This window comes from Mustelus asterias, chromosome 2 (assembly GCF_964213995.1).
Source record: "Mustelus asterias chromosome 2, sMusAst1.hap1.1, whole genome shotgun sequence".
NCBI classification, from domain to species: domain Eukaryota; kingdom Metazoa; phylum Chordata; class Chondrichthyes; order Carcharhiniformes; family Triakidae; genus Mustelus; species Mustelus asterias.
In genome coordinates this window covers 74650656-74722744 of record NC_135802.1, presented here as the reverse complement: position 1 = coordinate 74722744, position 72089 = coordinate 74650656, and the positions used below count along the sequence as shown (strand labels likewise).

At 41.4% G+C, this 72089-nt stretch overlaps 2 protein-coding genes across 3 annotated transcripts; one reads left to right on the top strand and one right to left on the bottom strand.

Moving 5' to 3' along the window:
* Positions 1–11624: 11624 nt before the first annotated feature.
* On the bottom strand, positions 11625–18638 carry atpsckmt (fATP synthase c subunit lysine N-methyltransferase). Of its 2 annotated transcripts, XM_078237376.1 has the most exons (4): positions 18358–18638; positions 13770–13907; positions 13620–13670; positions 11625–12034 (listed from the first exon to the last, which is right to left on the bottom strand). In XM_078237376.1, the coding sequence occupies exons 1-4, from the start codon at positions 18601–18603 to the stop codon at positions 11858–11860; spliced, it is 612 nt and encodes a 203-aa protein (XP_078093502.1). In that variant the 5' UTR covers positions 18604–18638; the 3' UTR covers positions 11625–11857. The 2 variants fall into 2 exon arrangements, with proteins under 2 accessions (XP_078093502.1, XP_078093508.1); XM_078237382.1 differs by lacking the exon at positions 13620–13670.
* An 18335-nt stretch (positions 18639–36973) lies between these two features.
* On the top strand, positions 36974–53562 carry cct5 (chaperonin containing TCP1, subunit 5 (epsilon)). Its single transcript, XM_078237364.1, has 11 exons — positions 36974–37394; positions 39665–39725; positions 40506–40670; positions 40917–41115; positions 46866–47058; positions 47726–47875; positions 47960–48079; positions 48188–48373; positions 51084–51221; positions 51466–51646; positions 53308–53562. The coding sequence occupies exons 1-11, from the start codon at positions 37290–37292 to the stop codon at positions 53433–53435; spliced, it is 1626 nt and encodes a 541-aa protein (XP_078093490.1). The 5' UTR covers positions 36974–37289; the 3' UTR covers positions 53436–53562.
* Positions 53563–72089: the final 18527 nt, after the last annotated feature.

Here is a 72089-nt window from a genome sequence, read left to right as displayed (position 1 = left end):
TGAGGACTGAGATGAGGAGAAGTTACTTCACCCAGGAAATGGTAAGCCTGTGGAATTCGCTACCACTGACAGCAGTTGAGACCAAAACATTATATGTTTTCAAGAAGGAGTTAGATATAGCTTTTGGAATGCAGGGGATCAAAGGATATGGGGAGGAGAGGGGAAGCGGAATCAAGCTATTGAGTTGGATGATCAGCCATGATCATAATGAATGGTGGAGCAGATTCAAAGGGCTGAATTGCCTACTCCTGTTCCTATTTTCTATGCTTCTATGACAAGCTAGATGGAACAGCTGGATTTTTCTTTGACACTTTCCTGTTATAGAATTATAGAAGGATAAAATATTCTAGATTTTGATGACATAGTGCAGAAGGAGGCCATTCAGCCCATCAAGTCTGCACCGACCACAATCCTACCCTGGCCCTATTCCCATAACTGCATGCATTTACCCTAACTAGTCCCACTGACACTAAGGGGCAATTTAGCATGGCCAATCCACCTAACCCGCACATCTTTGGACTGTAGTAGAAAACCGGAGCACCCGGAGGAAACCCACGCAGACACGGGGAGAATGTGCAAACTCCACACAGACAGTGACCCAAACTGGGAATCAAAACCGGGTCCCTGGCACTAAGGCAACAGTGCTAACCACTGTGCCACCCTATAGCATAAAGAATTATCTGGAAGAATAGGGGCTGATCAGAGAGAGCTGACCTGATTCAGAAGGAGCAGGCTATGACTGATCTTTAAGGAAATTACAGACATGGTTGGTAGATGTGAGGCAGTGACTGTTACCTACCTGGATTTCAGAAGGCATCAACGATGATCCATGTAACAGAAATTTCACAAGGTCAGTGCCCATGGGGTAAAGTACAAAGTATTAGCCAGAACTGATGATAAGCTAAAAGGTTATATTTTATGGGGAAGTATCAGAGCAGAGACCTAATGGGTCTTTGTGGGAGACGCTGACATTTATCATGTTTGTAAATGAAATAGAGGATGAAATAGTGTCCAAGATTATACCAAATTTAGTATAGTAGTTAATGTCGCTAACCAACATGGAATAATTCAAAAGAATCTGAACAGGCAAGGGAAATGGGTATATAAAATAAGAATATGGAGTACATGTTAAGTAGCAGCATGCTTGAAGTAACAGAGGAGTAACAAGATCTGAGAGTTTGGTTGATTGGCTGTTAAAAGCACCAGTTCTGTTTTTTGTAGAAAGCAAATAAAATGTGGTGATAAACTACGATGGCTGTAACTTACCATTTAAAAGCAGGAAATTGAATAAAAAGCAAACTGCTGCAGATTGCGGAACTCTAGAATAAAAGAACATGTTAGAAACTCTCAGCAAGTCAGGGACCCTGTCAAAAGCAGAAACAGGTAAAGTTTCAGGTCTGTGACCCTTTGTCAGAGATAATATTGGAAGTTGACTTTGCTGAAGCTGCATTTGAAGCACTCTCTGAAATAATTCTGCCTCTTTCCTATGATCTGGTGAGCAAAACTGTCCAGCTGTGGTACAAAATAAAAAACTGCAGATGCTGGAAATCTGAAATAAACAGAAACTGTTGAAAACATTCAACAGAACGGGCAGCATCTGTGGAAAAAAAAGAGTTAACATTTCAGCTTGATGACCTGTTGAAAAGTCATCGGACCTTCAACATGAACTCCGTCCACAGATGCTGCCTGACTTGTTGAGTATTTCCAGCAATTTCTGTTTTTATTCAATTCGGTCCCTTCTTTACAGGAAAGGTAGAATTATTGGAAGGTGCTTCGGGAGTGCGAGATTAGAGAGCAGGATTTTAAATTTTAAGGTAAGGATGTCAAAGAAAAAGCAAGTTCAGCAGCTTTTTTTCTAAACTATGAAACAGGTTTCCAGCACAGCATATAGGAAATAGGAGCAGGAATAGGCCATTTGGTCCCATGAGCCAACTCTGCCATTCAACTAGATCATGGCTGATCATCTACCTCAATACCATTTTCGCACACAACCCCCAGCAGGGATGCTGGAACGAAAAAAGTAGTGTGTTTTATTAGGGATTGACAAGAAAATTCTGGCCATGTCAGCAACACTCTTATCCCATGAACAATTGAAAAAAAGGGAGTAGATTAATTCCTGTTAGCAACGGGATGTTATTTGTTTTAAGATAACAGTAAGGAACCAGAAGAAAGATTTGGAGAGGCTTGTGAAGTGGATCAATGGTCTTTTATGCCCAAATCATCTTTCAACCTGTCAAACTATCAATGTACGACCGCATTCTAAAGCAATACTCTATCTGTGTCATGATTCATGACTCTAGCATGCAGGCTGAAGCACTATTGAAGCATTTTAGTTACACTGGTTTGATTTTTACACTTACCAATAAAATGCAATCAAATTTCAGCTTTACAGACAGGTACACTGACATTTTATCTTTGTTTTGCACCAATAGTTCCAAAATTTATGATTTGACTATTTTTAAAGAGCATCAGGACATCTACTCTGCAAAAGACTAATAGCACATGTGAATATAACTGAGCAGTCTTCATTAATGTATATGGTTCTGGCTGTTTATTGCACAGCTGCTTAAAGATGATTGCTTTTTCTTCAAAAAGTGCAGAATCCACTGGTTTTTGATTTTATTTTTAAGATGTGTTTGCAGAAATCTTGTTGACACAGCAATTTTATTGTGACCGTGACCTTGTGTATGTCAGCCAGAACAAAGATCCATTTTTGTCTTTCCCACTTTGCCCTTCCTTTATTTAGTTCATAATAAACCTACAGAAGAAAAGGGACAGAGCTCCATATGTTGAGGTGACCCTACATTACCTCAAGCTGTGTAATCATTCTGGTGTGTGAGCGTGGATAGCAAGTACTCGCACAAAATATTAACCACAGATTGCAATGTTAACTAAATACACCATGAAAAGAGTGGGAAGCTGAGAATTTGGAGTAGGAATTTGGTGTAGAGGGGGAAGGTGGTGCTTCTTTTTGCCTTGAACACTTGTAGTGGTTTGTGTAGCTTGAAACTATAAGTAGTGCAGCTGCTTCAAACAGTGCACAAGAGCTGTCAGCAGCTTAGCCTATCAGAACTGGTACAGCTGAGGTAAAAGTGTCTTCACATTCAGTAGAGTATGGAGCAATGTGAGTAAGTTACAATTAAATATTAAGTTTTTTGGTTAGTGCATTTAGTGGTTGGTGCTTTTGATTTAGTGCTTAGCATTGTGCTTTAAAATAAACAAAGCAGTTAGATAGTCTTAAAAGTAGAAAACTCTATAAATAAATATTATCTATAAATAAACACAGACTAAGATATGACAGAGCACATTTTATGCCTAGACTTCAGTATGTGAGTCTGTGAACAATGGCACTGTCCTGAGTGAGCATATCTGCAGCAGATGCCTCTGCCTCAAATCTCTCCAGCTCAGGATCACTGAGCTGGAGTGCAGTTTGGTGACAATCCAACACAGTGGCACAATGGTTAGCACTGCTGCTTCACAGTGCCAGGGACCCAGGTTCAATTCTGGCCTCAGGTCACTGTGTGGAGTTTGCACATTCTCCCGGTGTCTGCGTGGGTTTCCTCCGGGTGCTTCAGTTTCCTCCCTCAGCCAAAGATGTGTGGGTTAGGTTTGATTGGCTATGCTAAATTGACCCTAGTGTCATGGGAATTAGCAGGGTAAATATGTGGGTTTACGGGAATAGGGCCTGGGTGGGATTTTGGTCGGTGCAGACTTGATGGGCCGAATGGCCTCCTTCTGTACTATAGGGATTCTATGATAATGGAAGCAAAGGAGTATCTGGCCATTTTCTCCAATCTCTGACCATATTTCAATGTGCATGCTTGGCTGAGAGCCAAGACCTCTATTAGTCATCCATTAGTCTGTTGAAACAGATACACACTAGAAGAAACATTGCTTGATTGACAGCTTTTTTCTTGGAGCTATTTTATAAATGGTTCAATTATTATTTACACAAGATAAAGAGGTTTGAAGTGCTTGTAGTTTTTGCTAATGATACTTTAAAGGTCTGGTTGATGAAAACTTTTATAGGGTCGTCATAACAGCAGTCTATTTTAAGGAAGTTATGAATTGCTGGTGGGTGCAAGTGGATTTGAATGGATGAGGCATGGGGAGGGGGGAGGAGTGAGGAGATATGAAGGGTGAGGGCTGGAGGGCCTATTATTGAATAAAACAACTGGGTCAAAGTCCCTGAGAACTGAAAAAATCCTGGTTAGAGCCTTTTCATGCTGGGAAGGACAGAATCAAAGGTGAACAACTGGCCGGTTTTGTGCGTGGAGTAGACATTTAAACTTTTGTTATGACCTGTGGAAAAGTGGGGCTAAAACTGACTGCGCACACGCCCATCACGGTGCATAACAAAAGGAAAAACTGTGTAATCTGTTTGGGTGGAACTAAGAAACAGCAAAGGACAACAAACATTGGTAGGAATATTTATAGGCTACCAAACAGTGTTGGTAATGTGGGGCATGTTAGTAATTGGGAAGATAGAGAAGCATATAGCTGGGTAATGCAGTAATCATAGGTACCTTCAATCTGCATATAGACTGGGTAAATCTAATGAGCAATAATGCTATGGAGTTCCAGTTTCTGGAATGTGATAGGAATAGTTTTCTGGAGGAATATGGAGAGGAACTGACTAGATCTAGTATTACAGATTGAGAAAGGGCTAATTAATAATCTTGTTTTAAAAGAAACTTTAGGGATGAGTGACCATAACATGAAAAAAATCTACATTGTATTTGCAGGTTGTATTTAGAAGTGTAACAATTTTCCCCTTTTTAAGGAAAATAGATATATAAAACCCCATATACACACACACATACAAAACAGGACAAAACAAACACAGTACCCTGCAGAGGCTGGAGTATGGAAATGTATGTTGTTTCTTTTAAAAGGATAAAACACAAAAGGATCTTAACATGGTTGATCTGACAGAATTCTGATCACAATAGGTCTGGAAGTTCTTTCAGACTGCTTTTTGGTTAAACTGTCCTTGATGGCTCTTATCACAATTTTGCAGAAAAAGGATGAGTTAGATTAGATTAGATGTTTCTCATGAAAGTTCAACTCACTCTGGACTACGTGTAACACAAAAGTGGGGGAAAGAAAGAGAAATCAAGCATCTTCTTCTTGCAGTCTGCTTCTGAGGCGCTCACACACACTCAACTGAGTGTTTTCAAATAATTAAATGTTTAGAGACGACGGGCGGAATTCTGCCAAAAAAATTCTAAGTGTCGAATCCGTGTGAAAACTGGAGAAATTCATGCTGGTTTTTTTCAGTGGGTGTTCAGGGAAGAATCTCCCACACTCTGTACACTGCAGAGGCCACCAGCGTGAATATCATTACATTTCAGGGAGCAGGGCCTGTTCCCGCTGAAGAGGCTGAAATCAGTACGCTGAGCGAGCCATTGCACATAGGCCGATGTGTCAGCGCAAAATCGGCGCATGCACAGTGGCCCCGCACTGATGGCCTCCCAGCTGCTGACCAACCCGCTAATCTCATTCAAATTATATTTAAATGATCATTTAAATGGTCTTTGCCCCCACCACCCCCCCTCCCGCCCGCCACCGATTTCCGGTGTGGAGCAGACGCCACTGGAATTTCAGCACTGGGAGAGGCAAGCAGAGCATGAATGCACATGCGAACTCAACGAATCGGCCGATGCGAGAATCTCCCGGCCCACTGCGCTAAAAAATTACCGCAGCGGGATGGGAGAATCACAGCCTACTTCTCTCGGGTCAGGTATTTGTTAACCAATCAGTAAAAGTCTTTAACCTAGCAACAGCAGTTCTTTTTTAATTTAGATGCACAAAATTTCCCTCTCCAAGTATTCTTCACTGAACAGCTATCTGTTAACTTGTGGATTTTTGAAGAATGGCATATTCACTTCACTGAATTAATCTGCAGGGTTAAAAAAAACTCAGGATGGAGAATGTAAAAAAATTCAATGTCCTTCCATTTTTTTCAAAAATGGGTTCCTCACACTTCCAATCTGAGAACCTCCCTAACTAATGTACTGATCCTACCCCTTATTATCAGTGCAACACCCCCTCCTTTTCCTTTTTGCCACTCCTTCCTAAATGTCGAATATCCTTGAATATTCAGTTCCTAGTCTTGGTCATCCTGTAACCATGTTTCAGTAATGAAAATCAGATCATACCCATTTACACCTATTTGTGCCTTTAAATCATTTACCTCGTTATCAATGTTGCATGCATTCAGGTAGCATTCCCTTAACTTTGTAATTTTAACATAATTCCATGTTCTAAGCAAAGTTGATGCTTGCCTGCCTTCTAACTTTGCTTGTGACTTTTCTATTTTCTGCTACCAGCTATACTTCCTTTCAATTTGAGCTGCCCCTCAGGTTTCCAGTCCCTAACAAGCTAGTTTAAACCCTCCCCATCAGCACAAGCAAATCTCCCGATGAAGATATTGGTCCTAGTCCTGTTAAGGTATAACCCATTTCAACGGCCCAGAACCAGTTGCAATGCCTCAGGAATCTGATGCCCTCCCTCCTACATCAATTCTTCCCACTGCTCGGCAAAGCAGCCAGCATAATTAAGCACCCCGGACATTCTCGAGAACAGCTTCTTCCCTGCTGCCATCAAACTTTTGAATGGACCTACCTTGCTTAAGTTGATCTTTCTCTACAACCTATCTATAACTGTAACACTATATTCTGCACTGCCTCGTTTCCTTCTCTATGAACGGTATGCTTTGTCTGTATAGCACGCAAGAAACAATACTTTTCATTGTATGCTAATACATGTGACAATAATAAATCAAATCAAAATCATTTCTTCAGCCAGTTGACCAATTACTCAATCCTCCTTGGCTTATGCTCACTAGCATGTGGCATTGGAGTAATCCTAACATTACTGCTTCTGAGGTTTTGCTTTTTCTTTCCACAATCCTCCAAAACCTACTTTCAGGACCTCATCCCTCGTCCTACCTATGTCATTGGTACCAATGTGGACCATGACCTCTGGTCGCTCAACCTCTCCCAAACAGATGTCCTGCAGCTGCTCCATGACATCCTTGATCCTTGCACCAGGGAGGCAACACACCATCCTGGAGTTACATTTGAAGCTGCAGAAATGCCTGTCTGATCCTCATTCCCTCTGTCTGCGTGCTCCTAACTCATGGTGCGACCACCTCACTAAACGTGCTATCCACATAGTTCTCTACTTCGCAAATGCACCATAATGACTCCGGCCACCTTTCGAGTTCTGAAACCCAAAGTTCAAACTTCTGCAGCCCATGACAATTCCTGCAGATGTGTTCATCGAGGACACATGCTGTGTCTATGACTTCTCACATTCTGCAGGATGTACATTCCACTTGACCGAGCTGATCTGCCATATCATAATTTTTAAAAACTATTTATTACAATTCGGATTAGTGAGTAACGGATTATCTGTTACTCACCAATCAACTTCTCTTGTATCAAAGAACCAACTACTGGAGGCTAAAAAAGGTACAAAAAAGTGGTGCACCCCCCTCAGCTAACTCCCTTATTCACCAAATTCCCAGCTTGACACTCTAAACACAGACTCAAATGCAAACCATGCATCCCAGAAGAAGCCATGTTTTATACTGAAAAACAACTGATTCAAGTTACTGAAAACAATTTTAACCTAGCTACCTAATTAACTAGATACAGCTACACTCAAGTTTATATGCCCCTGCTTAAGGTTGGAATAATCTTAATTTAGGTAGTAATTTTTAGTGGATTACTAAATTCTTTTAAAAACTTTAGACAGAAATTAACCCTTAAAACTGCCTCACTCACTACACCCACCTGCTCCTAGTTTAGCTCCTATCATTTAAGTAATGAGAGATAATTAGGCAATAGAGATTTTATGAACAGGATTAAGAAATAGCAAAGAATTTAACTGTAATGGAAGTTATGCATAGGACCCTGGTAGCAGCTGTGAAGTGGAAGAATGTATTAATGTAGAGATATGACAAGCATGTTGTAAAGGCATGTAAAAGCGAAATTATGCGGATGCTGGAAATCTGAAATAAGGGTCATATGGTCTCAAAATGTTAACTGTGTTTTTCTCTCTCTAAAGATGCTGCCAGACCTGCTGAGTTATCCAGCATTTTCTGCTTTTATGTCGTAAAAGCAGATTAGTTCTAATAGGGGATTTTAATTTCCACATAGACTGAGATAAGCAGAAAAGCTGAAGTCAGAATGGTAGTTGTGTTCAGGATAACAATATGTCCTAGAAATATATTTGAGAATTAACAAGAGAGCCATAACTGAAAAAATAGTGAACGATAAGCCAGATTTAGTTAACAGCCTTACAGTGCTTGACCATTTACCTAAAGGGACAATAATATAATTGAGTTCACCATTGTGTTTGAAAGGGAGAAATACAAAACAGCTATTAAGATTCTAAATTTAAGCGTGACTGACAGAAACTGGAAACTGGGCAAATCTAATAATGGGTAAAATGACAGAAGTAGCATTTGTTCAAAAACAAATGTGATACAGAGCCAGGTTCCACCTCTGAGGAGCAAAAGCTCCATCTGCCAAAAACACCTACAGACAACTAGAGAAGCAAGGGACAGCATAAAACTAAAAGAAAAAGCACGCAAGTCTGCAAAAGAATCTTGATAAATGGAAGAGAACAAACAGCAAAGGGTGAAAAATGAAGAGCTGCAAAAATAAATTAATGGCACTAATGAGTGACAAATCCCAGAACCCAATAATTTCCATCTCAGAGTTTTGAAGGAAGTCACGCCTCCAGAGCAAGATTAACATGAAGGTCCATGGTTGCCAATGCTCTCTCAGGGCATGGTATCTAAAGAGAAAAAGAGGTAAGAACACAACAGATACTCCAACCAGAATTTTCCAAATTTCTCTCAATTCAAGGACAATTCTTTTAGATTAGAAATTTTGACATGTAATTCCACTATTTAAGAAGAGTAGGAGAGGTACACCAGTTAGTCTAAATCTCATGGTCAGTAAATTACAAGAGATTGATGCAAAACTTGATACATGCATAGGAAAAGCAGCTACCACCGTTGGTCTACTCACACGACATGCATTGAATAACATTAAGCTGAATCTTAGGACAAAGAGGCTAATTTATGAGGTTTATGATCTTAGCACCTTGGTGTATGGCTGTGAAACATAGACAAGTTACTGCTGTCAAGAAAGGAAGTACAACACCTTTTAGCTTCACTGTCTGTGGCATGTTATGGGCATCTTATGGAAGGACAAAATCATGCATAGAGCAGATCTCACAAAGGCAAATTTCCTGAACATGTTGGCACTCATCAAACAGAAACAACTTTGCTGGTTCGGGCACACTCACGGGATTAAAGGGCGGCACGGTAGCACAGTGGTTAGCACTGCTGCTTCACAGCTCCAGGGTCCCAGGTTCGATTCCCGGCTCGGGTCACTGTCTGTGTGGAGTTTGCACATTCTCCTCGTGTCTGCGTGGGTTTCCTCCGGGTGCTCCGGTTTCCTCCCACAGTCCAAAGATGTGCGGGTTAGGTTGATTGGCCAGGTTAAAAATTGCCCCTTAGAGTCCTAGGATGCGTAGGTTAGAGGGATTAGCGGGTAAATATGTGGGGGTAGGGCCTGGGTGGGATTGTGGTCGGTGCAGACTCGATGGGCCGAATGGCCTCCTTCTGCACTGTAGGGTTTCTATGATTCTATGATTAAAGCAGTTGAGGATTTCCTGTATGGTGAGGTAGCTGGAGCCAGAAGACCAGTAGAATCCCTAAAGCTCTGCTTAAAAGATGCTTGAAACCATGACACGAAGGCCCTAAACATTGATTTTAATACCTCAGACACACTAGCCGAAAACAGAGGAAAAGGGCTATGTGGGTCAGTATGCGCCACCATAGTGATCATGGACTACAGCAGCTTGGAAACAGGTGCAAACACCATAAACAATGCTCAACCATACCTGATAACCACTTCGTATATGGCACTTCTGGCAGAACCCACTTCTCATGGATTGATATCTTAACAATCGGCAAAAGCACACCAAATGAAGCTACCTCATCCCCAATTGACTTGATTTGCTACATGTCCATTATCTTACATAGATGAAAGGACGCTAATCATAATTAAGGATGGAGTGCATTAAGACCTAGAAATGTTTTAGTTAATCAGAGAAAGCAACATGTCTGATGGATAAAATTGAGTACTTTCTAAACAGTGAGAAGTTGGAAGCGGTGAAGTCCAAAGACATTTAGAGGTCCATGTACATAAAATGTCATGGACAGGCACAAAATTAAGTAAAACGGCTAATTAAATGCTGATTTTTGTATCTAAAAGGCTAGAACACAAGGGTTAGAAATTATCTTTAGGCTATAGAAAGCCCTGAATGGACCACACTTAGAGTACTGTGACCAATTCTGGGGACCATGCCCTAAGAAAGATATATTGGCATTGGAGGGGGTGCAGTGTAGATTCACTAGTGATTACAAACTAGGACTATATTTTTTGAAATTTGGAAGAATGTGATTCAATTGAAGTTTTTAAGATATTAAGGACTGGTAGGGTAGATTGAGAGCAACTAATTCCACTGGTTGCAGAATCTAGGATTCAAGGACGTTGCTTAAAAAAGTCAGGAAATAATTCTACACAGAAAGGGTGGTAGAAGTTTGGATCACTCCTCTGCAAACGGCAATTGATGCTAGGTCAATTGTTGGTTTTACATCTGAGCTAAGAGCTTTGTCAACCAGAGGTATTAAAAGATAAGGCAAAGGCAGAACAGGGTGGGGGATTTAGTGACCTGCTTACTCATATAGCTATGTTCCTATTGGCAGGCTGATTAATTAAGGGGAAATAGATTGGAGGAACTAACCACCAGTACCAAACCCAATCCTGTTCTCACCATGTATCCAAATGTCATGATCAAAAGCTGGAAATGTGTTCCTCCTCTGCTACACCTGCTAAGATTGGAAAGTGCATCAAAGCTCAAAGATGAAATTTTCCTCATCTCTATTTTTAAAATGTTATTCCTTTCTCAGAGTTACAAAGCCAATGTGCAGAGTGGACAGGATAAGCCTTTAATCCATCTCCTTGCTTGCTCCAAAAACCAATTCAAATTCAAATTGAATCCAATTCATGGCCCCCACAGAGACATAGATCCAAGCTGACAAGAGCAGGTATTACACCTAATCTCAGGCTTGATCCTATGCTTGATCTTAGCCAAAAAGCCAAGGGTTTTTCTTTTTTAAATTTTTATTCCATTCTTAATGTTATAAAGTCAAAGAGTAGACCAGACAGATCCAAATCTATCTCCTTGCTTGCTCCAAAAACCAAATTCAAATTGAATCCAATTCATGGTCCCCACGAGACAGACAAGATGATCCAAGCTGACAAGATAAGACATTGCACCTCATCTTGGGCTTGATCCCATGCTTGATCTTAGCCAAAAGGCCAAGAAGCCACATCCCTCAGTAACTTCATTGCCGTGTTACTGTAAGCCTACTTGTGACATTAATAAATAAACTTTAAAACTTACTGTGCTATTCCAGGGAAAGCTGTTGGTAGTTCTGAGAGTCCACTTTAATATCACAATAAAATAGACATTATTAAAGGCTTAAATAGGAACATTTCTTGTATTGTATTAAATATCACACTGAGACAGAATTTAAAATTGCATTTTATTAACAATCTGATAAAATAGAAACATTTGTTCAGTTGCACAGAAATTCAGTATTTGCATTATTTGTCCTGTAAAAAGAATGATTGGCTTTTAAATAACGCTGCAACTGATTAGGTCACCTCTATCACTGTTTTTCCACTATTTATTTCTCAAAGACAATCTTGTAGCCACTCTGCAGCAATTCAAAAATTTTGTGTGCTTTGTCCTTTCCTTTATTTCAATCAGGGACTTCATTTGCTGTGGTTTTAAATGACTTTGCATCATACAACCAGGCGGAATCGATTCCCTTTCCAGATTCATGAACAGCAATCCAGCTGGGAAATGGAAAACGACAGGCTACAACTCTGGCATTGCCCTTCAGCTCACTCTGAAGTTTCCCCTCCAAGGACTGCATCTGGAACAGCAGAAAATGCAATGAGAATATTGTGGTATAAAGTGGATACCGTTCCTAAATTAAAGAAAAATCCCCTTAATCCAAAGTTGTTTGTCAAAACAAAAAGACTCACATTTCACATTCAACTCAGAAACAACAGTCTTTTTCTAAAACCTGCTATATGACAGACAGATGTACGTTCAATGTCAATTTCTTAGTTCTTAGGGTCCTTCCTGCCTCTATATATTAATCCATATACTTAAAAAAAACACGGTGATTAAGGCAAGATCAGGATTTTCATATTTACTACACCTTGAGGCTAATTGAAAATATGAGATTTCTTCTCTTTGTTTTACCTCCTGGCACAACACACAGCCATGTTTCAGTGGAGTAACAAGACTAAGAGATGAGGGATGGAGCTGTGGGACAGAAGTCAAATAAAAAAGAAACAGGTTTCCAACTAACTTTGGAGACAAGAAATAACAGAAATTTACTGCAATTATATGAGACCTGAACTTCAAATACACCATTCTATTCTTAGTTCTTCTTTAAAAAGTCATTCATATGCAGTATAAATGTACATAGCATTGACTGTAAGGGTTCAGGGCTATGCTGCTATACTGTGAGCTCCTGGTGTCAGCCACACCATCAACAGATATCAAGTGCAGGATAAGCTATCTGACAGGAAGAAAGGAAATAAATAAAACTAAAAGATCAGCAGCATGTGAGCCATCCTGAATTGTGGGCTGCAGTTTTCAGGACAAGCACCCTGAACACATGTACTGCAGAAGATTGGCCAATGGTTAAAGTAATCCTAAAAGAAGAAAAAATAGAGGTCACACACCAACCCTTGCTGCATTTTTTTAAAAATCCGAACACTTCATTGTTTCCTTGCACAACCAAAGTGGCAGGGTGAACGGCAATATGCACTCCAATGTCTATTATAACACATATTGCTTTCTATGCAATCTATATAACTGTGATCACAATTCAACAATAATTCAATGACTGAAGAATGATAGGACATCTTGATGACAAGACAGGTGCCTTACAATTGCAAAATCTTCCTTTCTGTCATTATCCCAAGCTACAGGAGAGCTGCCTCCTGTTATTAGATAATTTTTTTTTAACCCACACCAGTCAATCCCATGGGTTTTGTGAGCTTGATCACCAAACTAGTGCCAATTAACACTGATTTTTGTGTTATGCACTTATCGCCACCAGGAACTAAATTCAATTGAATAAACTATTCTGTCTAGAGACTTGTTACTAGAATGAGGCAACCACACAACCCAATCATTCTGAGCTGGATTCAACCCCAAGATTTAAGACTTCGAAAAGTGTGCTAGTCCATTAACAACCTACTCCTATAAACAATTTTTAAAAATACAATCAATTGTAATGAACCAATGAAGTCGACCTCTCAACATAAAAATCTCCAGTTTTGTCTGTTATGAATATAATTGAGACTTTAGCAGGAAAATTTCAATGTCTAATGCACAACCCCATCAAGCGAGGTACCATACCAGGAACAGAGCATGGTAAAATTCACCCACATGTATGTATTGTAAGAAAGCATTTTGGAATTGATTAACAACAAACTCACCATCTGAGGAACTCCAAATATGACAACATTACTATATTCTGAGAAATTGACCTAAAAACATAGACCAAAACAATTACCCACATTGAAAATGCCAGAATTTGAGTAATAGATAAGAATCGTTCTGCATGAGCTATGCAAGAGTGAGCTTACCTTCCACAAATCAGAAATGTAAAATCTAGTATTGTGGTGCACCCCTTCTCGCCATGCTCTGTACCTAGAGTACCAAACCAACCAAGGATTCAGCTCATAACCTACAGCTTGAAATCCTTGCTTTGCTGCTGCAATCACCTGTAAAGTCAAAGGACATATTACCATAAAACCTGATAAACTGGCTGTTGGTTTTTAATGACCAACTAACAGGTATGCAATTTACATGGTAGGGCAATGATAGAAGTTGGACACCTACTATGTCACAATAAAAGTTGTGCCTACAATTTCCACATTGTGCTAACCAATATAGCAGATTTCATTTACAAAAAATCCAAAATTTCAAGAGTTTCCTAATGATAATTTTTTTGCAATTGGTTTTAAAATGTTTTAATTTTAGAACAGTTAAATTCCTAACAGAAAAACAGATGTCAACCTTCATTTGTTCTGTCCCAAAATCTAGTGAAAACCCAAGTCTTAAATAATATCTAGGATATTACAGCTATAACCCACATATGGTTAAAAATGTTTCAGGCAGAGTGGCACAGTGGCTAGCACTGCTGCCTCACAGCACCAGGGACCCGGGTTCAACTCTGGCCTCGGGTCACTGTCCGTGTGGAATTTGCACATTCTCTCCATGTCTGCTTAGGTTTCCTCCGGGTGCTCCAGTTTCCTTCCACAGTCCAAAAATGTGTGGATTAGGTTGATTGACCATGCTAAATTAACCCTAGTGTCAGGGGGGTCAGCAGGGTAAATATGTGGGGTTACAGGAATAGGGCCTGTGTGGGATTGTGGTCAGTGCAGGCTTGATGGGCCAAATGGCCTCCTTCTGCACAGTATGGATTCTATGGTTACATAGACTAATCAAATATATAGTGCAACACTACTGTTAAAAAGGAACATTGTTGAAGCTTTTTGTCTTGCACCCATCAGGACAAACACAAGAATGCCAAATTTGAATTGATCACAACAACTTGTACTACAGGGGAAAAGGATGCTGATTGGCTGAAGTGTTGAATGGCCATGGAGAAATCAACAGAGAATTAAAGGCTCCCCCAAGCTCCCGGATAATTCAATAAAGGCTCAAGATGTGAAAATATTCCTTTTGTTTGCAGAATTTCTGCATATGAAAGTAGGTTGTTTCAAATAAGCATAAATGAGCCACATTACAAACTCAACTAATAATCTTAAATTCGCTCCTAGTGTAGCTATTAGCACATACACAATTGTTCAACAAGTGGTGCCGTCATTGCGGATTCACATCCAACTGTAGATATTTTGGATTTTTCAGTGCTGATGCAATGCCAGGCATGTATGCTGTACAAATCAAGCCCAATTTTCTGCATTTATGCCACATTTGATTGAGCCCAAAATTTAGGCACAACACATTGCCCCGCCACCAACCCCCCCCAAAATCCATAGGACTGAAGAGTTTCAACTTGGAAAAGGCCTAAACTTTATATCTACCATTACATTGGGATTTTCTTTGCGATTTTGCCAAGAATAAATTCTCATTGATCTGTACTATATTTTGTATATCTTTGAATGTTTTATTAGACTTCAATATCAATAGGATCAATAACATTATAATAGAAAAGTTTCCACAATGGCAATTTTTTTTAGAAGTGCAGCAATGCTTAATGTGAATGACTGATTCAACCTGATTTTCATAACATGAATAAGATAAAGAGAGGCTTATATAATGAAGATGATGTAAAAGTTGTATGGTTTCTCAATCCCTAATAGTAACAAAATGTATGCCAGTTTCATGATAATCTTTGCATTCTGCCATATACCAGTAAGAACTGCAGAAAATGTCAGCATAAATTCCCATTGGCAAGAGCAGAGTTAAATCAGTAAGCTGGATCAAGAAATTCCAGGTTCAGAGAACATTCAGAAAAACTAATTTCTACATTCCACTGGCAGGAATAACATCTCTCTAGAAAATTTCTAATTAGATTAATGTAATTAGTCACTATTGGTTTTTAAAAATAGAATTAGTATTGAAATTTCTGATATGAACTATAACTATTCAACTAAAATGTGTGCTTTTCTTAGAGTTACCAGGCCCACAAATATATATTGTGGTATGGCAACCACAAATATACATAGGGTGACTCCTTAGACTGGAGTAGAATTTGTGTTGCAGACTTTGTTGTGAAATATACCTATTATTTGCATAAATTCATTTGGCTATGATTTTGAACGGTATACTGTTCAAAATATCTTTATAGGCTAGTGTTACATTAAAATTGTCTTTTATTTCCATGTTCTGACATTGCATCAATTCTTTGCTGAAATTAGATCAGAAGAATTTCACACATTTCCCCTTTTATAATGTCTTTTAGCCTTCATTTGTTTTAGCTTATGTGGGAGGGGCCTGTTGCTACAGCTACATCCAAGAAGGGAGGTCAGGAAATGTCCAAGCTCAATGCTCCTGGGAAAGTCATGCTAATTTTATTCTGTAGGACAGGACATTCCATTTCTTCCTTCAGGACTTATCAATCAATTGGATTTCTTTTTGGTTTAATGCAAACAGCTCTCTCCTGCTGATGTTAATCCCACACTTGACAGATACATTGCTGAAAGATGAAGTTAATCATTTCTGCAAGGGGTCTGTCTACCGATTTAACGGTCACTTTGCAACTGCTTACAAAGACCCAGTGATATTCCATTTACATTCGAATGCTGCCTCTAAAAACAATGCCATAAATATGCATGCCACAGTGTACAGACCAAGGATCATTCTACAACAACATATATTTATATAGCACCTTTAACATAATAAAACATTCCAAACTGCTTCACAGGAACATTATGAAACAAAGTAGGTGGCATGGTAGCACAGTGGTTAGCACTGCTGTCTCACAGCACCAGGGAGCCAGGTTCGATTCCAGCCTGGGTGACTGTCTGTGTGGAGTCTGCACGTTTTCCCCATGTCTGTGTAGGTTTCCTCCCACACTCCAAAGATGTGCAGGTTAGGTGCATTGGCTATGCTAAATTCTCCCCAAGTCTACCTGAACGGGCACTGGAGAGTGGCAACTAGGGATTTTCACAGTAACTTCATTGCACTGTTAATGTAAGCCTACTTATGACACTAATAAATAAACTTAAACTTAAAAGACACTGAGCCGCATAAGGAGATATTAGGTCAGATGACCAAAAATAAGGCCAAAGAGTAAGGTTTGAGGAAAAAAAACAAGGTGGGGAGGGGCATGTGGAGGGAATTCCAGAGCTTCAGACTAAGACAACTGAAGGCATAGTCACCAAAGGTGGAGCACTTGTAATTGGGAATGCCCAAGAGGTCAGATTTAGAGGAGCCCAGACATCTTGGAGGCTGCAACAGATGAGAGAGATAGGGAGAGGCAAGGACAAGAAATTACAGTTTTAAAATCAAGATGTTGCTTTACCATGAAAATAATGTAGGCTCAAGATGTGCAGGTTAGGTGGAGTGACCATGCTAAATTGCCCCTTAGTGTCTGAAGATGTGTAGATTAGATGGATTAGCCATGATAAATGTGCAGAGTTACGGGGGTGGACCTGGGTAAGATGCTCTACCAGAGAGTTAGTGCAGATTTGATGGGCCGAATGGTCTGCTTTTGCACTGTAGGGATTCTATGATCAGCGAGCACAATGGGGATAGAGCAACAGGACTTGTTGCAAGTTAAGACATAGGCAGTAGAGTTTTGGGTGACAGGTTTATGGAGAGTAGAACGTGGGTGACCAGCCATGTGGGTGTGGTCAACCCAGAGATAACAAAGGGCAGCATGGTGGCACAGTGGTTAGCACTGCTGCCTCAGTGCCAGGGATCCAGGTGACTGTCTGTGTGGAGTTTGCACATTCTCCCCGTGTCTGCGTGGTGTTCTTCTGGGTTGCTCCAGTTTCTTCCCACAGTTGATTGGCCATAGTAAATTGCCCCTTAAAGTTAAAGTTTATTTATTAGTCACAAGGCTCACACTGTAATAAAGTTACTGTGAAATTCCCCTCATCGCCACAGTCCGGCACCTGTTCGGGTCAATGCATCTAACCAGCATGTCAGGGGCGACTGGCAGGGTAGATGGGTGGAGTTACGGGGATAGGGTCTGGGTGGGATTGTGTTCAGTGCAGACTCGATGGGCCAAATAGCCTTCTTCTGTACCGTAGGGATTCTAATGAAAGGCTTGAATAAGGGTTTCAGCAGCTTAAGTGAAAGTTTACGGTTTTTATTTGTCACAAGTAGGTTTACATTAACACTGCAATGAAGTTACTGTGAAAAAAGGGGTGAATTGAAGTGATGCTACATTAGGTGGAAATGGACGGTCTTAGTTATTTGTGCCATATGAGGTCGGAAGCTCATTTCAAGACCAAATGTGACACCTCAAGGTTGTGAACAGACTGGTTAAATCCCCCCTCTCTCGCACTCTCCCTCCCCTCACTCTGTCACACTTTCTCACTCTCTCACCTTTTCTCTTCTCCCCTTTCCAACTCATATCTCCCCGCCCCTTTCCCAATCTCACTCTCTCCCACTCCGCCCCTTTCCCACTTTCTCTCGTCTTGGTTCTCTCCCGCTCTCCATTCCCTGACGGTTCTCCCTCCTCTCCCGCTCACTCACGATCCTGCCATCCCCGCTGCCGATATCCACCAGCGCTCCCCCGCGGCCTCTCAGCAGCTGCAGCACCGTCTCCACCTGGGCCGTGCTGGCCGGGACGAAGGGGAGACAAACCCGCCTCAGAGCCGGGGCCACAAACGGTGCGGCTGCCACGTACAGAGCGAGGCTGGCTCCGCCTGCAGCGCCCAGGAGGACCAGCCCCCAGCGCCGCCTGGGGCCTGGCCTGGTCCCGGGGCACGGATCCGACATTCAGTCACGCAGCGGACACTAACCCGGACGGAACCATTGACCTGCGGAGGTGTCACAGTGAATTAGGTCCGGGTAGTCCTAGCCGCGCGGTAACCATGGAAACTGCCGGAGGAGCCGCCACTTAAACTGAATCCAAACGGAACTTACACCCGGAATGAATATTTCCCCTCGGGAAAAAAATATATCCCAGATTTTCCTGTCAAATTAACCGGGAAACCTAATGCGGCACAAATACTAAAGCCGATCAAAATGGTGAATATCCACAAACTGCTCCGCTCTTCACTCCATGATAACCATCTTCCTGAATCAGGATTGTCGAAGACCAGACTGAGCCACTGACTTCGGGAAATTCCTGCGAAATTCGAACCTCAGACGGGCAATTCCCTTGCTCCAAGGATATCCTCTGAGGATATCACCAGGAAATGTGAGACCGATTAAATTCTGGTCTAATACCTGGAAAACTACATACCTGACCATTCCCCCAACAAACCTCTTCACCAACCCCCACTAACCATTCAACTATCCCCAAAACTACGACCCGACTACTGCACTAACCATTCACCTACTCCCAGTCACCTGACTATCCACTCCAATTACTCCCTCCAACCCACTACCTCCTCACAATTGTTCTTAAACTGATTAGGTTGCTCGGCCATTTCAGTGGGCAGTTATGAGTCACCCATGTTGTTGTTGGTTTGGAGTCACATGTATGCCAAACCAGGTAAGGATGGCAGATTCCCTTCCCCAGAGAGCATTAGTGAACCAGATACATTTTTACAACAATCAATGTAGTTTCATGGTCATCATTACTGGGACAAGCTTTCAATTCCAGATTTTATTAATTGAGTTTAAATTCCACCAGCTGCCTTGGTGAGATTCAAACTCGTGTCCCCAGAGCATTAGTCTGGGCCGCTAAATTACTAGTCCAGTGATGCCATATCTCCCCAAATACTTTTGGCTGGTTTCCCACATTTTACCTATGTAAACTTGAGGTCATCCAAAATTCTGTTCCCGTGTCTTAGCACATGCCAAATCCCATTCCTCTATCACCCCTGTGCTCACTGACCTACGTTGGTTCCTGGTCAAGCAATATCTTAGTTTTAAAATTCTTATCCATGTTTTCAAATTCCTCCATTGCCTTGTCAGTCCCTATCTCTGTAATCTCTACAGCTCTCCATGATATTGGCACTCTTCTAATTTTTGCCTCTTATATGTATTGCTAATTTTAATGGCTGTACCATAAATTGTGCCTTTAGCTGCATTGGCCCCAAGTTCTGGAATAACTTCCCTATACCTCTTTGCATTTCTACTTCACTACAAGACACTCCTTAAAACCAACCTCTTTGACTAAGCTTTTGGTCATTGACATAATATCTTGTTAAACTGCTTGGTGGAAACCTTGGGTGGAATTCTCCCAAAAAAAATTCTAAATGTCATAACGGTGAGAAAACAGGGGTGATCCACGCTAGCTGGGTGTGAAACGGATGGTTAGGCCCCATGCTCTGGGATTGTTGCAACCTACTAATGGTGTGGCGAGATCGGAGAATCACTCTTCAAGTTTCATAATGTTCTCGTGAAGGGTTTTAGCACATTTTATTAGTTAAAGGTACTGTATAAATTCAAGTTGTTGCTGTTGTCTTCAGACATGAATGAGAGATCCCTACTTGCTGAGGCTCTTCTTTGACTGGATCCTTCAGCAACTGTTTTCTGTTCTTGAACCGTTACCTCTACCAGCAAGAAAAGATACAGATGAAAGATGAATCATCCTACTAAAAAGCACAAACTCCACTAAAACAATATTCTACTAGACATAAATTCATATAGACAATACCCAATTGGGAAAAGGCATGTGCAGATACAATATTTGCTTGTCAATAACTGTTCCACTTTAGCTTCTTCTTGAATGACTTCTGACTCTATAATATCAACAAGATCACCATTTTTTTGAAACACACTTTGTGATCCCACTTACACTAGCCAGACTAGAAATCATGAGAAACCACTTTTGTTTTGGATTGTGTCAATGCAATGGACACCAAAGAGATGAGGTTACAATTTACTAACAAGGGTAAGAAATCACATTATTTCCGTGAAGTCAATTTTAATAGAATATAAATTTAATATGAAGAAAATTCCAATGAATGGATGACCATAGAGTGGGTAAACAGATCAATGATCGATGTAAGCTTGGGAAATAAAATATTGCCATTAATCTGGACAATTTACAGTGCATCCATGCCTTATCTCAACAAATGTTCATTTAATTTTATGTGCCATTAATAACAAAAGTGACTGCACAGGATTTGAATATTGATTTCTGTCATCAGAATCCAACTGCAGTATTTACTTGGAGCTATTCTCACCCTCATGCTCTCGCTTGCGGGAATTCCAGGAATGGCCTGGCAGCGTATCTGCTTGAAGCTACCTGCTCAGTAAATGGCCTCCAGGTCACACAAATGATCACACAAATTTGCATCTGGAACAGGTGGGAAGTCAGCTCATATGTTTTAAAGGAGGCCTGGTGGGTAAAATATATATTTTTTGTCGGGCCAGGTGAGTTTTGAATTGCCATTAAAACACACCACTAAAAACTGGCTTCCAGCTAAAATCAGAGCCTACCTGTCTTAGTTTATATGATTGATGTTACGGACAATCAACTTAATCTTTCTCAACTATTTGATTGTAATGAATGTTATGTTTGCAGTATTGCTACCTGCCATGCACAATCTGATGTTGGCCTCCTTTTTATTTTATGCTTTTATTTTCATATCTTTATTGCCTTTATTTTTATATTTTCTTAACTTTACAAACGAACAATGACAGACAGATTAAGGACCCTCCGTTGCACACAGTTGTGATACTTTGTGTATCACAATATATACCAGCGTGAATGACCAACTGTCCCATATCCTAAGACCTGTTTGTCCTGTATCCTTTAAGAGATGCCTTTTGTCCCACATTTCAAAGGCAGCCTGCGGCAGTCTGAGTCTGGGAGTCTCCAGTATGAACTTGAATGATTCAAGCAGGACTACAAGTGAGTGAGTCAGCCGGCAGATGCTAATGTTGTGACTCAACAAGATAAGTTGTCTTCTGTTGATTAACATCCCACAGCCCCATCCCCTTCGGCTATTATGGTCTCAAGAACACCCTTCCCCCAACTTAAAGAGCCCCTTAGACAAGATTTGGGCTCCTCCCACAATGTCTCAGACCATTCCTATGCAGATTCTTTTCCAGTTTTGATTTCAAACTTTGGGCTTTTAAGATGGTGATACTGCATTTTTATTTTGAGACCAGCTTCGACCCTACCCCTGTCAGAGTTCAGGTCCCTCAAATCCTCCTGGTGCCACACGATGTTCAGATAGAGCTCCATCCAGCTATTCTCTAACCTCCCCCAGTAACCCTGGATCCCACTGTAATTGTGGTGGACATTCCAGCCCTCCGCCCGGAACCCATCATATCCCCATTCCTCAAATGGACCTCACTCCTCCCCATCTCAAAGCTGTGTGCATGGACACATAGAGGTGACCACACCCCCCCAGAAAGCTTCATTACCCTCTTTCATGACATTTTTCCCATGTACAGGCTGCAGATGCCTTCCCTAACCATGACCATCCCATCTACAGCCCAGTACTCAGCCAAACAACCCTATCACTACTGACTGTAAGACTATGACTACACCCCACACACCAACCTGTGCCTTAACCCAATTGAGCACACAAACCTTGCCCCACCATTGAGTGGGACATGTGTGCCATGCATGGCCTTATAGCATGGCCCACATAGCCCCAGCACTGCCTTTGATCTCACACTCTGACTTCTTGGGACTAGGGACTATGACTTGTTTTCAACGAGTTTTCCCATTCCTTCAGGACTGATTGCCTTCTCCACCCTCCCTCCATGAGTCTCTGGGCAACCCATCCATCATGTGCAAGCCTTTCCCCTCCCCTATCTCTAAGTCTCTGTTCGTCACACTGACACAACCCCACCACATATATTCCAGAGTTTGCACATCCCCTCCCATTATAGCACAGAAGGAAGTTATTTGGCCCATCATGTCTGCACCAGCTCTCCAAACAAGCATCATGACTTAGTGCAATGACCCTACTCCTGCACTTTGTTTCTATTCAAATAATCATTGAATGCCTTGATTGACCCTGTCTCTACCACACTTACAGGCAGTGCATTCCAGATAGAAACCACTCGTTGTATGAAAAAGGTTTTTCCTCGTATCACATTTGCTACATTTGCAAATCACTTTCAATTTGTGACCTTTTACAAGCAGGAACAATTTCTTCCTATCTATTCTGCCCAGTCCCTTCGAGATTTTGAATATCTCCATCAAATCTCCTCTTAGCCTTCTTCGCTCCAAGGAGAACAGTCCCAACCTCTCCAATCTATCTTCACAACTGAAGTTTCTTCATGTTCTTCCAACCAAAATGCATCACATCTCACTTCTCTGCATTGAACTTCATCTGCCACTTATCTGTCCACTCCACCAACATGTCCGTTTTCTTTTGAAGTTCTACACTGTCCCCTTGACGGTTTACAATACTTCACAGTTTTGTGTCATCGTGATTTGTGTGATGATTTGATTTATTGTCACATGTATTGGAATGGAGTGAAAAGTATAGTTTCTTGCGCACTGTACAGGCAAAACATATCGTTCATGAAGTACATGGGGGAAAAGGATAGAATGCAGAATATAGTGCTGCAGTTACAGGTAGGGTGAAGAGAAAGATCAATTTAATATATGATCGGATCATTCAAAAGTCTGAAGACAGCAGGGAAGAAGCTGTTCTTGAGTCTGTTGGTACGCGTTTTCAGACTTTGGTATCTTTTCCCAAATGGAAGAAGGCGGAAGAGAGTATATCCAGCATGAGTGGAGCCCTTGAACCTTTGAAACTGTCACCAACGCATCAAGATCTAGGTCATTAATTTATATCAGGAAAGCAAGGATACCTATGCCGACACCTGGGAAACACCACTACAAACCTTCCTCCAGCCTGAAAAATACCCATTGACCATCACTCTCTGTTTACTATTATTCAGAAAATTTTGTATCCATGTTGCTACTGTCCCTTTTATACCATGAGCTATAACTTTTCTCACAAGTCTGTTGTGTGGCACTGTATTGAATGCTTTCTGAAAGTCCAAGCACACTACATCAACAGCATTACCTTCATCAAACCTTTCCATTACCTCCTCAAAACACTCTGGCAAGTTAGGTAAACATGATTTCCCCTTTAGAAATCCATGCTGGCTCTTCTTAATCAACCCACATTTTTCCATGTGACTACTAATTCGAATAATTGTTTATAGAAGCTTCTCTACCACTGATGTTAAACTGATTGGTAGGTAATTGTGGGAACTATCCTTACAATCTTTATTGCACATGGACACAACATTTGCAATTCACATGGCCTCTAGCACCTCTCCTGAGTCTATACAAGACTGGAACATTATGGTCAGTGCCCCTGCAATTTCCATTCTGACTTCCTTTCGGTATCCTTGGATGCATGTCATCCGGTCCAGGTGCCTTGTGAACTTTAAGTACTAACAGTCTGTCTGAAACTTCCTCATCAATTTTGAACCCTTTCAGTGACAGAGTTTCCTTCTCTGTTCCCAACGCCTGGGGAGCATCTACCTTCTTGGTAAAGATGGATGTAAAATATTCATTTAACACTTCAACCATGCCGTAGCCTCCATATGTAAATTCCCTTTTTGGTCCCTAATCAACCAACATTGCTTTCTTGTTTTGAAGACAGGCAGAGTGATAATACCCTGTTGTTCCTACAAACACCCGTTGTTAGCCTGACATCTAATGTGAGCAGATGGACGAGCAATATTTCACAGTTCAGTCTTAAAATACCTAGAAAAGTATTGGCATAAGGCTAAAATACTTAAAGAAGGCTCTCATAACAGGGTACTAAGAAGATGCCCAGTTCAAACCATGTCCTTAGAGATAACAGTGAAAGCATTGATACCAAAATAACAATGAGAAAGCCTAAATTAAAATCATTATCTAAGGGGAATAATGCACAAACAAGGTTTATTTATCAAGCCTGTCAGAAGAGGATTCAGTATTGAGATTTGTTTTATGCCAAACTGTTCTTATTGTACTCAAGCTGATACTTTTTTTAATTTTATATTGCTTCTTCAGTTTCTGGATTCTGTTTGAGTGCCAAAATATGCAAAATGCACAAATTAAAAGGATAGTATTAGCTGTCTAAACTATCTTTGCAGGCAGGTACTCTCCTAGGTGCTCAATTTGGTTTACAACTCGCATGTTGTTTGTCTCATTTGTCATTATGTCTATCAAGGTGCACATTGCAGTAATAACTGAAAACATGATACGTCAAGCTCACCGTCAAGCCGGTGAGCTTGACGTCCGTGGTAGGGAAGTTGTTGGAGAGGATTCTTAGAGACAGGATGTATGTGCATTTAGAACGGAACAATCTCATTAGTGACAGACAGCATGGTTTTGTAAGAGGGAGGTCGTGCCTTACAAATTTGGTGGAGTTTTTTGAGGAAGTGACAAAAACGGTTGATGAAGGAAGGGCCGTGGATGTCGTCTATATGGATTTCAGTAAGGCATTTGACAAAGTCCCACATGGCAGGTTGGTTAAGAAGGTTAAGGCTCATGGGATACAAGGAGAAGTGGCTCGATGGGTGGAGAACTGGCTTGGCCATAGGAGACAGAGGGTAGTGGTCGAAGGGTCTTTTTCCGGCTGGAGGTCTGTGACCAGTGGTGTTCCGCAGGGCTCTGTACTGGGACCTCTGCTATTTGTGATATATATAAATGATTTGGAAGAAGGTGTAACTGGTGTAATCAGCAAGTTTGCGGATGACACGAAGATGGCTGGAATTGCGGATAGCGAAGAGCATTGTCGGGCAATACAGCAGGATATAGATAGGCTGGAAAATTGGGCGGAGAGGTGGCAGATGGAATTTAATCCGGATAAATGCGAAGTGATGCATTTTGGAAGAAATAATGTAGGGAGGAGTTATACAATAAATGGCAGAGTCATCAGGAGTATAGAAACACAGAGGGACCTAGGTGTGCAAGTCCACAAATCCTTGAAGGTGGCAACGCAGGTGGAGAAGGTGGTGAAGAAGGCATATGGTATGCTTGCCTTTATAGGACGGGGTATAGAGTATAAAAGCTGGAGTCTGATGATGCAGCTGTATAGAACGCTGGTTAGGCCACATTTGGAGTACTGCGTCCAGTTCTGGTCGCCGCACTACCAGAAGGACGTGGAGGCATTGGAGAGAGTGCAGAGAAGGTTTACCAGGATGTTGCCTGGTATGGAGGGTCTTAGCTATGAGGAGAGATTGGGTAGACTGGGGTTGTTCTCCTTGGAAAGACGGAGAATGAGGGGAGATCTAATAGAGGTATACAAGATTATGAAGGGTATAGGTAGGGTGAACAGTGGGAAGCTTTTTCCCAGGTCGGAGGTGACGATCACGAGGGGTCACGGGCTCAAGCTGAGAGGGGCGAAGTATAACTCAGACATCAGAGGGACATTTTTTACACAGAGGGTGGTGGGGGCCTGGAATGCGCTGCCAAGTAGGGTGGTGGAGGCAGGCACGCTGACATCGTTTAAGACTTACCTGGATAGTCACATGAGCAGCCTGGGAATGGAGGGATACAAACGATTGGTCTAGTTGGACCAAGGAGCGGCACAGGCTTGGAGGGCCGAAGGGCCTGTTTCCTGTGCTGTACTGTTCTTTGTTCTAATTAGTAAAAGATGGTAATTTATAACGATTTTGGAAATTCACTGTTCCATCACCATCCCTATATTTTGATACACTATTAGTACGGCCTTTTGGCTAAGATCAAGTGTAGTATGGATTGGATGCTGCATTTGGTTGAGGTCATTAGGTTACATTGAAGCTTCATATGTTTCATATGAAGCAATTTTTAAAAGCGGTATCTCGGCCTTTTGGCTGAGATGCAAATTAACTCAGGTCTTGGAGGAGGTATTGCTTTCCCTCCTCCAATCAGCTGGGCTCATGTAGATCAGGCCCAGGACAGGGTGATTTGGTCGCTTGCCCTGTCTTGTCAGCCTGGATCGGAAATGTCTCAACTTGTTGAGACTCTGAATTGGATTTGATTTGATTGAATTGGAAAAGTACAAAAAAAATTAGTACTGCACCAGAAGGTCTAATATCAATCGCTATTGTAAAAATACGTGAGACACATGGAAAAAAAAAATCCAAAACCAGCAAATTTTGAATGCTACTTATCAATGTTTTATAAAGAGTCTAAGATGTCTATTTTTGTTTTTAAAAAAAACATTCAGCCCATTTTTCACTATTAAGGTTTCCACTAAATTTGAGCAATTCAGTCTCTCCTTTACTACCAGCTTTGGAAAAGAGGAGCGGCTAATTCTATAATTATTTACTACTGTGTCCTATCACACATCCATCGGTTTCCCCAATGCTTTCATAGCTCAGCAAAGATTCTATTGCATGCAGATATATCTGTATTAGATAATGTCTGAACCATCCCTTTTGGAATTTTGACTCCCAAGATGGTTTTACAGGATACCTTACTAGTGATTTTCAAAATGAGGGACATTTAAAAACATAAGCAAAACTGATCCATGACATCAGGAATACTTGGTTGCTACTCTTGGTTTGTACCATAACCTATGCAGTAACAATGTCTTAGAAGATCCATGTGCCATGTATGCCCTCTTGTGTCCGAATGTTTTTACATACAGCTAACCATCACTTCTAAAGATGGAAGCCTACATTTTTCTCTGCGTTACCATCCACTTTTGAGGTAGCAAGCAGAAGAAATGCAACTTAAACACTATACCTCAAAGACACCGCACAAAATGGCTTGCATTCCCTTTCCAAAAAGCCTCCACTTAAGACTGACTACAAGCTTTTCCACACACTTAAATGGGGGCAGTACTGACCCTTCCACATCATGCAACAATTATACTGAAATGGCTTTTTGTTTGAAGCCTATTTTATGATGAGCATACATTAAAACGATATGAATTAGTACAGGGAATATAAACATAGCTGTTTCCTTACAACTGTACCTGACTTTAAAATTCAGAACCTTTGAAATTTAAATGCGAATGAGAGTGCCAGTATCCATTTAGTGTTATTTTCTTTGGAAATCAAAATACTAAGTTATAATCAATGTAAAACTAAGATTTTTAAGATGTTTCCTTTGGTGATTTTTATTGCAGGAAATGCCCTGAGCAATGTATTTTGATGAGCTGCAGATGCTGTTGCAAAATTTTGGCGCAAATTTACTAATTTTGTTTTTAATATTAAAATTTAATCACATTAAGGCATAATTTCAATTTTATACTGTTGTTTCTTTACTGGGTTATAAAGATTTCACTAATCTTCTCAACATTGTATGCCTTTTCTATCATTTAGATACAATCCTGAACTTCCTTATATAGAATCCCTACAGGGCAGAAAGAGGCCATTTGGCCCCTTCAGGCCTGTACTGACAACAATAACACCCATGTATTTACCCTGCTAATCCCTCTGACATGGCCAATCCACCTAACCTATACATCTTTGGAGTGTGGGAGGAAACTGGAGTACCTGGAGGAAACCCACGCAGACATGGAGAGAATGTGGAGGTTCCACACAGGCAGTCACCTGCTGAAGCAGCAGTGCTAGCCACAGCCACGAATCATTCATCCTTCAAGCCTTTCTTTCTCAATATAATATATCTTTGTTTAAAATCATAAAATATCTCCTCAAATATCTGCCTCTGCTTATCCATTGTCTTATTTAATAATTTATTTTCCCAATTGACTTTAGCCAACTCTGGCTTCATTTTGTAATTGCCTTTATTTGAATTTAGGTCACTAGTTTCAGACCCAAGTTTCTCACCCTCAAGTCCACCTTTGCCAATTTGATTAATCTACAAATAGAGGTTAAAAGTTACCTATGATTATTACAGTAGTTTTTTTTATAAGCTCCAATTATTTCTTGATTTATACTCTCCTATAGTGTAGCCACTGTTAGGGGACCTAAGACTACTCCCACTAGTGATTTATTTCCCTTGCTATTTTTAATCTCCACCCAAGCTATTCTACAATCCTGAACTTCTGAGCCAAGATCGTTTCTCAAAACTATACTGATCTCATCCTTTATTAACAGAACTAGCCAACCTTATTTTCCTTTCTGCCTATCCTGAAAAGTCAATATCCCTGAATATTCAGTTCGCAACCATGGTCATGTTGTAATCACTTCTTTGTAAAGGATATCAGATCATACCCATTTATGTCTATTTGTGCCATCAATACATTTTTTTAAACAAATGCTGCAAGCATTCAAATAAAGTGTCTTTTAATTTTCTCTTTTTACCATTTTTTTCCTACTCCGATCAATCTGCTGGGGCACTTGAATCCTCACCCACCATCATGTAGTTTAAAGCCTTGGTTATTCGATTCACCAGATCACTAGTCCCAGCATAGTTCAAGTGTAGCGTGCACTAGTAAAACAGCTCCCTCTTTCTCCATTACTGGTGCCCCGTGAATTGAAACCCATTTATCCAACACCAATCTTTGAGCAATGCATTCAATTCTCTGACCAATTGTCCCTTTACCAATTTGCTCGAGGCTCTGGCAGTAATCCAGAGACTATTACTTTTGTGATCTGCTTATGTTAGCCTCTAGCTGCTCATATTCCCATAGCAAAACCTCTTTCTTAGTTCTCCTGATATGGCTTGTACCCATGGACCACAACAACTGGATCTTTCCCTCTCACTTCAATTTCCTTGCCATCATCAAGGAGATGTCCTTAACACTGGCACCATCTAGGCTACAAAGCCTTCAGAACTCAAAATCTGCAGGAAATAGTATATATCCTCTTAACTGTATTGTCTCCTACCACTACTATATTTCTCTTTACTCCTGGACTTAAATGGCACCCTGCACTACAGCATTGTGGTCAGTTTGCTCATCCTCACTGCTGTCATCCATACAGGCTGCAAGTACCTTCTGTCGCACTCTAGTCATTTCCTCCCCTCCCTGTCCACAGACCAAATCTGAAGTATTTAATCAAAGCGATGTGTCTGCCTCCTGATCCAGGTAGCTTCCACCCTTCCTGATGCCAAGGTTGACATCACATGAATGTTGATCTGTGTGGAGTTTACATGTTCTCCCCATGTCTGCGTGGGTTTGCTCTGGGTGCCCCGGTCTCCTCCCACAGTCCAAAGATGTGCAGGTTAGGTGGCTTGGCTATGCTAAATTGTTCCTCAGTGTTCAAAGATGTGTAGGTTAGGTGGATTAGCCATGGTAAATATATGGGGTTACAGGTTAGGGTGAGAGGGGTGGGCCTGGGAAAGAGTTGAAGCAGACCCGATGGGCCAACTGGTCTCCTTCTGCACTGGAGATAATCTATGGGCTCAGAGCTGCTGGATTGGCTTGCTGGCTGTGTTATGCTGGTACCTGAAAAATACAACAGGACAGTTGCTGATGCAATCCCCATCACATTTTTTTGATACATAAATGCATGTGCCATTTCCTGCTCTCGAATTGGAAAATTTCAACAGGTTTGCTTCCTATTTCCACCCTTCTTTCACCCTCAGTTTTAAAAAATATATTCATTTACGGGACTGGGACGTAGCTAGCTTTTAAAAAAAAATTTATTCACTCGTGGGACATGGGCATCGCTGGCTGGCCAGCATTTATTGCCCATCTCCAATTACACAGGGGCAATTGAGAGTCAACCACATTGCTGTGGCTCTGGAGTCATACGTAGGCCAGACCAGGTAAGGATGGCAGATTTCCTTCCCTAAAGGACATTAGTGAACCAGATGGGTTTTCCGACAATCAACAATGGTTTCATGGTAGATTCTTAATTCCGGATTTCTTTTATTGAATTCACGTTCCACCATCTGCCGTGGCAGGATTCAAACCTGGGTCCCCAGAACATTAGCTGAGTTTCTGGATTAATAGTCTAGCGATAATACCACTAGACCATCACCTCACCAACAGTATAATTACTGGCTACACCAGCATTTATTGTCTATCCCTAATTGCCCTTGAGAAGGTGATGATGAGCTGCCTTCTTGAATCACTGCAGCTCCTGAGGTGCAGGTACACCCACAGTGCTGTAAAGGAGGGAGTTCCCAGATTTTGACCCAGCGACAGTTAAAGAACAGTGATATACTTCCAAGTCAGGATGGTGAGTGACTTGGAGGGGAACCTCTATCTGGTGGCATGTTCCAGGTATCTACTGCTCTTGTTCTTCTAGATGGTAATGGTTGTGGGTTTAGGAGGTGCTGCCTAAGGAACCCTGGTGAGTTCCTACAGTGCATTTTGTAGATGGTACACACAGCTGCCACTGTTCATCACTGGTGGAGGGATTGAATGTTTGTGGAAGGGGTAGCAATCAAATGGGTTGCTTTGTCCTGGATGGTGTCAAGCTTCTTGAGCGTTGTTGGAGCTGCCTCATCCAGGCAAGTGGAGAGTATTCCATCACACTCGTGGCATGGTCTTTTTCCAACTCTTCCCTTTCCTTCCTCAACCTCTCTGTCTCCATTTCTGGGGATAGACTAACAACCAATATTCACTACAAGCCCACAGACTCCCACAACTACCTTGACCACACTTCCTCACATTCCTGCTTCTGATTAAGACTCTATTCCTTTCATCCAGTTTCTCCATCTCAGTCACATCTGTTCAGGTGGTGCACCCTTCCATACCAGCATTTCTAATATATTTTCCTTTTTTCTCAACTGAGAATTCCCTCCATAGCATGGTTGACAGGGACCTTAATTCTGTCCATTTTATTTCACACATTTTGGCTCTCACCCCTCCCCTTCTCTCCCAGAACCACAAAGGGTTCCCTTTGTTCTGATTTTCCACTCTACCATCTTCAATATTCATCACTCTCTACCATTTCTGTAACATTCACCAAACAAAACACATCTTCCCCTCCCAAATTTTCAGAGAGACAGAATGGCAAAGGAGGAGAGATAGCCCTGATAGTAAAGATTGAAATGCAATTAGTATGGGTGGAGATGAGAAATAGCAAGGGTCAGAAAACACTAAAGATGGTAGTTTATAGATCCCCAATATCAGTAGTTACATTGTAGGACAGAGCATTAAACAAGAAGTTATTGGAGCTTGAAAGGAAGGCAATGTAATAATTGTGTAGGATTTTAGTCTTCATATAGACTGGAACAATCAAATTGGCAGAGGTAGTCAAAAAGATTAGTTTGTAGAATGATATTATGCCAGTTTCTTGGAGCAATATGTTGTGGAACAGACTAGGGTAAAAGCTATTTATGATCTAATATTGTGTAATGAGGCAGAGTTAATTAGTAATATTATTATTGTAAAAGATCTGCTGGGAATCATAATACAATTGAATTCCATGTTAAGTTTGGAAGTGACATAAGCCACCAAGAATCTTAAATTAAACAAAAGCAATTACATACGTATGAAGGGAAAACTGTCTGAAATTGATAGGGTGAATAGACTAAAGGAAATGGCAGTAAATAAATAGTGAGAAATATTTAAAGAAACAATTCAAAACGTTCAATAAAAATACATTTAATTAAAAACCAAAACTCAGTAAGAAAAACCCAGCTGTGGTTCACTGAGGAAGTTATGGATAGTATTAGATTAAAAGAAGCATCTTATAATGTTGCAAGAAGCAATGGTACATCTGAGGTATGGGAGTGCTTTAGAAATGAACAAAAGGCCTACCAAAAAGTTGATAAAAAGGAAAAAAATAGAATACAAGCGGAAACTAGCCAGGAATTAAAACACAGATTGTAAACGTTTTACAAGTATGTCAAAACGAAGAGTAACTAAAGTAAATGTCAGTGCCTTAGATGCAAACACAGGAGAAGTTATCATGGGACATGGGGACACGACCGAGGCATTGAACAAATATTTTGTGTCTAACTTCACAGACGAGTTGGAAACCAGGATTAGAGGATAACCCAGGTGGGGCTAAACACAGTTAGGAACTAAGTATCAGCAGGGAGAGGGTTTTGGAGAAATTTAAGAAATAAAATCTGACAATCTGCTGGTCTAACTGGTCTAAGACTGCTGGTCTAAGCTTCTAAGAGATAGCTGCAGAAATATTGGATGTGCTGGCTATTATTAGATTGGAAGTTGGCAAATGTAACACCATTTTTTAAGAAAGGAGAGAAAGCGTACACAGAACTACAAACCAATTAGCCTGGCATCAATTATTGGGAGAATTATTAAGGGAGTCTTAAAAATGCACTGAGAAAAGTAAAGTTCGATTAGACATTAGAACTAATCAACATGGTTTTACAAAAATCCTGTTTGAAGTGTTACACACATGGGGGAAAGGCAATTAAGAGATTTGGGGTAAGGGGGATCAGGATATTGAATTCAATGATCAGCCATGATCAAAATGAATGGTGGAGCAGGCTTGAAGGGCTGAATGGCCTACTCTTGCTTATAGTTTCTATGTTTCTAAAACTAAACGCCTGTATTTTCACACTGTCTGTCCATAAGCAGAGGTGTCTTAATGCCTGAAGTAGGCTGTGGCATGTTTCCCCAAATCCTTGGCTTTTGTGGTCAATTTTTAAAGTGACTCGCAGCAAACTCTCCTTCGGATGGAATCATAAGTATAGTTTATTCACTTATTCAAACCCAAAATGATCACAACTTTATATACACACAATAGGAAGATAGGAAAGAGGCACTTTTACAACTATGAATATCTTTAGAAAAAGCACCACAGATATAGAAATCAGTTCACATGATTGCCAGAATCTAGAAAGTCAGAGTCCAGCAAGTGTTCCTTTACAGTGATGCTAAAGGTTAGGTGAGTTTAGTTAGCCGAAGCAGGATTTACAGAATGTCCTACGACACAGCGAGATGAGGTTCATATACAGAGACTTTGCTCGGCAGGCAATGGCAAGAATCTTCCCAAGAAAACAGACATCAAGGAGGCATAGACTTGATGCAAGCTGTTGGTCAGCCTGGAGTCCTGCTTTAATGTTAGCAGGCTGGAGTTTAAACAGCAGGTTGAGTTGCAAGTCTAGAAATGTAATATTAGGGGAATTAAGGGTTATGGGGAGCGGGCGAGTAAGTGGAACTAAACCACTATCAGATCAGCCATGATCTTATTAAATGGCGGGGCAGGCTCGAGGGCCTAGATGGCCTACTCCTGCTCCTATTTCTTATGTTCTTATATTAAAACTTTCCAAAGTCAAGGAGCTCAGATCATGTGATGTTGCCCATTAATGAGTCAGTTGCAGGCTAAGGAGCAGTTTCTATGCCTTCGGTCAAAATCAATTATTCACCTTAAGAGACAGATGTTCGCTATTCGCATCTCTGCAAGTACAACCAGTTTTGATGGCTCTCCCTTTGTTTTATGTCCTGGTTGGGGAGGCAGCGAATCATGTGCTGGTCCCTGGTTTTGCTGATTGTAATATGTCCTCACAATGAGAGGTATGAGATTTCACAAGGATGAGGGTTGAACTTTTGCCTTAATTTCCAGAAACTGTAACCAACTTGTGAATCATGTGACCTGGAGCAGCTATCTTTTTGTTCGGCAAGATCCAGCTTTTAAATAAACAAAAAGATAAGGTTTGATTTAAACTAGACTTGCCCTTCTCTGGCCAGTGGAACAATTATTGAAAATGCTGGTAAAATGGGTCAGTGAATTTGAAGATTTCTGCTTCCACTGACAGTCTGTTTCTCTACTGCATTTGAGGCTTGGGTGCCTGCAAGGCCTCTACTCAACATGCTTTCCCTGCACTCTGGCAACTTTCACCCCACTCCTGGTGCTCTGACCCAGTTTTAAAGTTTATTTATTAGTCACAAGTAAGGCTTACATTAACACTGCAGTGAAGTTACTGTGAAATTCCCCTAGTCGCCACACTCCAGCGCTGTTCGGGTCAATGCACCTAACCAGCACGTCTTTCAAACTGTGGGAGGAAACCAGAGCACACAGAGAAAACCCACGCAGACATGGGCAAAACATGTAAACTCCACACAGACGGTGATCCAAGCTGGGAATCGAACCCAGGTCCCTGGTGCTTTAATCCAGCTCCTCCCACTTTGCCCTGTATTCCTCCGCTTTTTGGCACTTTCCTTGGCAGGCACCCACGTTCAGGTGGTGCTAGTCTTTAAGCTTCACTCTAGGTTTCACTTCCATGCTCCCCTGTCATGCCCTGGCCAGTTTAGTGAGGGTGAATGAGGGTGGGTGAGTGAGTGTGATGGGGTGAGTGGGTGGCTGCATGTGTGGGTCAGTGGGTCTGTGTGTGTGTGTGCAGTAAGTGTAAGCGTGGGATGATTGTGTGTGTGTGGAGGGTAAGTGTGCAAGCATCTGTGTGTGTGTTGGGGGGGGGGGACTGTGTGTCTGGCTCATTTCCAGTCTCCGGGTTCTCATTCACCCCCACACCAACTGGCACCCCTTGCCCACTCTGACAGCGGGTTGGTGCGTGAGTGAGTAACTGAGTACCCTGAGACAAACACTCTCACCCTTTCATACTCTAAAGGCTGTCTTTACTACTTTTTTTAAATTGTCAATTTATATAATTGCTATAATTATAGAGGCTTTGGTGAGAGCACATAGAGTCATAGAGGTTTACAGCATGGAAACTTGTCCATGCCACCCCTTTTTTTAACCATTAATGTAACTGTCTAAATGCTTTTTAAAAGACAAAATCGTACCCGCCTCTACTACTACCTCTGGCAGCTTGTCCAGACACTCACCACCCTCTGTGAAAAAAATGCCTCCCTGGACCTTTCTGTATCTCTTTCCTCTCACCTTAAACCTATGCCCTGTAGTTTTAGACTCCCCTACTGTTGGGAAAAGATGTTGACTATCTAGCTGATCTGTGCCCCTCATTATTTTATAGACCTCTATAAGATCACCCCTAAGTCTCCTACGCTCCAGGGAAAGAAGTCCCAGTTATCCAGCCTCTCCTTATAACTCAAACCATCAAGTCTCGGTAGCATCCTAGTAAATCTTTTCTGCACTCTTTCCAGTTTAATAATATCCTTTCTATAATAGGGTGATCAGAACTGTTCACAGTATTCCAAGTGTGGCCTTACCAATGTCTTCTACAACTTCAACAAGACGTCCCAACTTCTGTATTCAATATTCTGACCAATGAAACCAAGCATGCCAAATGCCTTCTTCAGCACTCTGTCCACCTGTGACTCCACTTTCAAGGAATACTGTGTGTAGTTTTGGTCTCTCTATTTAAGGAAGGTTATATTTGCATTGGATGTGTTATAGTGTGAGGCTAAGTAAGTTGGGCCTATATTCTCTGGAGTTTAGAAGAATGAGAGCCAATCTCATTGAAACATACAAGTTTCCAAAGGGGCTTGATAACACAGGCAGAGAGATTATTTCCACCAGTCATGGAATCTAAAACATGGGGACACAGTCTCATGATAAGGTGCAATTCATTTAGGACCAAGATGAGCAGAAATTACTTCACTCAAAGGATTGTAAATCTTTGGAATTCTCTGCCCATGATGGTTGTAGGACAGACATTCCATCGTCTAATAAATTGAAGGCTGGGATAGACAGATTTTTGGTATCTCAGGGAATTAAGGGTTATGGGTAGCAAACGGGAAAGTGGCGTTGAATGATATTAGTGAATGGGTGGAGGAGGGTCGACAGCCCATATGGTCCACTCCTGCTCCTATTTCTTGTGTGGGACCCTTTGAGCTTCGACTGAGTGGCCAATCAGAAAATCTCTGGAATCTCCCTTTAACCAATCAGAGCTTTCTGACTGACTGGCCAATCAGGGCAGCGAAGAGCGACCCTTGTGTCAGGCCAATTTTGCAAAGAAAAACTGGTACAGTTATTTAAATTTTGGTTCACCTTGGTCTCCATTTTGGTCAGATCCATCCATCTTTTTAAGATGAAAAAAAAGGCTAATATTTGTATCGCACCTTTCACAACCTCAGGACATCCCAAGTGCTTTACAGCTAAGGAAATAATTTGAAGCATAGTCCTTGTGGTAATGTAGAAGGAAATTTGGGCACAGCAGGATCCCACAAAGGGCTGTGACAGTGACTCTTCTTTTGGAGGTGTTGAATATGGGATAAATATTGGCCAGGTCCCTGGGAGAACTCCCCTGTTTCTCTTCAAAATAGTGCCACAGGACCCTTTACATCCACCTGAGAGGTGGGACCTCGGTTTAACATCTCGTATGAAAAAGATGGCAAAGAAAAACTGGCAGCGCGGGCCCTGTTCACCAGCACATTAGAGGTCACATCGCAGGAAGCTGAACCAAATGGACAGACAATGACTTTATAGGTGTTTTTGTTTCAATGGTTTATTAATTATTTCAATGACTTTATTAGTTCACCCTCAGACAGCACCATCTAACTTTAGCCCCCCTAACGAGAGGTCCGGCTAATCTCGCGAGATTAATGGTTTGAGATCGAACCATTATTACCCCCCCCCCCCCCCCCGGCGGTTATATGTCACTGAAATTCTAGTTTAGATCCTCAATCACTAAATATACGCTCACATTTGTATGTTAATTCAGGAATGTAAACAAAGGGCGGTTGAAGCTGGTTGTTTTTAACGCTGTGTCAGTGTAGTTCCCCCCCCCCCCCGGGTGAGTGGTGCGGTCTGTTGGACGGTTCCAGAAGCCGGAGCTCGAGGCGCCTCCCCGCCCCGCGCTGCGCTGACAGTGGAAGTTGCAGTTGGGACTCGGCTCAGATCCGATCGCCAACATGTCTGCAATGGGCACCCTCGCTTTCGATGAATATGGCCGACCCTTCATCATCATCAAGGACCAGGACACCAAGTCTCGGTTAACCGGGCTGGAAGCGCTGAAGGTAACGGGAAGGGAAAATAAACCGGGAAAGGCCCCAGGCCTGGCTGCCGTGATGCTGCTCACACTCACTCACATGTGGTGTCGGCCGGAGCGGCCTAGAGCGCCGGCGGCCTTGTGTTTAAGGGGGGGGCGGGGATCCAGAGCAGCTGTATTGTGATACTCGGCCCTGCGGATTTCCCCGGTCTCTCTCTCTCAATCTGAGGCTCGGAGTAAAGCGGCTAATTCCGGTGCCTCAATTTTAAGACCAGTTTGTATTGAATGAGTGACATGGCGGCTTCTTCCCAGCTCGGCTTTGGGATGAGGGCGGGTGTCGCCGCCTTGGATAGCAGTATCCGCAGGGTGGGCGCTTCACCCCTCCCGATGCTGTTGGAAAATGTTACATCGCCGTCTCATCCTGACCCGATTTATCCATTCGCAGAAAAATCCTACAGGAGGTTAAAGACTCGTCGATTATCAAGTCTTTGTTCCGCAGTTCAATGAGCAATTCAGCAGCTTCTGTTCAAGTCAGAAATTTTAAAAGCGTAAATACAAACCCAGTAACTACAAGCCAGTCCGTTTAACCTTGGTAGTGGAAAAACTTATGGAAACAATAGTTTGGGACGGAATTAATAATCATATGAACAAATGCCAGTTAATTTTAAAAGTACATTTTTTATGGGAAATCGTGTTTAACTAGCTTCTTGGAGTTTTTTTTTGAAGAGATACAGGGTTGATGAGAACAAAGCTTTTGAAGTAAATCGCCTCAAAACATTTCACACACTGCTGCATAACAGACTAGCGAGCAAAGTTATAGCTTCTGAAATAAAAGGGACGTGAATACAAAATTGTCTGTGTCAGGAAGCTTGGATGAAAAGACTGAAGGTATGGTTACAAAACTTGCTGATGATGCAAAGATAGGTTGGAAAGTAAATGGTGAAGAGGATGTAAGGAGGCTCTAAAGGGACACATATGGGGTTAAGTGAGTGGGCAAAAATCCGGCAAATGGAGTATAATGTGGGCAAATGTGAAATTGTCCGTTTTGGCAGGAAAAATAAAAAAGCTCATCTAAATGGTGAGAGATTACAGAGCTCTGATGTGCAGAAAGATCTGGGTGACCTTGTGCATGAATCACAAAAGGCTAGTATATAGGCAGTTAATTAGAAAAACTAATAGAATTTTATCATTTATTGTGATTCATTTTGGTAGGAAGAACAAGGAGAGGTATATAAAATAAAGGGGATGCAGAAGCAGAGGAACCCGAGTGTATATATGCATAAGTAATTGAAGTGGTAGGACAATTTGAGTGGTTACTAAAGCATACAGCGGCCTAGGATTTGTTAATATTTAATAATAAATCACTAGTTTAGCCTCAGTTGACATAGTGTCCAGTTCTGGGTGCTGCACTTTATTTTTAAAAAATACGGATTTATCTGGCACCTTTCATGATAAGCTGATGGCCCAAAGCATTTTGCAGCCAGTGAAGTATTGTTGAAATGTAACCACAAATCATCCTTCACACCACCTGAAAAGTTGGTAAGCAGATAGGATTGTCGTATTAAAGAAGTCACCACCCTGAATTGGAAATATATTGCTGCTCCTGCACTTGTCGGTGGGTCAAAATCCTGGAGCTCACTCTCTAACTGCACTGTGGGTGTCCCTACACCACAGGGACTGCAGCAGCTCAAGAAGGCAACACAGCACCTTCTCGAGGGCAATTAGGATGGACAGTAAATGCTGGCAACACCAATTTTTAAAAAAAGTGTAAGAAAAGATATAGAGGAAACAGAGACAAGGTGGGAAGAGGTAATTGAAGTGAAAGGAGTATAAATAGTAGGGGGAGCATAAGACAGTATTGATATGCCATTTAGGCCAAATTATTGGTTTTAGTTTTGTAGATTCTGTACAAACCGCTAGATGTAATTTTGGCAATAGCCCTACTCTCCATTGATATTAGGAAAGTTAAAATACTGGAAACACATTTTGAAAAATTAATATCACAGTTTTAATTACAGCTGTACCGTGCACAGAAATATTTGCTGTTTCGTGATGTTATAGCGCAGGTTTTCCAGTTGGTATCATTTTAACACCTGCATTAGCACCTATAAAATAAACAAATGTTAAATTAAAAGTCTAGGCAATCTGTGATGTTGAATTAATGAATAATTAAATGTCAATACCATTTCCTTTTAAATACAAGATGGCTTGGAGTCCTTTTGAAAAGACAAGACTTTTGACCAGTGTTTATAAATCAATTTTTGAAATAAAATTCCAATAATTTTGCTTTCATTCCAGTCACACATTATGGCAGCAAAAGCAGTATCAAATACACTGAGGACATCCCTGGGACCAAAGGGTAAGCTTATAAATAGTTTTTGGAAAATCTCCATTTTGAAATGCTTGAAATCCTGGGACAAATAAACTTCTGTTACTTTAATTTATACTTTCCATTTGTTGGCAGGCTCTACTTAACTTATGAACGTGAATAAACCATTCAGTTTATTGAACCTGCCCATCAAACAATTAGATTATAACTGATCTACATCTTAACTCCCTCCATGCTCCTTGGCTCCACATCCTTTTCAAAAATCCATCAATGTCAGATTTAAAATTATTTAATTGAGCTACCATCACTTTTTTTGTGGAAGTGAATTCCACACTCCCACCACCCTTTGCTTGAAGAGATCATTCCTAACTTCTCTGCTGCAGGCTAAATTAATTTTAAATCTGAGAGCAGTAGAGTTTTTAGTACATCAGAGTATAAAAGTATATGGAGCCAACATAGGTGGGTGGAGTTAAGATACAGATCAGTGATGATCTCATTGAAGATCTCATTGAATGGCAGGCAGAACAGGCTTGAAGGGCTGAATGGCTTACTCCTATGAACAATGTTTTTCATATGGCTCATAATTGTTGTCAGTTACTAAATCCTAACCAACCTCTATAAGAATACCAAGTGATCGTATCTGAATACGTACTTTGCTATAATTTTTAGTTAATTGTGAAGTATCTTAGTTTTTGTGTATTAGTTACATAAACCAGATGATGAAAGTAATCTGTGCTAGCAATATTGACTAAATGTGCTGTTGCATTAAAAGCTGGTGGTCATAAATTTGTCGTCATTCTTCCATTTTAGGGCTTGACAAAATGATGGTAGACAAGGATGGAGAAGTGACAATCACCAATGATGGCGCTACTATTCTGAGCATGATGGATGTGGAACATCAAGTTGCCAAACTGATGGTGGAGCTTTCTAAGTCTCAGGATGATGAAATTGGTGATGGTACCACAGGTGTAGTTGGTAAGTTGGAGTCTAATAATATTAGTATGTTTTGGAGTCTTTGAACCGTTGGTTGTCAAATGCAAAACACTCTTCAGATGAATTTAATAGATTTCAAGCAAAAACAAAATAGATCCTGTTTTTTGTAAGAAATCTGTTTTTTCATATTTCAGTATTACATCTTAACATGTTACATACAGATTCACCTGGAATCAGTCGATATGAAGTGCACTTTTAGAAGTCTAAATTACATCATCTATTTTTCAGTTCTTGCTGGTGCCCTCTTGGAACAGGCTGAACAGTTACTGGACCGTGGTATTCATCCAATACGCATAGCTGATGGTTATGAACTGGCTGCTCGCAAAGCTATTGAACAACTGGACAAGATCAGTGACAGCTTTCCTGTAGATCCAAACAACCAAGAACCCCTTATTCAAACAGCTATGACGACACTTGGCTCTAAAGTGTGAGTATAAATTGCAGGCACTGTATTTATTTCAGGTGGTGAGACAAGGTAAAGAATTTTGTAGTTTTATGTAGACTTCCTAAATGCAATCTGTAATTGTGGCCATTTAAAAATGTGATAGCTAGCTATATTACCACAGGGAGGGTTAAATTAGTGCAGAAATATAGATGTACATGGTTGGGATCACTTATTATCAAGTCTAAGACTATCTTTAGCTAGAACTATGGTAGAGGCTCCTATCTTTCCATCATGTGGCTGACTAGGAATCGCTTCCGCTCTTACCACTTGTCATTGGTGTGTATTGGAAGGATTTATAAGTTGATTACACAACCTGTTTGGACACATAATGAAGGCACATTCCTTGACGATCAAGTGCTGGCAAATCTGAGATTTAGCCAGTCTAGTCACTTCCTGAGATGAGCTTCTCATCTAATTTGTGCTATTAAAACCACCTATATTCCACATAACATTTCTTGACTTCACCCCGCCTCAACTCAAAATTCGTGTCTCTGTACTGCTATACTTCTCTATTCCAATATGGTCTCCCATATTGTACCCTCTGTAAACTTGAGGCCATCCAAAACTGTGCTGCCCATTACTTAACTCGTAACAACTCCCATTTCCCTATCACCCCTGTGCTTGCTGGTGTACATTGGTTCCCAGCCAAGCAACGTCTTCATTCTAAAGTTTTCGACTTTGTTTTCAAATCCTACCTTGACCATATCCATCTGTATATCTATAATTTTCTCCAACATCACAACCCACCGATATCAGTGCTCCTGTAATTCTAGCCTCTTGTGCACTCCCAATTATAATTGCTCCAGCATTGGTAATGCCTTCAGTTGTCCAGACCCTAAGCTCTAAAATACCCCTACTACACATCTCCCCACCATATGTAGCCTCCTTTAAGATACTTCTTAAAATCTATTTTTTTGACCATGCCTTTGGTCATCTGTACTTTTGTTTTATAATGTCTCTGTTGCACCTTGGAGTGTCTCTACATTAAAGATGTTATAGAAATATAAGTTATTAAAATTGAGGAAAAGGAAAGAGCCACACTAAGTGCGTGGTCAGCAGGATAGAGTATGACCAGAGAGAAAGTCAAAGAGGAGCTATCAAATTAAAGAATCAAAGAACATAAAAGCAAATGGCAAAATACCCCATAAGCATATAAATAGAACAAAAAGGAAAATCAGGATGTGAAAAGGGCCACTAAATGATGGTTAGGGCAAAATCATAAGCTGTGATAGCAACATGAAATATGAGTTATTTTTCTTAAGTATTTATCAGAGAGATTGGTCAGGTGGACTTGCCATTGGAATATGATATTAGAAATTATATAAACCACATTTAAAATACAAAGAGAAATATTCATTAATGAAACTCTGAAGATAAAACCTCAAGGCCCAGTTTGGGTCGACCCTTGTGCCCCCCAAAATCCTACCCGCTTGCCTTATATTTTACCTTGTCAAAGATTTTTAAACCTTGCTGTCCCTTTAAACATAGCTGTCTAAAAATGGGGCAGGATTTACTTCCCTTTAACTCTACAGCCCTTCATTGCTAGGCCTGGATGTGCTGCACTACCCAGATCTTGCATTGGCCTAAATCAGGTCAGATGAAATAGGCTCACCTGGATTTAAGTAAGAACTTTCAAGCAGAGTTGCAATCTGGCTCAATTGCTACTCCATCTGAGGTTACGGTAATAATGAATAGGGAACATGAATTTCAAAAAGGGAAAGCCTTGCTTAACAAACTTCATTGAATTCTTTGAAAAGGCAACAAAGAGTATGCAACGTTAATGTAGTAGATTTTCAGAAAGTTATTAAAAGAATACAGAGACACTGAAGAGGGTTTTTAAAAAAAATTCATGAGGATGATACCAGAGCAGCAAGCTCATACCAATCGGGAAAGGATGAACAGTTGGACCTGTTTTCTTGTAAAGAGAATGTATGGGGTGACCTATTAGAGATCTTTAAAGTTATGATTGGTTTTGATAGTGTTAACAATTGTTGGGAAGAGCAAAACTAGAGGCCATTAATATAACAAGTTATCAATAAATCAAATAATAACTATTGAGCGAATCAGCAACAAATGCAGGAAAGAAACACTGTCACTGGAGGAGCAATCCCCTGCAGAAATCTTCAAACTCACTGACACCATTATCAGCAATCACTCCGCAGGACACGTAGCACAACACGCTATTCCAGGTTTCAACCTGTGTCGTTAGTTAGAGGAAGAAGAATGAAGAGGATTCAGTGGAGCTTTAAGCATCAGCCTTGACTGACTGAGCCAAGTGGCTTGTTTCTATGCTAATTATTCTCTGTAATTCTGTGCATTAGTTGGGCATAATGACGTGAATCTCTTGGGCCTTTTGACTTCAACTTGGCTATTTCAACCACTTATTTTTCCCCTTTGCGTAGTATTTTACTCTTTTATCTTCCATTGTTTGGTCCATTTTAGTATTAAGAGATTTGCCTTCATTAATTTCACTCAACCTTCTAGTTATTACTTGCGCATTTAACCAGTTTGCACTAAGTTCTTGAATCTTAACTCATTGATATAAATTATGGCAATTCCATTAGTATGCGACATTACTTTTTCTCCCATCTTAGTTCAACATGACTCCTCTAACAAAGTAACTGTCAATTTTTAGTCACTTTCTTATCCCTCCCCAAAATACTCCATGACTTTAAGTTTAACAAATATGGTTATGTATGGAATTCTATCAAATGTCTTTTGAAAGTTCAAGTGTATAACAATGTAGAGTTTATCGTTATCCATTTGTTGCTTCTCAAAAGTCAAGTAAATTGGTCAAGCAACAATTTTTCAGTTTATTGTAGTGACCATTTTTAAACTTGTGAAAATTTTGTTGATTAATGTTCATTTTCTGGACAACTTTTTACTATGTACCTGAACCTAGCCAGTAACTATCAAGAATAATCTCCAAACCTGTATCTTAGGTGCCACCAATTTGTGTTTTTCGTGAACTTGGGTTTCCGAGCTGGATAGCTAAATGTTGTAACTTATTGTTGCAGTTGTCTACTTTTTTTTCCCCCTGATTTCAAAAATTATTTTTAAAAATTATAGGGCGGCACGGTTACACAGTAGTGAGCAAAGAACAAAGAAAATTACAGCACAGGAATAGGTCCTTCGGCCCTCCAAGCCTGCACCAACCATGCAGCCCAACTGAACTTAAACCCTCTACCCTTCCGGGGACCATATCCCTCTATTCCCATTCTATTCATGTATTTGTCCAGACACCCCTTGAAACTCACTATCGTACCTGCTTCCCCTACCTCCCCCGGCAGCACGTTCCAGGCACCCACCACCCTCTGTGTAAAGACAAACGTACCACATACAGTTCCTTTAAACCTTGCCCCTCGCACCTTAAAGCTATGCCCCTTCGTAATTGACTCTTCTACCCTGGGAAAAAGCTTCTGACTCTCCACTCTGTCCATGCCGCACCAAAGACTGCTACATAAGATAAAGGTGCGCGGTGTTATGGGTAATGTATTAGCATGGATAGAGGATTGGTTAACTAACAGAAAGTAGAGTGGGGTAAATGGGTGTTTTTCTGGTTGGCAATCAGTGACTACTGGTGTGCCTCAGGAATCAGTGTTGGGACTGCAATTGTTTACGATTTACGTAGATGAGTTGGAGTTGGGGACCAAGTGTAGTGTGTCAAAATTCGCAGATGACACTAAGATGGGTGGCAGAGCAAAGTGTGCAGAGGACGCTGAAAGTCTGCAAAGGGATATAGATAGTCTAAGTGAGTGGGCGAGGATCTGGCAGATGGAGTACAATGTTGGTAAATGTGAGGTCATCCATTTTGGTAGGAGTAACAACAAAACGGACTATTATTTAAATGGTAAAAAATTGCAGCATGCTGCTGTGCAGAGGGACCTGGGTGTCCTTGTGCAGGAATCTCAAGGAGTTGGTTTGCAGGTGCAGTAGGTAATTAAGAAGGCAAATGGAATTTTGTCCTTCATTGTGAGAGGATAGAGTTTAAAAACAGCGAGATTATGTTGCAGTTGTATAAGGTGCTGGTGAGGCCACACCTAGAGTACTGTGTACAGTTTTGGTCTCCTTGAGAAAGGATATACTGGCACAGGAGGGGGTGCAGAGGAGATTCACTAGGTTGATTCCGGAGTTGAGAGGGTTGGCTTATGAGGAGAGACTGAGTAGACTGGGGCTATACTCATTGGAATTCAGAAGAATGAGGGAAGATCTCATAGAAACATAAGATTATGAAGGGAATAGATAAGATAGAAGTAGGGAAGTTGTTTCCACTGGCGGGTGAAACTAGAACTAGGGGGTATAGCCTCAAAATAAGAGGAAGCAGATTTAGGATTGAGTTGAAGAGGAACTTCTTCACAAAGGGTTGTGAATCTGTGGAATTCCCTGCCCAGCGAAGCAGTTGAGGCTACCGCATTGAATTTTTTAAAGACAAGGATAGATACATTTTTGAACAGTAATTAAGGGTTATGGTGAGCAGGCGGCTACGTGGAGCTGAGTCCACAAAAAGATCAGCCATGATCTTATTGAATGGCGGAGCAGACTCGAGGGGCCAGATGGCCTACTCCTCCTAGTTCTTATGCCCCTCATAATCTTGTAGACTTATATCAGTTCGCCCCACAACCTCCGTCATTCCAGTGAGAACAAACCAAGTTTCTCCAACCTCTCCTCATAGCTAATGCCCTCTATACCAGGCAACATCCTGGTAAATCTTTTCTGTACTTCTCCAAAGCCTCCACATCTTGTAGTGTGGCAACCAGAATTCAACACTACATTCCAAGTGCGGCCTAATTAAGATTCTAAAAAGCTGCAACATGACTTGCCAATTTTTAAACTCAATGCCCAAGCCGATGAAGGCAAGCATGCCATATGCTTTCTTGACTATCTTCTCCACCTGCGTTGTCACTTTGTGACCTGTGTACCTGTACAACCAGATCCCTCTGCCTATTGATACTCTTAAGGGTTCTGCCATTTACTGTATATTTCCTTTTCTGTATTAGACTTCCAAAATGCATTACCTCACATTTGTCCGGATTAATCTCCACCTGCCATCTCTCCGCCCAAGCCTCCAACCGATCTATATCCTACTGTATCCTCTGATGGTTCTCATCACTATCCGCAAATCCACCAACCTTTGTGTCGTCTGCAAACTTATTAATCAAACCAGTTACATTTTCCTCCAAATCATTTATATTATATATATATATATATATGAAACCGCAAAGGTCCCAGCACTGATCCCTGAGGAACGCCACTTGTCACAGCCCTCCATTCAGAAACAATCCTTCCATTGCTACCCTCTATCTTCTATGACTGAGCCAGTTCTGTATCCACCTTGCCAGTTCACCTCTGATCCCATGCGACGTCACCTTCTGCACAAGAGTGCTATGAGGGACCTTGTCAAAGGCCTTACTGAAGACCATGTAGACAACATCCACTTCCCTACCCTCATCAATGCAGAGTCATCAAGCACTGCAACCTCACAGCACCAGGGACCTGGGTTCGATTCCTGGTTTGTGTCACTCTGTGGAGTCTTCACACACTCCCTGTATCTGCATGAGTTTCCTTCCATAGACCGAAGACTTGCTGGTTAGGCGTATTGACCATGTTAAATTCTCCCTCTGTGTACCTGAACAGGTGCCAAAGTGTGGCGACAATAACTTCATTGCAGTGTTTATGTAAGCATATTTGTGCCACTAATAAATAAACTAAACTTATTTATTTTGTTTATACAGTATTAATCGTTGTCATAGACAAATGGCAGAAATAGCAGTAAATGCTGTCTTAGCTGTTGCTGATATGGAGCGCAAGGATGTAGACTTTGAGCTTATGAAAGTGGAGGGTAAAGTGGGTGGAAAACTAGAGGACACACAGTTAATTAAAGGAGTCGTGGTGGACAAAGAATTCAGCCATCCACAGATGCCAAAGGTAGGATTTTCTTTGCATTGTGAAATACAATTCCGAAGAGTATTTGACTCACTTGTGCACATAATTTGAAATTGGCAATTTGGATACCATTTCTAGAACTGCTTCTTCACTGACAATTTTGTGTTTAAAAATGACAATTTGGTGGGTAGTTATGGAGCTCGTAGCAAGTCTCTTAAGACACTTCACAGGGACATTATAAAACAAATTTGTTTCAGAGATACATATGACAATGAGGGCAGATGTCTTGGTGAAAGATGTAGGTTTTAATGAATTCCAAAATACTATGTGTAGGAGTAGACCAAATGGCCCATCAAGCTGCTCTGGTATTGAATGCAATCACTGCTGATTTTTGACTTCAACTCCATTTTCCCTTGATTCCCTGCAAAACCAAAAATCGGTTTATCCTTGCCTTAAATGTATTCAGCAATGAGGCATCCACAACCTCTGGGGTAGAGAATTCTAAAGGGTCACAACTCTTTTGAGTGAAATAGTTCCTCCTTGTCTGAGTCCTAAATGAATGAGCTGATCAACATAAAAGTGCTTAAAATGTATTCCAGTTATAACATTGAAAAAGTATCAAACATTTGTAATTATATTAAGCCTTGTATGTAGCTACATCTGTAAGACTTCAAAAGGCACTGATTTTAAAATTACTTTTGTGGTCTAGGTGGTAAAAGATGCCAAACTTGCAATTTTGACATGTCCATTTGAACCACCAAAGCCCAAAACCAAGCATAAGCTTGATGTGACCTCAGTAGAAGATTACAAAGCCTTGCAAAAATATGAAAAGGAAAAATTTGAGGAGATGGTCAATCAGGTCAGTAACCGAATCCTTACTAATGCTACAATTTTAATGATGGGCTTTAGGAATTTATTTATTTTTTGTGCATTTATTTTAAAGATAAAAGACACTGGTGCCAATTTGGCTATTTGCCAGTGGGGATTTGATGATGAAGCAAACCATTTGCTTCTCCAGAATAAGCTTCCTGCTATTCGCTGGGTTGGTGGGCCTGAAATTGAGGTGAGTGTAATTACATCATATTCCAGTATGTGAATTATGTGGCTTTGTCAGGGTTTCAAGGTTTACAGTGAGTGCAGAGCACCATTAACACTTTTGTTTGTGATGCAGTTGATTGCTATTGCCACTGGAGGGCGCATTGTGCCTCGGTTTTCCGAACTTACCTCTGAGAAGCTAGGCATTGCTGGTATCGTCAAGGAAATTTCTTTTGGAACTACCAAAGATAAGATGCTTGTGATTGAAGAGTGCCAGAACTCTAGGGCAGTGACTATTTTTATCAGAGGTGGAAACAAAATGGTATGTATGATATTTGCAAGCATTAAGTTTGAATTAAAATCCAAATTTCATCCAAGTTGTCTGCTGGGTTTTTATGAATAATATTTTTTTCATATCAATTCTACTTCTGAAATCCAAGGTTTTTGAGTGACACTACTTCAGAAAACAACTTTACACATTTTAATGTGAATGGCACTCACCCCCCCCCCCCCCCATCTTTTCAATCCAGATTCATCTTGAAGGACAAAGAAAACACCAGGCTGTTTTCTTTCCTATGATCAAGCAGCTGCTATAAACACTTCCCAGGACTCAAAATACCCTCACCTTGAGGAGTAATAATGAGAAACTCAATTGACTTGCATTCTGCCATGTGATTATCTCAAGTCAATTGAGTTCAATCTTTTAGCCAAGATGAGCGTAGGACCTTTCTTATTGTTTTATAATTACTTACCTGTCTATCTTTCTTTCTTCCTTTGAGTGCAATCTCAATAAATTGTCTTGGCCCAATAATATTTAACAATATCAGTGATTTCTCCAGGCAAAGGCTACTTCAAAGCTGACACTTTAATCATATTCTTCCCTCCTTTCTTCTTTAAACTCCTACCTATCATCTTGAGCAACTCTTACCTCCAACCACCCTATTTCTTGTCCTCAAATGAGTAGCTCCATACGCATCTTTCCCAAAACATCCTGTTCAAAAGGGTCCACTCTGGCACTAATTCTAATCAAAATCATGAATGACCTGTGACTGACCAAAGGAAGATAATATCCCACTTTGTGTCCTTAATCTTTCGGCAGTTTTCAATTCAATTTGCAATGTCCTCTTCTGTCATCCTGCTGTATGGTTACATTTCCTTATTTACATATTGAATATAGAACATTACAGCGCAGTACAGGCCCTTCGGCCCTCGATGTTGCGCCGACCAGTGAAACCAATCTAAAGCCCATCTAACCTACACTATTCCAATATCATCCAGGGTAGGGTGTGCTAGGACTGTGATCCAACAGTGACAGAACAACTATTTATTTCCAAGCTTGGATAGTGTGTAAATTGGACAGGAATTTTCAGGTAGTGTTCCTATGCACCTGCTGCCCTTTTTCTCCTGGACAGCATAGATTGTGGGCTTGGGAGGTCCTATTGAAGGAGGCCCAATGAGCACTGCAGTACATCTTGTAGATGACACATACTGCAGTTACAGCACACCGGTGATTGGAATGAATGCTTAAGGCAGTGAATGGAGTGCTATATGTAAGAAAGTTTGTTTATTAGTGTCACAAGTAGGCTTACATTAACACTGCAATGAAGTTACTGTGAAAATCCCCCAGTCGCCACACTCCGGCGCCTATTTGGGTACACTGAAGGAGAATTTAGCATGGCTGTTGCACCTAACCAGCACGTCTTTCAGACTGTGGAGGAAACTGGAGCACCCGGAAAAAACTCACACAGACATGGGGAGAATGTGCAGACTCCGCATAGACAGTGACCCAACCCGGCTCCCTGGCGCTGTGAGGCAGCAGTCCTAACCACTGTGCCACCGTGCCAAGTATGTCTCCAGTAATGGTTCTTCTTTTCACCCCACCCATTACCTCTCCATTCCATCAAATATCTATTTTCTTGACTCCCATCTTTCCCACATACAGCCCAGCTCATCAGCCATATTACCTACAGAGATGGATCATGACCACTCTAAGATGAGATCAGGTGTGAATTGTTGCGCAAATTTATTTCAGAAGTGAACAAATTGTGATCAGACTCCATTCAATCAGTAATTATGAAATAATTCTTACATAATACAAAACGAACAACTTCATGTTTTCCCACATCATGGAATATTTTGTTTGACTGAAACCAAATCATTGTTAATTGTCCTGCATTCTTCTGAAATTTACTTTTTATCTTCCTGAGGTCAGGACCTAGGACCAGGGTAATCCCAAAACAAATGTTGAGAAGTTTTTATTGATTTCCTGAGGCCACCAAACTGATTCTTTACAGAATGAGGGAATGACTTCAGTATAACTATTAGTATTTTTTAAGGACCTAATGCTCGAGTCTTTTTTTAACTTGTCCTACGTTTGATAGTTTTAAAGCAAAATATAACATTTTCTCCCAGATCCTTTCTGGTCAAACTTTTGAAATGCAACACAGATTATTTTGCTTATTTAACTGGAAAATACATCAACATAATGTTTCCTGATTCATCCTTGCCTGTTGTTGCATAATTTCTTCATGGTTTTTTGATAGCTTCAACAAAGCAAACTTTTGAATCATTATTATTGTCTTCAAGTAAATGAGGTTTTCATAGAATCATAGAAACCCTACAGTGCAGAAGGAGGCCACTCGGCCCATCGAGTCTGCACCGACCACAATCCCACCCAGGCCCTACCCCCACATATTTACCCGCTAATCCCTCTAACCTACGCATCCCAGGACTCTAAGGGGCAATTTTTAACCTGGCCAATCAACCTAACCCGCACAAATTGTCTTTGGACTGTGGGAGGAAACCGGAGCACCTGGAGAAAACCCACGCAGACACGAGGAGAATGTGCAAACTCCACACAGACAGTGACCCGAGCCGGGAATCGAACCTGGGACCCTGGAGCTGTGAAGCAGCAGTGCTAACCACTGTGCTACCGTGCCGCCCGTTTTGCTGTTGATACTGTGTGTATATAATATGTGCATAGAGTTTGTATTTTGTATAGATTTATTAGTGATTACAACATTTTATTCCAGATCATTGAAGAAGCAAAAAGAGCACTTCATGATGCATTGTGTGTAATTCGTAACCTTGTGAAAGATAATCGCATTGTATATGGTGGTGGTGCTGCAGAGATTGCTTGTGCTTTAGCTGTCAATGAAGCTGCAGATAAGGTAAAATGAAAATTTAATACAATCTCAAACCATTCAGAATTTTGTTTTTGGATCATGTTTATTTTTATAAAAATATATCAAATGAAAAGTAAGATCCTAGGTGCTGGAAAACACACATTTCAGCATTCTTCTGGGTAACTAGTGCCACTAACTATTATGGCCAGTCACTTTTTTTGTACTTTGTTGATTACTCGTATTAGTAGTTTGTAAATGTCAAGATTTTGCGGTTGTTCTATCTCTACAGTGTCCTACTTTAGAACAGTATGCAATGAGAGCTTTTGCTGATGCCCTGGAAGTCATTCCAATGTCACTGGCAGAAAACAGTGGTTATAACCCGATCCAGACAATGACAGAAGTTCGAGCTAGACAGGTGAAGGAGAACAATTTTGCACTGGGTATAGATTGTTTGCACAAAGAGACGAATGGTAGGTAACCATCCCTTAACCCTTTTCAAATTGTACTGGCATATATCAATTTCATTACTCTCTTGCAATGTGGCTGCTGTTTATTAAGCCTGTCTTATTCATTGATATAAATATTTTGTAGTTATGTAGGTTTTATCACTGTAACAACCTTTTAATATAGGAAAATGTCCTTCTGATCTTCACGGGAGTGTAATCAGTCCGAAAAAAGATTGTTGAAGGGATGAAGTGAGGCCAAGGGAAAATTGAGAGAAATGCAGATAGGATAAGAAGGGAACTCGAAACTTTTAGGGCTTATAAGGCTGAAGCATAGTTATCAGTGGTGGAACAAAGGATAAGGATTCACAAGAGGCCGGAATTGGAGGAACGCAGAGCACCCCGTTGTAGGACTGGAGAAGGTTATAGAGATGATGAGGGGTGCAGCCAGATGGGGATTTGTGCACGAGGATGAGAATTCTAAGAATCAAAATACTAGTGTACCTGGAGACTATCTACCTCAGCAAGCATAGGGGTGATGGGTGAGCTGGACTTGCTGCACGTTAAGATATGGTTAGATGACTGCGTGTGTGGAGGGTAGAAGATGAGAGGCTGGCCAGCCATCCTACAGAAATTGGAATGTATGATGTGGGTTTCAGCTGCAGATATGCTGGAGCAGGGTGGTGATGGAATTAAATAGTCTTCGTGATGGAAAGGATATGAAGGCAGAAGTTCAGGCTTAGAATTGAATAGGACACCGGGGGTGCACAGAGTCTGGTCCAACCTGAGAGGCAGCAAAAACAAATGGAAACAATGATGAGAACAGAATTCGGTGGTATCTGTCTTCCCCATGTTTAATAGAAGGAAATTGCAACTTCAGTGTGGGATCAGCAGTCCATGAGCAATGGAAAGATCAAGATAGTTGGTGCTAAGAGTGAGCAAGGTGTTGTCAGAGTCTGTTTGGAACCCACAGGGGTTATTGATACTAAGGGCAAGTAATTGACAAATGAGAGGGGACCTAGATAGACCATTGGGGAATTCCAGAGATAACTGCACTAACAGAAGCTATTGCAGACTAATGACTGAAGTCACTAGGATAGACAAAATGGATATTGGAGCACATGTTACCAACTACATCAGAGGCTGCAGCAAGTCTGTAATTTCTGACCTTGATTAGGATAATTTTGGTGCACTGACTTGGGCAGAAATCTGATTGGAGAGGTGCAAATAAAGTACAAAGCCAGGCATGGGTTTGGAAAATGATAGTAGGATATTAGGAGAAGATGTAGTTTGAAAGACAGATGGATTTAAGCTGCGGTTAATAGTAAATTTGCAAGGGATGGTGGCAGTGCCCGAGCATAAAATATTGTTTGATACTGGCTTGAGTGGGGGCAAAAAGAGAGATTAGAGAGAATAAGGTCTGAATTATTTTAAGAATGCAAATGGATACTTTTCTCCATGGTCAAAAAAATTGGGATAAAATTCATTTAAAATTGTCTTATGGACTTCATGATGGTTGAAGTACTTTCTACCTCAGTTGCTTTTTTAAAAAGTCTAAGTAAATGTGGTCACCAATTCAACTTGAATACGGTAAACACAACTAGTTATACTGAAATATTAGTTTTTAATGTTTTATTGCAATGATGTTGATTGACTCAGTCCACTAATTCCTTGACTCTTTCCTCTAGATATGAGAAAACAGCATGTCATAGAGACTCTAATTGGGAAGAAACAGCAGATTTCTTTGGCTACCCAGGTCGTAAAAATGATACTGAAAATTGATGATATTCGGTGCCCTGGAGAAATGCAAGAATAGACATGCTGGTATAGGAGTCTGGTGGGATATGCCACAATTCGCATTTTATGTTCAGTTATTTATTTTTGCATAATTCCATGAGTTACATGTATTTGTCTAAAAGGACTGAATAAAAGCTTGTACCATCTCCTGGCTAATTTTTCATTTAATACACTCAATTCTTGAATACAACAATAGTTTCACATTCCCTTGATCTAAAACAGTTGCAAATATTTTAGCAAGCCCCAATAAAATGTGCCATTTTGTTGGTACACTTAATAGATCATTTTCATACACTTGTAAGCATAAATAACTGAATGGGACTAAAAACCGAGATTTTCTATCTACCAGCCTATAATTATTTTGATCACTGAAGTGGAAAATTGTGACTGGCAAGTAAAGAAGCAGAAAAATTGGCAATCAACTTTCATGTACCAGAATAAACTAAAGATCGCGTCTGCACCGACCACAATCCCACCCAGGCCCTACCCCCATATCCCTACATATTTACCCACTAATCCCTCTAACCTACGCATCCCAGGACACTAAGGGGCAATTTTAGCATGGCCAATCAACCTAACCTGCACATCTTTGGACTGGGAGGAAACCGGAGCACCCGGAGGAAACCCACGCAGACACGAGGAGAATGTGCAAACTCCACACAGACAGTGACCCAAGCCGGGAATCGAACCCAGGTCCCTGGAGCTGTGAAGCAGCAGTGCTAACCACTGTGCTACCGTGCCGCCATGTATCAAGAAATTTAAAATAAAGGCTTGTATTTATGTAGTTCCTTAATGTGCCTTAACCCCACAATTTCTAGGAATAAACAAAAATACAGGTATAAATATTGGGCTAATGTGGGGAAAGTGGTGGAATTGAGCACTTTCGATCCCAAAGATAAGCTGTAGGAAATGGTAACTGATTCCACATTTAATTGTTAGCACACCTACTTCGCGGTGTTTTCATCCCCAGAACTTCAAGCACTTCTTTGAATGCCTGCCATGAATCGACACTAACTTCCAAAATAGGTTGCCAGTATGTGCAATTATACTGTGAAGAGAAATACTTACCAACATTCAATCTAATTCTATGCTTTCATAAATCGAACTGATGCCTCTTGGTATTAAGAACAAAGAAAGAAAATTACAGCACAGGAACAGGCCCTTTGGCCCTCCAAGCCTGCACTGACCATGTTGCCTGTCTGAACTAAAACCTCCTACCCTTCCGGGGATCATATCCGTCTATTTCCATCATATCCGCTTCTACTACCTCTCCCGGCAGTGATTTCCAGGCACCCATCACCCTTGTGTTTAAAAAAAACACTTGCCTTGGACATCTCTTTTAAACCTTGCTCCTCGCACCTTAAACCTATGCCGCCTAGTAATTGACTCTTACAGCCTGGGGAAAAAGCTTCTGACTATCCACTCTGTCCATGCCCCTCATGATCTTGTAGACTTCTATCAGGTCGCCCCTCAACTTCCGTTGTTCCAGTGAAAAACCAAGTTTCTCCAACTGCTCCTCCTAGTTAATGCCCTCCATACCAGTATTTGCTTGACGAGTTCGTATATATCATTTTTTGGAAACAATTTTGCTTTGAAGACGTCACTCATACCTCTTTAAAAATCTACGCATTTCTAAAATAAAGGCTCGCACTTCTGCAATCCTGTCCTGATAAAGTGCCTGTAAACCAGGTTGTTATAGCCTTCCTCAGCCTGTTCCAGCATATCCATATCTCCACTACCAGGAGACTAAAGCTCTCTAGATGTAGCTGGGGACACAGAATTGTACAAGTCTTGTTTACTTCAATTATGTTGTTGCAATTCCCATGTAGATGGATGAGAGATATGAATTTCCTAGAAACGGCACGGTAGCGCAGTGGTTAGCACTGCTGCTTCACAGCTCCAGGGTCCCGGGTTCGATTCCCGGCTCGGGTCGCTGTCTGTGTGGAGTTTGCACGTTCTCCTCGTGTCTGCGTGGGTTTCCTCCGGGTGCTCCGGTTTCCTCCCACAGTCCAAAGATGTGCGGGTTAGGTTGATTGGCCAGGTTAAAAAAATTGCCCCTTAGAATCCTAAAATGCGTAGGTTAGAGGGATTAGCGGGTAAATATGTGGGGGTAGGGCCTGGGTGGGATTGTGGTCGGTGCAGACTCGATGGGCCGAATGGCCTCCTTCTGCACTGTAGGGATTCTATGATTCTATGAAACCAAAGCAAAGGATCATGCAACAATTTGGGAAAAAATTTCTTAAACTGAAAACCCAGCACCATGTTTATATGTTGCACCTTGTGATCCTTGGCCAGACTCTGCCTTGTGGGGGACATCCAGTTAGAAACCAATAATGTTTTGATTGGTGTAAACAAAGCCTGACCTGAGATTTAAGAAACCTGCTAATAGAGTTAAGGTGCAAGATTCCATGGGTTTTGAACAGACAAAACTAAACTACAAGTTCAGAAAGATAAAATACTTTACAATATCTATCTTGTACTGTAACAGGGTAGGTATGAGGTGCATATGAATTAACAAGCAAACTAGTTAAACACCACACAACAGACTAAATGTAAAATGTGGCAAAAACAGTTTCAATGGATATCTAAACAACCAATCCAGATGTTAGTCAACCAATCTCACTGAAATTCATCTCCTAATGGTTTCCAATCTTGACCTTTGATCTTGAAATTCTCTCCAGAAGTTGCTCCAACTCCAACAGCTTTAACGATAGCCGACCTTGCAGTGTGTCAATCTTGCTTTCTGAGATTCTGCAGAACACTCCAAAGGGGTAATAAAGGAGAGGTTGATCCCCTCTCTGAGAACTAACACCCAACCACTCAGAAGAGGAGTACCTCACTTTATAATCTGTTAAAAGTGAGAAATAGTACAATCTGCTTTTCAACAACTTTTAGTGGTTAAATCAAAAAGAACTACCCAAGATGCTCTTAAAATCAACAAATAACTATTTAACAGTGAACAGGTTAACTAGACTATTAACAAACCAAATAACATACTATAATGGAATGCTGTTTAGATAATACAATTCCCACTTATTAAAAAAAAATAGAATTTTTAGTCCTAATGACATACCAATATCCCCACAATAGGATTGGTTCTCAGGTTACCAAAACATCAAATTTGAATCTTAATAGTCTGCTGTTCTTCAAGTGCCTAATTCAAATTGATTAAGCAAAATTCAAAAACAGCCTGTTATCTTGGCAATGCTACTACCTGGCCTCTCAATACACTTCAGGCTCTCTGTGTACTTGCATTTTTTTAAACTGTTAAGCACAGAAAAAGAACACCCTTTTAACAGACAATTTTACGAACACCAACTTTGCAAAACCTCCCCCCTTAATAAAAAAAATGAACCATCATCATGAAAAGATGGCTTCATTTTTTTTCTCTTTTAACCTCGCGATAAAGCATCTGCAATAACATTTTCATGACCCGCAACATGTGCAATCTGTAAATTAAATGCTTGTAACATTAGACTCCAACGAAATAATCTGGTGTTCTTGTCCTTAAATCTTTCCAGAAGTGTCAAAGGATTGTGATCAGTATACACAATCATCTCTGATGCATTGTTTGCAACGTAAACATTAAAATGTTGTAAGGCCATTACTAACCTCAAAAACTCCTTTTGAATTGTGGAATATTTTGTCTCTTGGATATCGAGATTTTTTGAAAAATAACTGGCCTTTCAATTCCATAATCATAATCCTGTAACAACACAGCTCCATTGCTGGCATCAATGTTGACTTTGGTGTGGTAGGTGCAGTGGTTATCACTGCTTTCAAATTCTCAAATGCCTCCTGGCATTGTTCTGTCCACCTAAATTTTGTGTTTTTTAAACAAATCCGTTAATGGTGCCACTATGCTACTAAAGCTTGGTACGAATTTTCTATGGAATCTGCTCAATCCCAAAAATTGTAGCACTTCCTTCTTCAATGGTGGTCTTGGGAATACCTTGATGGCCTTTGTCTTCACGTTTCTCGGTGTCACCCGTTTGTATCCAATGTTGTGTTCTAAGAATGTCACTTCTGCCTTTTCGCAAATTTGCAAATTCTGTTTTTGCCAAGTTTATGAACAACTTTGCCGTCCTGAGCTCTGCCAAATGCTCCAAGTGATCTTTCCATGAATGACTAAAGATCACTAAATTGTCTATGTAGACAGCACAATTAGTCAATCCTACAACAACTCTGTTCATAAGCCTTTGAAAAGTGGCTGGTGCGTTTTTCATCCCAAAGGGCATTACTTGAAATTGATATAGCCCATTTGGGGTTACAAAAGCAGAAAGTTCTTTTGCTCTCTCTCCGACAAAGGTACTTGCCAGTAACCGCGAAGTAAGTCCAATTTTGTGATGTAAGTAGCTTGTCTGACTTTTTCCACACAATCCTCTAACCTTGGAATTGGATATGAATCAGATTTAGTCACAGTGTTAACCTTCCAATAATCTACGCAGAACCGTTGAGTACTATCAGGTTTGGGGACCAATATGATCGGTGAACTCTCATTTCCCCATTTTTGACTTAACCGACTTGTTGGCGGTTAACAGATTTTCCACTTCTCACTTAAGGTTTATTTAAAGATCTAGGACTGTTCAAATCCAGGACACAAGGATCTTGGAATCTTCAAATCCAGGAAAGGAGCCCCCAGTCTGTTACGAAGGGGAGGTTGATCTCCTCTCTGAGAATTAACACTCAACCCCTCAAAGAGAAGTACCTCCTTTCATAATCTGTTAAAGTGTGTGTGAGAAGGGATACTATCTGCACTTAAGCAACTTTTAGTGGTTAAATCAAAATAACTACCTGAGACTCTCTGAAAAAGCAACAAATAACAATTTATTTATCTAACTAACAGTAAACGGGTTAACTAAACATTAACAAACCAAATAAAACACTAAACTAATGGAATGCTGTTTAGACAAATCCAATTCCCATTTATTAACAAAAAAAATTGAACTTCTAATCACTCTCAAAATTTTAACCAGGTTTGTCATCTTCCGGAATCTGCCTTCTTTGTTGATTTGTTCTGTTTTCACTATCTTCTGTTGGTACCTTTGAGTTTGAGATGAGGCTTTCTTTTAAGATATAAATGTGGCTGTTATTCTGTTAGATGGCAGTTGCTGGCTGTCTCTCTCTCTCTCAGCGCTGAACTAAGCTGTTACTCAGCAGGTGGTAGGCGGTCTTCTACCGTTTCTGCCCCTGCTCCCATCTTATACTCCTAAGGGCATACCCAAAATCCCCACAATCCGATTGGTTTACAGGTTATCAAAACATCAAATTCAAATCTGAGAGGCTGCTGCTATGCAAATGCCTATTTCAAATTGATTGGTTAAAATTCAAAAACATGGTAACAGATTTTAGACATTTGAATCGGACCAAGGCAACCCTGGTGTTTTTGCCTCTGATACATTGTTTCAGTCTGTGTACTGCTTGCGCCTGCTTCTGTACAGAAAAAAACTACTTTTTCTAATAAAACCATGAAAATTTACAACTCTTAGCATTTTAGAAGTTTTTTTAATATAATTTTACAAACACTAACTTCACAACACTCTTTACATCCTATTTTCCAGCCAATTTTGTCTCCACATTATTACTGTTTCTTTTATTCCATGAAGTATAAAATTTCTCACAAGGCTGTTTGTTGTAAGGCACTGTATCAAATGCTTTTTGAAAGTCTATGTACACCACATCAACAGCATTGCCCTCATCGTTCTTTCTGTTACCTCTTTTAAAAAAACTCCAGCAAGTTAGTTAAATACGATTTCCCCTTTGGAAATCCATGCTAACCAACCCACATTTTTCCATATTACCACTGATTCTATCCTGAATAATTGTTTCTGGAAGCTTGTCCGCCACTGATGTTAAGCTGACTGGTCAGTAATTGCTGGGCTATCCTTACAATCTTTTTTGAACAAGGGCTTAACATTTGCAGTTCTCCAGTCCTCTGCCACCTTACAACCTTTGTCGAACAAGGATATATCATTTCCAATTCTCCAGGCCCCAGGCACCTCCCCTGAGTCTAGAGAAGAGTGGAAGATTATGGCAGCACACCTGCAATTTCCATTCTTACCTCCTTCAATATCCTTGGATGTATCTCATCCAGTCCTGGTGCCTTCTCAACTTTAAGTACCAACAGTTTACTCAAGACTTCCTCCATATCAATTTTGAACCCTTTTAGGGACAGATTTTTCTTCTGTGTCTCCATTGGCTGGGTAGCATCTACCTCCTTATTAAAGATGGATGCAAAGTATCCAGCTCAGCCATGCCCCCAGACTCCATGTTTAAATTCCCTTTTTGGCCCTTAATCAGCCCTAATCCTCCTTTTACCACCTTTTTGCTATTCATATGCCTATAGAAGACGTTAGGATTCTACTTAAGTTGGCTGTCAGTCTTTTCTCATAATCCCTCTTAATTCTTCTAATACGCTTTATTCATCTCCCCTCAGAACCTTCTGTATTCCTCTCAGTTCTCATCTGTATCTTGTACCTGAAGCCTGTCATAAGCACATTTTTTCTTCTTTATTTTAATATCTTTCTCCTTTTCCTCCAAGGAGCTTGGATTTGTTTGCCCTACCTTTCCCTTTTAAGGGAATATAACCTGACTGTGTTCGGACCATTTCTGTTTTGAAGGTAGGCAGCCCATTTTTCAGCTACAGTTTTTCCTGCCAACCTTCCGTTCCAGTCTAACCAGCGCAGCTCAGTTCTTGCCCTACTGAGATTGGCTCTCGCCGAGTACATTATTTTTACTCTGGATTGCCCATTGTTCTTTACTATCATCATCCTAATCTTTACGATCCACTGATCACTGTTTCCTAAATGTTCCCCCACTGACACTTGATCTACTTGACCCACCTCATTTCCAAGAATCAGGTCCAATAGTGCATCCTTTCTTATTAAACTGGACGCATACTGCTGTATAAAATCTTCCTGAATATAATCTAGGAACTTTTGCTCCTCTCCTCCTTTTACATTACCCCTGTCCCAGTCTATATTTGGGTAATTAAAGTCCCCCATTATAACAAATCCAAAATGTTTGCATCGCTCTGTAAAATCCCTTCAGATTTGTTCTTCTAGATCTTTCTCACTAGTTGCTGGTCTATCGATTACACCAAGCAATGTAATTGCACTCTTTTTTGTTCCTTAGCTCTAGCCAAATTGATTCTGTCCTTGAGCCCTCTGGGGTATCCTCTTTCTCCAGCAGTGTTTAAAGTTCATTTACAATTGTCACAAGTGGACTTACATTAACACCACAATGAAGTTACTGTGAAAATCCCCCAGTCGCCACACTCCAGCGCCTGTTCGGGTACACAGAGAGAATTTAGCATGGCCAATGTACCTAACCAGCACATCTTTCGGACTGTGGGAGGAAACCCACGCAGACACAGGGAGAACATGCAGACTTTACACAGACAGTCACCCAAGCCGGGGATTGGACCTGGGTCCCTGGTACTGTGAGGTAGCCATGATGTGGAGATGCCGGCGTTGGACTGGGGTAAGCACAGTAAGAAGTCTCACAACACCAGGTTAAAGTCCAACAGCTTTATTTGGCAGCACTAGCTTTCGGAGTCTCAGGCTCCTTCTTCAGGTGAGTGAGGAGTTGTGTTCACAAACAGGGCATATACAGACACAAACTCAACTTAGAAGATACTGATTGGAATGCGAGTCTTTACAGGTAATCAAGTCTTAAAGGTACAGACAATGTGAGTGGAGAGAGGGCCAAACACAGGTTAAAGAGGTATGTATTGTCTCCAGCCATCACCCCTGGCAACGCAAGATGGCGGCTGGCCATCTCCCCTGGCAACGCAAGATGACCGCTGGCCATCTCCCCTGGTTATCAATTGTCTCACTAACTGCCCTGACTGGATTACCTGTAATCTGAGACTCCGAAAGCTGGTGCTGCCAAATAAACCTGTTGGACTTTAACCTGGTGTTGTGAGACTTCTTATTGTGAGGTAGCAGAGCTAATCACTGTGTCGGGTACAATGCTCTCCTTAATCAATACCACCACACCTTCCCTTTTCCTTCTTTTCCTATCTGTTCTGAACACTTATACTGAGGAATATTTAGCATCTTGTCCTGCTCTTCCTTGAGCCAGGTCTCTTTTATCACCACAACATCATAGTTCCACATGGCAATCTGCACCTGAAATTCCCCAATCTTGTTTACTGTACTCCACAAATTCACACATGCGCACAGTAACCCTGAATATCACTACTTTCTCTCTTAATCTGACCTCACCTATCATCTTACTATTCTCTATTCTAGAGTTTTCTGTCACTTGTATTTCATGCATTCTGGTATTCCCCTCTCTAATATTTCTTCTTTGTTCCTACACCCCTGCTGAGTTAGTTTAAAGCCCCACAAGGAACTCTGCCTTTTTTTGGGTGCAACCCTTCTGGCTCATTTCCCACAGAACCAGTCCGAGTATCCCATAAATTTAAAGCCCTCCTTCTGTGCAATCTTTCCAGCCACTCAATCATCTGCCTTATACCTGGGGTATAGATGTTTCAGTAAGTGAAGGGAAGCTGGTAAAAGAGGTGGAGGAGTAGCATTGTTAATCAAGGATAGTTTAACGGCTGCGGAAAGGCACTTCGAGGGGGATCTGCACACTGAGGTAATATGGGCTGAGGTTAGAAATAGGGAAGGAGCGGTCACATTGTTAGGAGTTTACTATCGGCCCCCAAATAGTAATAGAGATGTGGAGCAAGAAATTGCTAAGCAGATTATGGATATGTGTGGGGGTCACAGGGTAGTTGTCATGGGGGACTTTAACTTTCCAAATATTGATTGGAACCTTTGTAGGTCGAATAGTTCGGATGGGGCAGTTTTTGTGCAGTGTGTGCAGGAGGGTTTCCTGACACAATATGTGGATAGGCCGACAAGAGTGGGGCCACATTGGATTTGGTACTGGGAAATGAACCAGGCCAAGTGTTAGATTTGGTTGTGGGAGAGCACTTTGGAGATAGTGACCACAATTCGGTGTCTTTTGTTACTGCAATGGAGAGGGATAGGGCCGTACGGCAGGGTAAGGTTTATAATTGGGGGAGAGGTAATTATGATGCGATTAGGCAAGAATTAGGGGCATAAGATGGGAATAGAAACTGTCAGGGAAAGGCACTAATGAAAAGTGGAACTTTTTCAAGGAACAAATACTGTGTGTCCTTGATAGGTATGTCCCTGTCAGGCAGGGAGGAAATGGCCGAGTGAGGGAACCATGGTTCACAAAAGAGGTGGAATGTCTTGTAAAAAGGAAGAGGATAGCTTATGTAGGGATGAGGAAACAAGGTTCAGATGGCTCGATTGAGGGTTACAAGTTAGCAAGGAATGAGCTGAAAAAGGGGCTTAGGAGAGCTAGGAGGGGGCATGAGAAGTCCTTGGCGGGTCGGATCAAGGAAAACCCCAAGGCTTTTTACTCTTATGTGAGGAATAAAAGAATGATCAGGGTGAGGTTAGGGCCGGTCAAGGACAGTAGTGGGAACTTGTGTATGGAGTCAGTAGAGATAGGACAGGTGATGAATGAATACTTTTCTTCAGTGTTCACCAAGGAGAGGGGCCATGTTTTTGAGGAAGAGAAGGTGTTACAGGCTAATAGGCTGGAGGAAGTAGATGTTCGGAGGGAGGATGTACGAGCAGTTTTGAACAAACTGAAGGTCGATAAGTCCCCTGGGCCTGATGAAATATATCCTAGGATTCTTTGGGAGGCAAGGGATGAGATTACAGAGCCTTTGGCTTTGATCTTTGGGTCCTCACTGTCCACGGGGATGGTGCCAGAGGACTGGAGAGTGGCGAATGTTGTTCCTCTGTTTAAGAAAGGGAATAGAAATGACTCTGGTAATTATAGGCCGGTTAGTCTTACTTCGTTGGTTGGTAAGTTGATGGAAAAGGTCCTTGGGGATGGGATTTACGACCATTTAGAAAGATGCGGATTAATCCGGGATAGTCAGCACGGATTCGTGAAGGGCAAGTCGTGCCTCACAAATTTGATAGAATTTTTTGAGGAGGTAACTAAGTGTGCTGATGAAGGTAGGGCAGTTGATGTCATATACATGGATTTTAGTAAGGCGTTTGATAAGGTCCCCCATGGTTGGCTTATGATGAAAGTAAGGAGGTGTGGGATAGAGGGAAAGTTGGCCGATTGGATAGGTAACTGGCTATCCGATTGAAGACAGAGGGTGGTGGTGGATGGAAAATTTTCGGACTGGAGGCAGGTTGCTAGTGGAGTGCCACAGGGATCAGTGCTTGGTCCTCTGCTATTTGTGATTTTTATTAATGACTTAGAGGAGGGGGCTGAAGGGTGGATCAGTAAATTTGCTGATGACACCAAGATTGGTGGAGTAGTGGATGAGGTGGAGGGCTGTTGTAGACTGCAAAGAGACATAGATAGGATGCAAAGCTGGGCCGAAGAATGGCAGATGGAGTTTAACCCTGATAAATGTGAGGTGATTCATTTTGGTAGGACAAATTTAAATGTGGATTACAGGGTCAAAGGTATGGTTCTGAAGACTGTGGAGGAACAGAGAGATCTTGGGGTCCATATCCACAGATCTCTGAAGGTTGTCACTCAAGTGGATAGAGCTGTGAAGAAGGCCTATAGTGTGTTAGCTTTTATTAACAGGGGGTTGGAGTTTAAGAGCCGTGGGGTTATGCTGCAACTGTACAGGACCTTGGTGAGACCACATTTGGAATATTGTGTGCAGTTCTGGTCACCTCACTATCAGAAGGATGTGGAAGCGCTGGAAAGAGTGCAGAGGAGATTTACCAGGATGCTGCCTGGTTTGGAGGGTAGGTCTTATGAGGAAAGGTTGAGGGAGCTAGGGCTGTTCTCTCTGGAGCGGAGGAGGTTGAGGGGAGACTTAATAGAGGTTTATAATATGATGAAGGGGATAGATAGAGTGAATGTTCAAAGACTATTTCCTCGGGTGGATGGAGCTATTACAAGGGGGCATAACTATAGAAATCATAGAAACCCTACAGTGCAAAAAGAGGCCATTTGGCCCATCGAGTCTGCACCAACCACAATCCCACCCAGTCCCTACCCTATATCTCTACACATTTACCCGCTAATCCCTCTAAACTACACATCTCAGGACACTAAGGGGCAATTTTAGCATGGCCAATCAACCTAACCGCACATCTTTGGACTGTGGGAGGAAACCGGAGCACCCGGAGGAAACCCACGCAGACACGAGGAGAATGTGCAAACTCCACACAGACAGTGACCCAAACTGGGAATCGAACCCAGGACCCTGGAGCTGTGAAGCAGCAGTGCTAACCACTGTGCTACCGTGCCGCCCTATAACTACTATAGGGTTCATGGTGGGAGATATAGGAAGGATGTCCGAGGTAGGTTCTTTACTCAGAGAGTGGTTGGGGTGTGGAATGGACTGCCTGCAGTGATAGTGGAGTCAGACACTTTAGGAACATTTAAGCGGTTATTGGATAGGCACATGGAGCATACCAGGATGATAGGGAGTGGGATAGCTTGATCTTGGTTTCAGATAAAGTTCGGCACAACATCGTGGGCCGAAGGGCCTGTTCTGTGCTGTACTGTTCTATGTTCTATCTTCCTATTTCATACTCACTTGCATGTGGTACTGAGAGTAGCAAAAGATTAGTAAATTTGTGGTCCTGCTTGATATTTTTTTACCTAGCTCCCCAATTGTGATTGCAAGTCCCCATCCCCCTTCCTACATAAATCATTGGTACCAATGTGGACCAGGACCTATAGCTGTTTACCCTCCCCCAGCAGAATGTCCTGTAGCTGCTGTTTGACCCTGGCACAGAGAGGTAACATACCATCCTGGAGTCACATATATAGCCACAGAAATGCCTGTCAGTTCCCCTAATTAATGAATCCCTTCTCATTATTTCTCTTCCCTTTTTCCTCCCCTCTTGTGCAGCCAAGCCGCTTATGGTGCCACAAAGCTGGCTCTGACTGCACTCTTCTGGGGAATCAACACCTTCACCAGCTTCCAAAATGGAAAACCATTTTCTGAGTAGGAGCCTAGGGGACCCCTGTATTACCTGCCTATGTGTGTGTATGTGTGCTTGCTTAGTGCTCCCTCAGTGTGCTTTTCCATGATGCCAACCTGTGACCTTGGAACTCTTAAGCCTCATCTCGAGCTTCTGCTAGGTGCGGCTAGAGTCCAGGATTATGTCAGATAGTTGACTGCTCTGTGTTACAAGGAGTCTTGATTCTGAAGTTGTCTTTATTTCATAGCAGCTAAGTACTGGGATGTACGCTGTATCTCTTGTGTATATGCAAAGTGACTGGCCCCTCTATGCATATGCATAGTGTTACGAAGAAGAGGTGGATCCCCCCTCTGAGAACTAACACCTAAACACTCAAAGAGGAGTACCTCACCTTATAATCTGTAAAAGTGAGTGTGAAGTAGTACGATCTGCACTTCAGCAACTTTTAGTGGTTAAATCAAAATAACTACCTGACACACTCTCTGAAGTCAGCAAGTAATAATTTATTTATCTAACTAACAGTGAACAAGTTAACCAAACTATTAACAAAACCAAATAAAACACGATTCTAACGGAATGCTGTTTAGATAAATACAATTCCCATTTATTAACAAAGAAATAGAACTTTAGTCACTCTCTGAATTACAAGCAGGTTTGATGTCTTCTGGAATATTCTGGGTTTTCTCTGTTGATTCTTCTGCTTTCTTTGGTACCGTCACTATCAAAATGGAGCTTTTTCTAAGACATGGATGAGGCTGTTATTCTGGCAGAGGGCAGGTGCTCTTTCCGCTTATTGTCCCACTGCCTTCTTCTTTTATACCTGTGATGACATATCAATATCCCCTACAATAAGATTGGTTCCAGGTTGCCAAAACCATCAAATTTAAATCAAATAGGTTGCTGGCATCCAAGTGCCGGATTTAAACTGATTGGTTAAATTCAAAAGCCTGTTCTGATTCAAATTTATTGGCTACATTCAAAGAATTCAAAAGCCTGAATGCCTGTTACCAAGGCAACCCTGCTGCTTGGCCTTTGATACGAATGTTTCAGTTTTGGACTCCTTATGTACTTGCATTTTTTTTAACTTTCTAAGGACAGAAAAAAACACCACCTTTTTAAAGGGACCATGCAATACTTTCACCTCTTAGCATTTTACATTTTAAAAATAATTTTACAGACACCAAATTCTAATATTCTATTCAACTTTGCAACAATAGGCATCACAGAGGCTGGCAAGAAAACATTTACGTGTTGCTACTTTTAGAGGAAATACTATTACCGACACAACGTCAGTCATACTGGGTAATTACACTGTTGGCAAATTTAATGCTTTAAATAAAACCAATGCAGCCCTGTAAAATACTTCTCTGCAATCAGAACCAGTCCTGATCAAACAAACAAAACCGACAATTTAAGCATCCACAGATGCTCCATGTTGAACTGTGGTGCAGTTAATTGGTTATCCAATATATTTTGCATTTTGTTGGTGTATTTCTCAACCCAAACACTGTCCAAGATCATGCCAACACCAGCAGCAATGCTTAATGTTCCATGAGCAACATTGTTGTAATTTTTGAACCCATTATTTGTAAACCATCAAGTTATTCAAGCACCACCTCCTAGCCAACAATATCTTCATCTGCAATCTCCTACTTGCCCTATCTAACTCCCCCACGTGGATGCATCTGGACTGGTGCTTCAGGTGAAGTGAGGATCCATGTTGCAAAGTGTTTGGCATCATTGAATACTAAGGAACTTGTGTCTTCCTCAAGCTGCAGAAGACCCAGACAGAATGGAATAGATAAAAGAATTCATGAAAAGTGGGCTTTCATGTTACTGTAACTCAAAGGAATATATTTTAGGTTTAATATGTTTAACTGACAATTAACGAAGGGTAAAATTGGAGAGGCAGGATGAGCTGACAAATGCTCACTTATATCTGATGAAGGAGCAGGGCTCCGAAAGCTTATGGCATTTGCTACCAAATAAACATGTTGGACTTTAGTCCAACACCGGCATCTCCACATCATCACTTATATCTCCATCAGCTTTGCTGGCCACTCTTCCTAGGATCTGTAAAGCTTTATCCTCATTTGTAAATACTTTGTGATAATGTGATATATTTCAGTCATTAATCTGCTTGCCTGCAATTATAGAACAAAAATTCACCTGTTGCAGTAGTTCCATTTTCTTGTTCTGTTCCTGTCATCTAATTGGTGGTGAGGGGAAAGGACGATGTTTCTCACAAGAATTGACATAATAGTTTTATAATTTGTACCAACAGCAGGGTTCCTTCCACAGAATAGCAGTGGTAGCCTCGGGTAGGAGTCAGCAAGACTGATTGCACAGTAGATAGGTTCCTGGCTGCAGACTACAGAATTACTGATTATACACAAACATTTGCCTGGAATGATATGTGTACAAATGGAAGGATAAAGAAAAGAAGCAGGTAATGACTATTACCAATAAGGAACAGTCTAACCACCGCCCCTTGATTTTCAATGGTGTAACCATCATTGAATCCCCCACTCTCAACATCCTTGGGGTTACCATTGACCAGAAACTGAACTCACCACATAAACACAGTGGCTACAAGAGCAGGTCAGAGGCTAGGAATACTGCTGTGAGTAACTCACCTCCTGACTCCCCAAAGCCTGTGCACCATTTACAAGGCACAAGTCAGGAGTGTGATGGAATACTCCCCACTTGTCTGAATGGGTGCAGCTCCAACAACACTCAAGAATCTTGACACCATCCAGAATAAAGCAGCCTGCTCAATTGGCACCACATCCACAAACATCCACTCCCTCCACCACCGACGCAGTAGCTATGTACAAGATGCAGTGCAGCAATTCACCAAAGATCCTTAGACAGTACCTTCCAAACCCACGACCACTTCTATCCAGGAGGACAAGGGCAGCAGATATATGGGAACACCACCTCCTGCAAGTTCCCCTCCAAACCACTCACCATGCTGACTAGGAAATGTATCGCGGTTCCTTCACAGTCGCTGGGTCAGAATCCTGGAATTTCCTCTATTATGGCATTCTGGGTCAACCCACAGCATGTGGACTGCAGCGTTTCAACAAGGCAGCTCACCACCAACTTGTCAGTGGCAACTAGAGATGGGCAATAAATGCTGGCCAGCCAGTGACGCCCATGTCCCACAAACAAATTTTAAAAATGTGGAAAAGTGCCCAGGTATGTCCTGTATACAAAAAGCAGAATGAATCCTACCCAGCCAGTAACTGCCCTATCTGTCTACTCTTGATCATCAGTAATATGATGGAAGAGGACAGGTGTTAACAAGTGGCACTTGCTTAACAATAACCTGCTCACTGACACTCAGTTTGGGTCCCGCCAGGGTCACTCAGCTTCAGCTCTCATTACAGCCATGGTTCAAACATGAACAAAAGAGCTGAACTTCAGAGATAAGATGAGGGTGATTGCCCTTGACCTCAAGGCAGCATTTGACCAAGTGTGGCTTCTGGGAGCCATAGCAAAACTGGAGTGAATGGGAATCAGGAGGAAAACTCTCTGCTGGTTGGAGTCATAGTAAGAAGTTTAACAACACCAGGTTAAAGTCCAACAGGTTTATTTGGTAGCAAAAGCCACACAAGCTTTCGAGGCTCTGAGCCCCTTCTTCAGGTGAGTGGGAATTCTGTTCACAAACAGAACTTATAAGACACAGACTCAATTTACATGAATAATGGTTGGAATGCGAATACTTACAACTAATCCAGTCTTTAAGAAACAAAACAATGGGAGTGGGGAGAGCATCAAGACAGGCTAAAAAGATGTGTATTGTCTCCAGACAAGACAGCCGGTGAAACTCTGCAGGTCCACGCAACTTGTATAAGTCATAACAGAGCAAAACAGAGTCATAACAGAGCAAAATGGTCATGCTTGTTGGTGGTTAATCATCTCAGTTCCAGGACATCACTGCAGGTGTTCCTCAGGGTAGAGACCTAGGCCCAACCATTGCAGTGTTCAGCACTATTTGCAACTCCTTACATCCTGAAGCAGTCTGCTTCCAGATGCAGCAAGATCTGAACAATATTCAGGCTTGGGTTAATAAATTGCAAGTAACATTCATGCCACACAAGTGTCATACAATGACCATCTCCAACAAGAGGGAATCTAACCATCTCCCCATGACATTCAACAGCATTACCATCGCTGAATCCCCAACTATCAACATCCTGGAGCTTACCATTGACCAGAAACTTAACTGGACCATCCATATAAATACTGTGGCTATAAAGTATGTCAAAAGCTAGGAATCCTGCAGAGAGTAATTCATCTCTTGACTCCCCAAGGTTTGTCCACCAAATACAAGGCACAAGAGTGTGAAGGAATTCTCACCATTTGCCTGGATGAGTGCAACTTCGAACATTTAAGGAGCTTGACACCATCCAAGACAAAACAGCCAGCTTGATAGACACCCCTTCCAGAAATATTCACTCCCTCATCACTGACAAACAGTGGCAGTAGTATGTTCAATCTATAAGACGTACAGAAGGAACTCACTAAGGCTGCTTGCGCTCTACCATTTAACTGCACCACAGTTCAACATGGAACATTGCAAGGACTCGAAGGATAGTCTTTGCTTCCTCTGTGGATGCTTAAACTGTCAAATTCGAGGTGCTTTGTGCTTTTTTTTGTTTTCTCAGTATTGGCACTATTTCAGAGAAGCAATTTACAGGGCTACACTGATCTTATTGGAAGCTGAAAACACATTTAGAACCATCCAAAGTTCATGATTTCAAGCAACCTTTTGCATGGTTCCCAGTGTAGGGCAATTGCCCATCAGAAGTTTGCACTTCCTAGTCAATTGCCATGAAATCCTTACCTGGGACCTTTTGGGTTGGGAATTTTCCCAGCATATCTTTGGAGTACCCCCCAGTTACTGTCCCAGAGCTCAAAATTTACAGCCCTAAACGTTTCAATGAAATCATCTCTTATTCTTCAAAACTCTAATGAATATAGGCCCAAACTGCTCAACCTTTCCTCATAAGACAACTCCTTCATTCCAGAAATCAACCTAATGAACCTTTTCGGAATTGCTTCCAATGCAAGTATATTGGAGAAGGATGGTGAAATCAACTGTATCAAAGGAGGACATTATGGATAGTTTCCCTTTGTCATAGTTGTACTGGATGTAATTTGTGACTTTGATAAGAGCTGTTTTAGTACTGTGTCAGGCGTAGAAATAGTTCCCAAGTGCTGGTGTCAAGGGTTTGCTTTTTGAGGTGGTCGATAATTTGAAGGAGAGGGAGACTCTACATGGGGGGAAAGAGCCATTAACAATATAAGGTAATATGAGAGTCAGGAAAATAGGTGGTCACAGCTTCATAAGACCATAAGACATAGGCCCATCAAGTCTGCTCCGCCATTCAATCATGGCTGATATTTTTCTCATCCCCATTCTCCTGCCTTTTCCCTATAACCCCTGATCCCCTTATTAATCAAGAACCTATCTATCTCTGTCTTAAAGACACTCAATGACATGGCCTCCACAATCTTATGTGGCAAAGAGTTCCACAGATTCACCACTCTCTGGCTGAAGAAATTCCTCCTCATCTCTGTTTTAAAGGACCATCCCTTTAGTCTGAGGTTGTGCCCTCTGGTTCTAGTTTTTCCTAGTAGTGGAAACTATCCAGGCTTGCAGTACCCTGTAAGTTTCAATAAGATCCCGCCTCATCCTTCTAACCTCTAACGAGCACAGACCCAGAGTCATTAACCATTCCTCATACGACAAGCTCTTCATTCCAGGGATCATTCTAGTGAAACTCCTCTGGACTCTTTCCAAGGCCAGCACATCTTTCCTTAGATATGGGGCCTTAAACTGCTAATACTCCAAATGGGGTCTGACCAGAGCCTTATACAGCCTCAGAAGTACATGCCTGCTCTTATATTCTAGCCCTCTCAACATGATTGCTAACATCGCATTTGCCTTCGTAACTGCCAACTGAACCTGCACGTTAACCTTAAGAGAATCTTGAACAAGGACTCCCAAATCCCTTTGTGTTTCTGATTTCCTAAGCATTTCCCCATTTAGAAAATAGTCTATGCCTCCATTCCTCCTTCCAAAGTGCATAACCTCACACTTTTCCACATTGTATTTCATCTGGCACATCTTTTCCCACTCTCCTAACCTGTCCAAGTCCTTCTGCAGCCTCTCCTTCCTCAATACTACCTGCCCCTCTACATATCTTTGTGTTGCCTCTTATCTGCCGCACAGTCTGTTTTAACCCTTATATGGTGGACAAATAACTACGAGTAGACGTCTTATTAGTACAACCAATATTTATTTAAACCCACACAATCAATAATCACCCACCCAACCAACGATAAGTTATCTTACAGGAAAATACTAAAGTTCAAGTCCAATACAAGACCTTGACTTAACTTTGCGTGACTGGCAAGTACCCAAGCAGATATTGGCCTTTATCTGTGCGCTGGTCTTGGTAGTCGTCTGCATAGTCTGGTCCTTTGGTCTGGTCTTCCTTCCTTCCTTCTTGGGTGTGGTGGCTCTCCTCGTGCTGGTCGTCGCTGGCGATGTCCACCGTTGTTGTAGCTTGTTCATGGGGTCAGAGAGAGAGAGAGCGAGAGAGAGAGAGCGAGAGAGAGATTCCTGGTTGCGCAACACCCTTTGTACCCCGTTGGATTTCACGCCCCTTTTGGCCATTGCCAATCAATCGATCAGG

Bases quoted from the DNA above. Each gene is read 5' to 3' on its own strand.
- atpsckmt (XM_078237376.1), bottom strand. From the start codon at position 18,603: ATGTCGGATCCGTGCCCCGGGACCAGGCCAGGCCCCAGGCGGCGCTGG. The intron at 13,671-13,769 runs GTAAGCTCACTC...CTATGTTTTTAG, and splicing joins ACATTTCTGATTTGTGGAAG to GTCAATTTCTCAGAATATAG. The intron at 12,035-13,619 runs GTGAGTTTGTTG...CTGCTGTTCCAG, and splicing joins TATTTGGAGTTCCTCAGATG to ATGCAGTCCTTGGAGGGGAA.
- cct5 (XM_078237364.1), top strand. From the start codon at position 37,290: ATGTCTGCAATGGGCACCCTCGCTTTCGATGAATATGGCCGACCCTTC. The intron at 48,080-48,187 runs GTGAGTGTAATT...TTTGTGATGCAG, and splicing joins TTGGTGGGCCTGAAATTGAG to TTGATTGCTATTGCCACTGG. The intron at 48,374-51,083 runs GTATGTATGATA...ATTTTATTCCAG, and splicing joins TCAGAGGTGGAAACAAAATG to ATCATTGAAGAAGCAAAAAG.